Source organism: Bacillus rossius, chromosome 2 (genome assembly GCF_032445375.1).
Source record: "Bacillus rossius redtenbacheri isolate Brsri chromosome 2, Brsri_v3, whole genome shotgun sequence".
NCBI lineage: Eukaryota > Metazoa > Arthropoda > Insecta > Phasmatodea > Bacillidae > Bacillus > Bacillus rossius.
The window spans coordinates 123987566-124038641 of NC_086331.1; the positions used below are offsets into that span (position 1 = coordinate 123987566).

The window sequence follows — 51076 nt, forward strand, 5'->3', positions numbered from 1 at the left end:
TTAAAATTTTGAAGTATTCTCAGATTATGGTGGCGTTAAATACCCAAATAAATTCATTTCAGACGTTTTCCAGCTAATCATGTAAGTATATAAATCAATCAGTTTAACTTAATAATGTGTTTTCTGGGTTGGACAATGATTTTCCAATGTTTTTTTTTTTTGTAACTGTGACCATTTGGTTCAAATTAACAGTAATTTTGTGTGTTGTGTTTGAGTGTTTGGAAACAAGTACATAAAGTTATCAGTGATAAACTTGAAAACTATTTTATTACTTTCCATATTCCAGTATGTAAAGATATTCCACATTTGCTTCAAACTTACAATTTTGTACAAACTACCAATGGTAGGAAAAAAGGCAATAAATAAGCAAACAAAGCAATGTAAAAAAATTCTTCACTTGTTTTGTTAACAGCAGCTTATTTTAATGATGGGGTGTACAAAAGTTGACTTATTTTTCATAAAATCATAACTTAAAATTCAATATATTTTCAATCATCTCAATAATTTACCACCTCATAATGCACAATATTAAACTTAAAACATACAGTGAAGAGAGCATAGTTTTTGTCACTTAAATATACAGGTTTTGAGACACACAAGCAAAGTAAAATAAGAGAAAATTTTTTAATGTCAATGAAAGTGTGACATAAATGTATACTTTGTCTGTGAACTTTAGTATCGTACTTTGGGCCAGATTTGCCAATGTTTTCAAAGCAAATGTATCAATTTTTGTCTATGCCACAGTCCATTAAATCTAAATTATTTCATTTATACTTTAGAAATCACTAATGTATAAGATCACATCTGAAACCTGCCAGCTAGAAAACAACTGTCTATAAACAGACCATAGTTTAACAAAACACACATATCTGAACAACAAGGTACATTTTTACAATACAAAAAATATGACGACAGTGGTTTACTTAATACAAACACAATGTGAGTAACTAAAGTCTAAAACAAATACTACAAGGAAAAAAAAAATTTGTAGCATGAATGAGTCATAATACTATGTTCATTACAGTAGCTTTCTTCAAGTATGAGGTTTGCTAAGATGTGCTGGGTATTATTTCCTATGTGCAAGCATGTAAGCAGTATAAAACACTATCCACAAAATTAAATTTTTTAAGCATGCTATCTGCCAATGAATAGAGAGCATTATTATTGCAAGAAAATCATAAACCAAGTGACTGCACACTTTTGTAATACTATACAATAATTGCACACAATGAACATTAAAACTAAAATTATTTTTAATGCAAGAACAGCAATATGTCCAGAAACCGACTTTCTTATACAAATGTTGATGCAATATTTTATGCTGATTAAACTATGTTTCACTGTACTCTACTTCAGAAATGCAACAACAACTTAAGGGACCGCATTACTAACATCCTATACTCCTATCATATTGCAGTGCAGAAACTAACAATTTAGAATATTCATAACAAAATCTCAGAATCTACACAGCTAATAAAACATACTAAACCTTAGTAAAAGGTAACACTTGTTTTACCAGAATGTGGTGCATAAGGATAAAAAACAGTTCTGCTGCAAAACAGCACTTATATAAAGAAAATGGTTTTTCAATATGCATGTACAAACTATTCATTTCTTCTTGTTTTTATTGGCTGCACCACGAGGCGGAGTCACTGGCCGACCAGCATTTAAACCACCGTAAGTAAACTTGCGTTTGTCAGCAGGCTGAAACAAACATCACATATCAATCATTCAGTAACATTACGTAAGAGAACTTAAAATTAGAGGATATATTAACAATAAAACTGGAAAGGTGTCAGAATGTGTATATTTTTTAAAAGCAGCATCATGGTGGCCACTCACAGTCACCAAAAATATTCCCTGATTTCCCTGATTAAAAATTCAAAATTTCCCTGATATTTACAATTACAAAAAAAAACAACATACTTTTGATGAAATAATATAATATTATAGAAAGAGATTACTCACGTTTTAGCACCCTGCTGTATTTTTTTCATTATATACATACGGAAGTTCGTTAAATAACATAATACATTTTAAATGTCACTTTACATTATAGCATCCCTTTCAATGACCTGCAGTCTGTTTTGTTTTATGGCTCTTCACAAATAACAAATAAAAATTAATTAAATACACACTAGCATATCTTGTTACAAATTGCAGCAATTTCAAATGCACACTACAGTTGTCATTTATGATAATTATAAATTATAATGATAATTATAAAGCAAACAAGCAAATTGTCAAACCAAAATGTTTTCTCCGCAATACATGTATCACAGGAGCATCCTGTTGGAGAAATAAATTTACTTGGTTGAAAACAGGAAGTGAACTGCTAAGAAAATAACAGTAAAGTTTTGTAAGTGGATCCTGCATTAGAGATTTTACATTTTCATACTGTGAAGTTGAAGACTCTTTTAAGGATCACTACAAAATAATAGCTTTAGTGCCTCCCATTGTTCCAGCACTCTGTCAACTGAATCTAGGAGAGAGAGCCAACGTGTGCTAACATATTTCAAGATTTTGTGCGACTTTGCCTCACATACCTCTTGATACACTTTCAGATGATTCTGGCGTTTTGAACTTTTTTCCAAGTAATAGAAAATATTAACCAAAAATGTCACAATGCTAATTGTTAGCTGTGCACTGGCTTTTTTTAGCAGCTAGATAAACGAGGTGACATGAGCAGCCTTGCACAACAATAGCGGGATGTTTTTCTTTAACAAATGCCACATCTTTGTGCCAATCATAGTATTGGCATTGTCACATGCAAACGCTACACAATTTTTCCAAGAAATTCCAAAATGTTCAAATACCTTATTCAGCACAGAGAAAATACCAGATCATGTGTTGTCTGTACTCTCAACAAGAGATAACAGTACAGTGCAAATTTTACCTTGTGTTTGATTTAAAAATGAAACAACTAATGGATAAATCTTCACTGCATTACAATCAGTACTCCCATCGATAGCTAAAGCAAATGGTCCACTTACTAAAGATTCAACAATTTCACTTTTAGTTTTACCAGCCATATACTCCACTAAGGCAGATGTTTTTGTTCTCGCACAGCTGTATTTCTGTGCAATTTTTGAGTCCGGAAACATAGCTCTATACAAATTACCGGAATGATCGGCTACTGCTATCGGTAAATTGTATTCTACCAGAAAACTTGTAAACAATAACTCTGCGTTTGTTACTTTCGTTTCTTCAGATGTAGCGAAAAACGACGATATAGATTTATTGCTCGTCACGGCTTTAAAATGTTCTGCATGTTTCTTTGATTCAATATGCCGTCTACAGTCATCCCTTCCACCATGTGCAATTAAAAAGTCACACGTGCATACATTACAAAACGCGTGGCGTTCCGAAACATTTTAAAATGACAAGCATGGCCATTCTTTTGAATAGTTTGGTCAAAAGTTCTGAAGAATAACGTGCTCTTTTTTTTGCCCCAGATACACATTGTTCTGTCACACGCTTCATTTCTACAACCGGTACTGAAGAACACAACACTATCGAACAACATAAAAAGGTTTCACGTCTGTAGACACGACAAAAACACATTGATGAAAAAAATGGCTTTCAAGAAAGTAAATAAAACAACACAGGTTAGTCAAAGTACCGTACAAAAATTATCGTGATGTAAGTAGCTAACAAACGATTAAGTCCGAGAATATGTACCAGTTGTATCGTACAAAGGACGTAATACCATACAATTTATATTACAAAACACAAGAATTAATCTACTTATTTACATGCGCACATTTATTAGTTCCGTTATCTGCGCAATCACGTGATGTATTCGAACTACGTTCACGAAACACGCACATCAGAAACGGAATTTTTTTTTTCCGTTACCATGCAGCACAAAGCCTCGTTTCCGTAATAAACCAGCGATGTTCCGTAATTCCGTGATAAATTCGTAATAATTACGGAAAATCCGTAATGGTTGGCAGCTCTGCGGAAATATACATGACAAAAATAATTCCCGGTTTTAAAAAAAATTCCCTGACATTTCCCTGATAATTCCCGATCAACGTGATTTCCCTGATAAATCCCGGTTTTCCCGGTGAGTGGCCACCCTGAGCATCCAGGTCGCTGTCTCTACCTTGCAATGCATTGTCTCTCGCCATGCGCTTTGCGCGAGCGTAGAGCTGACAAGTATTTTTGGTGCCGTGGGATCAGTAGAGTTCACAGTGTGCTTTTAGCAAGCCCCAGGGAAGGTTGTTTTCAGGTCGATGTTAAGCCAATAATTAGTAGTTACGCAGAGGATAAAAGTATTGTCACTAAGAGAGTAAGAGTAAAGTCCAGTAGACCATGAACCTATGATAGAGTTTCTGCTAGAATAGGAGCACCCAGCAACCTGTTCATGTACAGGGCAGAAGAGTGTTAAGCGCATAAATGGATTTACTTAAATGGCAAGTGCAAGAATTACAAACTCATAGTCTAGTCCAATCCAATCGCAAACCACTCCCCTAACACAAATCCCAACTCCTACCTTATCCATTTCCTTCCAAAAGAAACACTGATGGTGTCAGATAACAAAGAATGGTGCCATACATTTGACACCATTAAAATTGGTGTTCAGAAGTCAGATTTTCGTCTCCTTGTCTAGTGATGACAAAATACAGGATGTCCATAAAATAAAGTCCCAGTTTCAATGGTATATTATAATAGTTTAATTTAGACTATTTACAACAAATCATAAATCAAATTGAAAATAAACTAACCCTAGTTTTTTTTTTTACAAATGTTCAATATGTACACCTTAAATCCACCATGAATTCTAATTCTTCTTACACTTTGGTTAACACGTTCAGAGTAAAGGAAGCAATAGTCTCTTAAATTCTGTGTCTCAACTCTGGCAAATTATTAGGTAACGGCAGAACGTAGACACAATCTTATATAGCCCCAAAGAAAAGAATTGCATGGCGTCATCTCAGGTGAACGTGGAGGCTAGCTAAAAAGAGCTCTTGTCATTTAGACCATTACGACCAATACAACAGCCAGGGACTTTGACATTCAACCACTCTCGTATATAGAGATTCCAATGGGGAGGGGCTCCATCCTGTTCCCAAATAAAGTTTACAGGTTCACCCTCTACTGATTGGGGAAAGAGCCATTCTTTCGCATTGCAAGCAAGAAAACTACAAAGCAGTATTCACGAATGTACTTATCTAAAACTGTTTCAGTTACTCTTTAATTTTGACCTTGAACCAACACTCTACAATGCTTACAGTTGATACCATCAAATTTTATAACTGGGACATTCTTTTATGGACATATTATAAGAACTTTCGTGTCTGCGCTTCAAACGCCTGTAATTACTATAACTATAGAGAAACATCTGAAGAATCAAGTGTTTTGAACTCTATAACCACGTTCACGAAAGTCGTGATGTTTTTAAATTGTGCTAAGGACACTTGAACTTTGATGGTGTTTGCATTTCGTCATGTCTATATGTTGTCACTCAGCAAGTTTTTATGTTTCCGTGTATTGTTATGACTCTTGTTTCATCCAGCCAGCCACGTTGTACCCAGTATCGTCGCGTCAGGTAATTCCAAGTCTAATGAGTTTGTTTGACAAACCGTCAGTCACATTTCGTCCGTGCTGTGTCAGTGTCATGTTTCGTTTGAGTGTTTTGTGCGTGATTTCTACGTGTTTCGTCCGCATTGTGTTGAGTAATAGACTTCGATGACTCCCCTGTCCTCATGTCATGTCTACTGGATGTCTACTTGCTGTCTACAAGCCTGCATCCTGAAAGTTAAGGTGAGACTGTTCAAGTTTATTGCTGATGTCACGACGTGTTTTTCCGCATTTCGGTTTCAATTGACGTTTTTGGTTTTTTCTTTAGATCGGTGGAATATTTAACAGTTACTTGAAGTTTTGGCAAAATTGTGTTAGGGCAGTTGCATTTTGTCAGTAGCTCCACGGGAGTAGGTCGCACTGTGCATTTCTCACCACGTTTCACTCGACTATCACATGATTGGGGAATGTAGCTGGCTCAGCCCGGATGATGCTCAAATGTGCATTGCGAGGCTTGCAGTGAGCGTCTGGTCGAGCGGGAACCTGACAGCAGCAGCTGCTGTGCTGGCAAAAATGATTGGTAGGTGAGGGGAGCGGACCACAACACGGACTGCTGCCGCAGCACATCCTCCTGGCATGGGCTGTTGCCTGGCCGCAACACATTTTGTCCTTCTACTTTTGACTCTCGAGACGCACAGCCGTGTTGGACGCTGTTACGTTAATTTTAAGTTGCCAGAGAAGAGGGCGAGGGCGGAGGGCCCACGGGAAGCAACCAAGCTGTAACAACTCAAAGTTACGTATCCTTCAAACCCTACATGTAGTCTTTAGGAATTTTAATCTTTGATTTGTAGACGTGACTTCCATAACTTAAGTTCGCTGTTATGATTCCGTCTCCGTTGTTTGGCTTGATAAGTCTGAGTTTAGAATGTTGGACGCCAGATTTCAGCATAAGCCAAAACAGGATTTTGAATAAAGTAAAGTAAAAATAAAATTTGGCTTCTAATGTAAAGGGGCTGGCAGGCTTCGAGAAACAATTATTTACAAAAAAAAAGTTGTATGGTTCTGTTTGTGAATTTTGAAGAGAAAAGATTTTAAATAATTATCTTTTAATAAAATGTCAGTTCTCAACTTGGTATGGTTTTTAATATTTAAGTAGTACATACGTTTGGTCATTTCAGTTATTTACGAAGGATTTTTAGTACTTTGGTGGTCCATCCTGATTTGAGTAATGGTTTTAAGTAAGGAAGGGTGGACGGGCAGCAGTCCACAGTTGTGAACATGTTTTTGGTGTTCCCCTCGCATACACCCCAGTGCTAGGTAGTCCTGTAGGCATCCCTGATGCCTTGTAAGGTGAGGCTCACTAAATTCCAGGGTGGTGGAGGCTTAAGTTTAAGTATGGTTGAAGCAAAGGATGGTCTCGCAGTGTGGATTTTTGTATTCCACAGATTGTTCCATCTACCTAGCACCAGACCAAGTTCATTCATCATTCTTGATTTTATTTTCATCACATTTCTTTCTAATTTCATTATCATCAGTACACAATCCCTCATCCAAGTGGGTGTTTTTTTTTTTCACCTCGTAACACTATTATCTAGAAGTATGAAGAAGATCAGGATAAGAGCAAACAGAATGAAAGTGTTAAAAAAAAAAAGAAAACATGAGTCTAAAAATGATTTTGAAAGAAATTATGCCAGAAAGTAATTTAAGTCCCAATTAAAATACATGCCTGAGTTATTGTCTTGACAATGACTGGAATTAATTGAAAGAAGAAGAAAAGAGAGCGACCACTGATTTTATAAGTTACACTAGAGCTAGAATAAGTTTGTGTGCAAATCTAGGCATAAGAAACTCTACATTCCTTATCAGAAATCACTGTGGGAAGCATGTATTTCCAGTTACAAGTTATTACTTTGGGAGTACTTTTTAAGAAAAGTATGAGTGAACAGACTGTACAGAATGATTTGTCTAGATGTCCTGAAATTTGAACCGTATAACTACAGATGTAGATACACACAGCATGTATCTTTGAACCATTGTACTTCCTATAACAGCGCACTGATGAGCAGACAGAACCAGTGAAGGACTGCAGTTTGGTATTACATAAGCCAGCCAGTTGAAAGATCATGAAAGCCATGGGCGTCGCAAGGATATATTTTTTTTGGGGGGGGGGGGGGGGGGGGGGGGGGAGACTTCTATTGATTTAGTTGTTGAGTAATATGCATCCCCTGGAAAAAAAGTGGGGGGTCCGGGGGCCCTCCCCCAGGAAAATTTGGGGTTTGAAGGTGCAAAAAGGTGGTTTTTAGGCATTTTTCTTTCCTAAATATTCTAATTATAGTTGGTTGCAATATATTATTTCTTTTTTATAAAAAATATTTTCAGAGAACAAATTTGTAAAAACACAGTTAACATATCTGCTGGTGCTATATCCACACAAAATCATTAATTTAAACATCAGGAGAAACCTGAATTTTACACTTAAATGCCGCAGCAGTATTAAGAGTATTTCGCACATGTACACAAACATAAGTAATAAAGTGATTATATTAACTATTATTATAGTATCTCTCCTTGGTATCGGACCTGATTTTGATTTTACACGAAGATCGAATTAAAAAGTGCTCACATCACCATGATTGGACTAAATGCACCATGCGCAACATATGGGTTATATCACAGAAATTATATTTTTAATATAACTAAGAAACTAAATTATATTATTAGAGGGGACGAAATTGAAGACTTTTATTATTGGGGGGGGGGGGGGGGGACGTGTCCCCCGGTTGCGACGCCCATGAAGAAAGCTAATAAGTACGTTAACGGGAAGACGATCAAGCATAAAAGGAGCTGGCAATATTTCATGTGCGCCTGCATTTTGTACATATTTTCATGGTCATTTGAACAAAGCCATAATAGAAATTCACTGTACAGAACTCACCTTCAAAATCTGGAATGAGCACATTAGTGTTTCATCTACAGACATCATTGCTCCTGCATTATCAAATTCACCACAGTAGTTGGGAGCAGAAAATAATGTAACCAGTTGTCTCTTGGCAAAAAACTCATAGCCATCTTCAACCACCTTAAAAATAGAATATCATAGAAAAATTTTACAAAATTCACCATAGTATTTAGAAGTAGAGAATAACATAGGTTATCTTTTGGTGAAAAAACTTAAAGCCAACTTCAACCACTTGCAAAATGAACTAATATACCTAAATTTTACTATCAATTACTTTTATCCAGAATAATTTTTTTTTTTTTAGAAAACTATGTAAAAAACATGTTAATTTTCTAATTTTATTTCACAATATATCAATGTAATGTAGAGTGAAGACTTAAGTGGGGACTTGAGCTCAAATCTCAGTCTTACCATCCTGATTGATTTTTTTTTTAGTTTCCTAAAATCAGGCCAGAAAAATTCTAGAATAGTTCCTTACAACAGGCCATGGCTAATTACCTCGTCTAATGGCCCTGAACTGACATTATTGTATAGAATGACCTTATTATCTTAAGAGAATAAAATCCCAACATGAAAAAAAATTGTCTAATAGAAGCAGAGCCAAACTTTTAAAATAATTTACAACATATAAAGTAAGTATGGAAGTAAGACTATGAAAATTATAAAACAGAAGGTGGTATGTCCTGACAACACTTTTTGCATGATATAACAAGGCTTATCCAGCGTCAATAATTTTTATAATGAATTTAAATTCCAATAGCCAACTGATACTGTTGATACTATATTCATGTCACTTATATTGATGGAATTGATAATATAAAAATGAATGAAACCTTTATTTCTAAATCATGTTTTTCATTAAAATTTTTGTATTTTATTAAATTATTTTAACTACAGTAAAAGCCTGAACTAACATGGTTGTTAAGGGATATGGCTACAGCCTAGTTAATCAGCTAACCAAGAGAAAGAGAACAAGTCAAATAATTAAAAACAATTTAAAACTGTCAGTACACTATGACTCTAGTGCCAACAACAATATACTGAACTGTGATATATTGGGTTGCTACTGTATTAGATACAGCTGTACAGATTCACAAAATTTTGCAGATATGCAGATAAGCCGATTCACGGATTCCGAACCGATACAGGAAAAAAAACATATTTTTGTTAAACATTTTTTATACTTTTGCTAGATTACCCCTAATAACTCATTCTAAGAAAAGCAATGCAAATGCACACGTATTTTAGTTTATAAACGGAACATAACCTCTCCTTTTAACTCGTATTTTTAGCTTGTTTTCAATGTTGACGACCCGTTAGTTGCTTAGTGGAACATTAATTTACTAATGGAGGCTAAAAAATTTTGTTATGAAATAAGTAATTATATAAAATAAGATTATTTAATAATAGGTAACTATGAAATATATTGATTCACAAAATACAAAGTTCAAAAAAATGAATTTAAAACGTGCAACGAGACTTTGTACTTGTTTACAATTCAAGAACGGGAATTCCAATACCATTTTAACGCGTGCGACAGCGAAAATTTACGATACCAAACATTTAGGCCTATTTGGAAATGTGTTTCATGTGGTCGCTTTGCATGGAAAACAGAAAAATTAATTTACATTATGTGTAGTTCTATATTATTTAGTTATTGTTTTATTCAATTTTTAAATCTATACGTAAGTTACTTAAAAAAAGTCTTCGTCACGATATTACAAACATTTCTTTGCAGTCCAAGCTATTGGTATTTCCTGTTTTTGTAGTGACAGCTATGCTCTAAATAAAGCACGTTATTGTTCTATATCTTAACCGTACTCGTAATATAATTATTTACAATGCAATATATTCAAGAACGTTATTAAAAGATAGGATTTTTAAGTTTGATATGTATGCTGGCATACGTAGCTAAGAAATGATGCGATTTCAAAATATGTAGTAGTACGAAAAGTGAAAATTGTAGGTACTTGAATATTTTTATTTTATGACAGGAAGTTTCATTTTTCAATAATTTCGGCCGAAAATTAACAAGCGTATCGTGAATCGGCAGAAACGCCGATTCAACTAAATATCGGCAAAATCAGTCCCTGCCGAAACGTATCGGTACAGCTCTATATTAGATACAGTAATATAAATTTGAACATTTTTGTAGAAACACAAAGTTTTGCATAAATTACTTATTTCTAAAAGCCTCTATGACATAGATGGTAGCACAAGACACAAATTTTGATACCAAAGTATTTTGATATCTCCACTGTAAGATTTATTTATACTATTCCACCAATCAATACTTTCGAAGGATGGTACAAACATTGCTCTTTGTGCTGTGCGTAGAAACATATCTTATATCTTCACATCTTTGGTTATTTTGTGAAAGGCAGGAAAGGTTTGCTTATAGGTAAAACTACTACAAGTAGTAGTTGCATGTCATTTACAACATTTAGTTAGCATGTGACGTGACACTTAAAAATTGCTGTAGTTTTAAAGTGAAGTTAATTTTTATGTTCCTGAAAAGTCGGAAAAAAGTGAAAAGGGCATGGAACTAACCCATCCTTTCATTTGATAACACTTTGCTTTTGAGTAATATTATAGTTAAGATGGGCAATAAATAATTGTATTTTACCTTGTTTTTTATAGATGTTTCATCCTAGCCCTTTTATTTAATTCTAATTTAATTCATTTTATAACATTTAAAAACAGACACACTGTGTATGCTCTGCCCGGTTTATGCCAAATGATGAGTAGGCGTGTTTCTTTATTTAGTACTTGTACGTAACTGCATGTTTAACAGTAACTAGGTTAATTTGTTGGTTGAATTTTAAGAGAGTTATAAAAAAATAGACCAAATTATTTTAAAATATTTTGTGGAATATGCCGTTAATTGCTTCAGAAAATAAAAATTAAATGGTAAGGTTTAACACATGTGCTATAATATAAAAATTTAAAGAAAAAAAGGAAATAATAAACAATTGAAACAACTTTAAGGAAAAAAAATTTAATTTTTTTGCAGCAATTTTATGTTTATATACAGTTTTGCCACACTGCTTTTATGCTTTTACACAGAATTTTTGCACCACTGTTATGTTTTCTCACAAAATTTTAGCATCAGTTTTTCTTTATTTTAACACAGCTTTTGGTCAATTTTTTTTGGGGTCCCTAGATAGAATAGGTAAAAAATTAATTAGCCAAATTTGCAATGAATCACTTAGCACATCTTCCGATTGCGCAAATTAATTTAGCGCGAAGTTAATTTTACAGCCCCAGTCTTGAATAACACTTCTGTAAATTTCAGTTAGCACGAAATTGCCACAGGCAAATAAAAAAGCCTGGCATGATGCAACAAAATCTATTTAAACTCTGTAAACAACAGATGTACCGTGGCATACAGTTAGCCAGGCATGCTGCCCACTAGTAGGGAATAGGTTTCATTCTGGACTAGTTACACAAAGTTTAATATGCAACACATCTCCTATTAAGTTTAATTTTTTCGAAGACAAAAAACGAAAGTATAAATTTTGGTAGTTCCGATAAATTATGAGACAGATAATATATATAAAATGAAAAATATCAACAGTATATATGAAATTGGTATTACCAATGACACAAGTATTATCAAAAATAGCAATAAATCATTATTTAAGAAAATTGATATTAATATTAATTTAAACTTTATTATTGATAAGTATCAATATATTAAAAAGCACTACTTATAATTAGAATGCAGGATAGATATTTCCCTAGTATAACATGCAGTTGAGTCATAGCAAGTGTGTAAAGATTGGTGTAATAGTACTGCCGTCTTGCAAGAACCAGACTAACCTTAGATGCTGTACATAAAGACAGTGACTTTAGTTATACAAAACACATATAAATAAAGTACAAAACTTAAACACAGAGAGAACTTTGTCAATGGCTTGACGTCATAGGGCAGCAGCAGTGTCCAACACAATAGCGACCCTCACACTCTGCATTCTGGAGCCCCGCAGTCAGAAGTAGGAGTGTGAATGGTAAAAACTATACACTAACGTACGTGACTGTGTGGCAAGTGGAGTCTAGTTGAAGTGTCACAAATGTCACGTACGAAAAGCAATCATGTATGTGGTATAGCTACTACCACAGTATGCACAGCTGTAATTTTCTTGATGAAGTTTTATAATGCACGGTTATGCATATATGTAAGGCTCAAAGATTATAGTGGGTTCCAAACAACTTGGTGCTCATAAATTTTAGTCATATCAAAGGTGTTGATGTGTCAGCCACTGACATAGCAAAAATACATATTAAACAAAATGTCATGTTTGAGTTAAGTAATAAATAGCTTAGATCAAACACTTTTAAAAATAATTGTTATTAGACTTAAGATTTTTATCCCTGAACTGTATCAAATGCTTCATTGAAAAATGATTGAAAATATTAATGTTATTTCATATTTATCGAACTTACTTGATGAGCTCGACAAATCAAATCAAAATCATGCTTGTGAAGAAACTTGGCAACAACTTCGGCTCCAAATGTAAATGAGACACCACGATCATTCTCACCCCAACCCATCGTATCCTGAAAAAAAAAAAAAATTGTTAACAGAAGAGATAAAATTACTATATAAACAATTACATATAAAAAATTATTAAGAAAAATAAAGTCAAATTGTACAAGGAAATACCTTGTCTGGATCAGACCATAACAAATCACAGAGAAGACCCTGATCTGGCACATCAGTTGGTCTCATAATACGCCGTATCTGCTCCATGCTCTGTAAATCAGGACTCAGACCTCCATGGCAACAAAATATCTTTTCGTCAACTATTGCGGCCACAGGCAAGCAGTTGAAGCAATCCGTGAATGTTTTCCAAAGCTTGATGTTGTACCGGCGTTTGCCTATGAAAATATTAACATACATTATAAATATGAATACAAAAATACATCTGCAGACCTTGTTTAATCCTTTTTCGGCACTCAACAATTTATAAGGCATAAAGTAACGCTGGTGGGTCATGCACCTAAAACATGGCTTGCTTCCAATAAATTCAAACAAGAAAACAACAATCATTAAAATCATTTAAAATTTTCTTTACTTTGGCATACTTTCAATAGTTCAGAATAATGTTACACCACAAAATTAAAGCATTCTATTTAATTTCTTCCAAACATTATAGGAATAGGAAATTATTTGATTTCACAAATTTGCTGTCCACTAAACAAGGACTGTGCAAACTCATGTATAAGGTACAACCTTAACAGCACCTTATTTTATAGCTCTATTTATAGACTTATGGTAATATTTACTCCAATTTATTTTAAAAACAAGAGACCACTATCACGCTGAGCTCCAGTGTGGAGAGTAAATTGTGGACCTTACGAATTAGCGATAAATTTGTGGATGGACAATTTCATTGTTATAACTTAATAGTGTAAATATTAGATAATAAATAAAAGTATAGTTAATCAATTGGGCTATCCTTTCCGAACCTGTTTGCACACCAATACACATGATGTCCGAAGTGTCCTCAAAAAGGAGTAAATTGAAAATATACAAAAAAACTTTTTTCAAACTGAAAAATGTTTTTACAAACTAAGAAGCTGTAATAGAAACAAAAGAAAAACAGTTCAATCTACACAAACTGTGACCTAAGTACTCACAGTACTATTATGTACCTGCACACTGATACAAACATGGGGGTCTGACCCATCAGTGCTTTACTTGTACGGTGAAACGTTCACTTATATTGGCACATGTAGTTCCGCATGTTGCACACATTTATTTACAACAAGTCAGAGGAAATATTTACATACACAATGTAATCATACATGAAATTTTTTTTAGCCAAATCTTGCCTACCTACACAATATATCATTCTCTCATCCATAGGAAAACCACTTGTGAATTTCACATGTTAGGCAGATTTGCAGTTTTTTTGCTGATTTGGATTTATTCAATGATAGTATCCGTTGAAAGAACAAGCCACAGACTCTTACGGTGTATAGAAAATAAATGACCAATTTTTACACATTCTTCAAATTTAAGGGACTCAATTTTTATTCAAATAGTAGCAGTTATGTAAATGGTGAATGATTAGTAATTTAACCTAAATTTATAAGAAATAATCTGAGTTGCACTGTGTCCGTCATACTGACTAAGAGAGACACAGATATGAGTTGTACCTAATCAATAATTGATATATAATATATAGTGCTAGCTTGCCAAGTTTTGCCAAGTTGAGTAAGCTGTGACTTATATACTGACAGTTACATGAATACCGAAATTTTATATGGGTGCAAGTGTTGGAACCTGGCCCGTCAGCATACAAGATTCTCCTGTAACAGCACACAGCTGTCTCAATTGTAATTAATTGATAGATAGATAGATAGATAGATAGATAGATATATAGCCTTGCCTACACCAGCAGAAGTTACATTGCACTGCAGTTATTCTCCATTTTTGATTGTCATCTTTCTCAATTACCAATTTGCTATGGAAATGTAAAATCAAGTTAAAAAAAGTTCTCTGGCATGGAAAAAATTCTGCTATGCTGTAAGAATGGACAAAAATGATAACCATTCAAAGAATGTTCGGAAATTGCAATAACTAAATTTAATTGGTTGCAGTGAATGCCAAAACAAGCAATTTTTGTAAAGTAAACTATGTCCGAAAACACAATTCTGTAAAGTTATGGGCGCAAATAGTATGTGCAAATGTGAATTTCACTCAATCAAAGCACCACTCCATTGTCTGAGAGGACGCATGATCGCAGACCAGTGATGTTCAAACATTCTGCAGGAAGTGACGAGCTAGGCGCAGATGAGTTAGTAAACACACTAGTAACCAGCAGTCTGTGTACAGCACTCTTCGTGATATGACACTCCAGTTTCAGACAGTTGCTGGTTAAGCTGCAGAAGGTCTTCCTATTTGGTCATGCTTGTTGTGAAAGAGTCCTCAGTAAATAAGCACCGTTTCTTCTGCAATTCATCTAACCATCCCGTACACCGCGTGCAGAAGAGCCATCTCTGCAAATGCAAAGTGTGCCGTGCTATTTCTGTTTGTCAAATCTGCAGTTGCAGAACCGTACTAACAAACAGTCAAAACTGCACTAACTGCCTAAAGCCAAACCTGTAAATGCACTACAGCCAACCATCCACTGCACCAGACTACTGGCTGCTAGCGAGTTTGACTAACTCTAAAAGTCTGTGCCCTACTTGTCATCCTGCTTCCTTCGGAGTATTTGATCGTCACTGCTGCGCGATCGTACGTCCTCTCAGCCAATGGATTAGTGCTGCGATGTGCACCAAATTCAAATTTGCACCTACTGTTTGCACCTGCAAATTTGCAAGGTGCATTTCCCTACATATGTCCCTTAACAAAAATTGCTTGTTTTGCTATTACCTGCAAAACCATTAAATTTTTCCAGCTTAGAAATAGTTTTGTTTTTAGGCTGGTTGACAATGAGGTCATTAGAGGATCAACACTATACAAGTAAAGAAAATTTAGGAAGGCATCACAGCCATGGCTTATTGTAAGGAGCCATCCCAGCCTGGAGTCATTTTGGGAAACCATGAAAAACTGAAATCAGGATGGATGTGTACCATTGCCCATGCCCCACCTCACATAGTTACACTAGGCAATCGGTGTTACAAAAGGGAGACAGTTAAAAAAAAAAATCTGTCATGCTTAATTTTAATAACACTGATGGGCAAACATGTAATACAGAAAATACAATGCTTCAATAAAAGACTTCCAGAATCAATCATTCTTTCAGTAGCCGCAATAAATGGTCAAATGGTTAAATAAGTCAAGCAGCAGAACACTACTCTCATGCTTTCAAAGCTGCATAAAACGGCCAAGATGATAAAAGCAATACAAATAAATAAGGTGATTACACAAGTTAAATATCCGAAAGCAGCAAATAAGCTTTTTAAGCATTCTAAAATGGACAAAAGGCTCAAATAAGTTACAAAGCAGATAACTACATCTATAATTTCAAAACAAATATAGGCGGACATGGTGATGAAATAGCCAAAGGTGCCAATGATAAAGGCTGAAGCAATAAATCTGGGTGATGGCTTGAGCCCCCCACTGTTAAAGGAAAGACCAGCCCATCAACGGGATACAACGTAGAGTAATTTTAAGGTCTAGTTGGCAAACACTCTAATACAGGGCCACCAAAGCATCACCTCCGATCCCGAAGCTACTGGGCCCGCCCACACTATGATTGCTCCAACCTTCACCGGGAACACTGGAGATGGGGAAGCAAACACGCCCCAGAAAGGGCGAGGAAGACGCGCACAGTGGGTCATCTCACTGGATAGACTGCAGGGACTTGCATGAGCAGCAACACTGCCCAGATGAACCAGATCCTATTATGTGCTAATCCAACGTTTCACTATTGTGATACATCACTCGATATACTATTGTCATAATACAATGACTTTTACCTCCACAATGGACATTGGCTCTAGCACCATGAATTTATTGCAATCAACAGACATGAAGGGCCTGGGTTCAAATCTTGGTATAGTCATCTTGATTCTGGTTTTCCATTGTTTCCTACAATCACTCCAGGCAAATTCTGGGATTGTTCTTTACCAAAAGCCAATGCAGTTTCCTTCTCTGGTTTCTTTTTTACGTGCTGTTGTCTCTCTGTCTTGAATTACCATTCATTTTAAATGAGCTACAAATCCATAAAAAAATAAAAACATACATGATTTTAAAATATTATAGTAGCATATTTTTTCCAAGTGAAATTAAATATATCAATGAATATTCTCTTGGGTTTTCAAAAGTCTCTTTCCAAGAAAAAATAAACTGCTATTATGTACTATCCATCTTGAGAATGCGAGTAAATAATGCACTAAAACAAGATAAATCAATCTGAATACATTTAGTATGATCAAGTATAATTTGAAAAAAAGAAAAAAAAGAGTAACTAAATACACATGATAGAAGTGAAACTTCTTTCGCAATTCAAACCTCGACTCGTAAGTATATCGTAAGGGATAAAATGGCAGACAGAGAGAAAAAGAGAAGGTAGACAATTTTCCAAATGAACATGAATTAACAAAATTATTATTCCCTTCAAAATAACTGCTCAAGATATGAATAATTATTTATCGATCAATCAATAATGATCAATTAACAATAAACATTACTCACTGTTGAAAAAATCACACCATAAAATGTTATATTAAGACTTTCAAAACCCCTACTTTAGCATGAAAACCATTTTACCATTTATAAACATTTTAAAAAGTAAATCAACTTAAAAATTTTTTTTTCTTAACCATACTTAGACATACTGCAATGCATTAATAGGCCTTGATAATGTTCTGCCATTTAATGAATAAACAACTACATGTACGCCGCTTCACAACTAAACGGCAAGGACCTATCTCACTGTAATTCTTTACATTATAACCATATTACCACAAAGGGAAAATAAAAACAATTAATATTCCAAGCACAAGAATTTTAAATTTTTTTCTAACTACCTAATTCTTAGTTGGACTTAACATATTTATACGCTCGTGGGCTCAATTATAATACGGGGTGTGATTTAGTTAATCAAATAATAATTCATAAATAATTACCCTGTCAAACTAAAGCGTGAAAAGCATTATACCAGCAAAAAATATTTAGTTACACAGCTAAAACAATACTCATAAAACACTGTTTAACAATACCGATTTACACAAGTAATTAAAATAATACGTACTTGAAAGAACACCTTTTTCTTGCAAAATTGGCATGTAGCGCGGTGCACAACAATAAGCTCAAACCCCGTTGTGTTGCCCTCCACTCAAATACTCCCTTACTAGATACCAGCAAGTCGGGTGGCGTCAGGAGTAGGCGGGTCCCTACCGACGTGACCCGCCTATCCCTGCAGCATGGCAAGGTTCAACCTGAGCCGCACGCCACCACGTGGATCCCGCTCAAGGGAACGACGAGTTCTCTGCACCGTCTGCAACCTATTCTCCGTCCTTTTAGCATCAGAAATCGTTTCATAACAACGTTTCACAAAAACGTTGCATTAAAATTCGGCCTTGAAATTTTACTCCCATCGCGCCTAAAGAAGTTTCACTTCAAAAATTTTTAAGCTAGTAAAATTAAACAATAAATGCCATATGCAATAAAGAAATCTTAAATTAAAATTAATGATGAGCATGGTTGATATAGACTGAAAACTTTTTTGTACATTTATATATGTGCATGTATCAGAATAACCCACAAATCACATATAGTGAAACTATGAACAATAATTGTGAAATTTTATGCCTCAATACATTTATTTAAGTTTAATAATGTGGGTAGTCAAGCCATAGCACTTACAAGATCAAAATTAAGACCTGGTCTCTATTTCTAACATTTTTATTGGCTTACTGTTACAACTCTAGTATGGTAAAGGTGATATTTCCTTCAACATGAAAAAAACTAAAAAATCTTCCCAGCAAATAAAAATGACAACAGATGAGTCACCAAAAATTAGAGACTGGTATGTTGAAGTGATTCCCGGTTTCGGGAAAGTTTTGTAAAACATAATTCACACGAATTTGCGACTGCTGACATCTTACCTATGCAAATTGACTGTTACATTTATTTCACAGATAAGCTCAACATTTACTCGAATTCAAACATTCATTCCTGATGGCCAATACTTTCCAGGAACAATCTTCCTCATTCATGTACCCAGGGTTTTCCTAGTTGCTATAATAAACTAAAAATCACACCCTTATTGCAAATAATAATACATAAAAATAAAGTAAAAATAAATGGGAAAAGGCTAGAAACCATTGGAGAAGAGTCCCCATTAATTTTCTGTTAACTTACTATCAGTTAACAAGATGCAATGTACCTAATGTGCAACTAACTTTCTGTTTGTGCATTTCAATATTTAACAAGAAAACAATCATATGATCATCTACCACCCTTGTAGAGATTTATCATAGTTTACAGAAGACATACACAGGCAGACTGACGCAGGAGACCTCTTCCAAAACAGAATTACGCGACAAGGAGATTACGTTTGCCAGGAGTGTTATGGAGTTTTGGAAAATTAAACACTGCTTTCTTTCACAAACACAACCATGACCCCTGCCCCTTGACTTCTATAAGGATTAATTTTACTATTCGAGAGTTACTTTTAGTTACTTTTATTATTTTTAAAATCCATTTCTGGAAATTGGTTGCTTCCATTTAGAGTGAAAACTACTTTCTTTTACAGTATCAACTAGGTTCAAATACAAAGGAACAAATATTTAAATATGTTTATGATTACTTTTCTTCATTTCAATGGATATGGTGATTTGCATTATATAAGAACTGTAATTAGTACAGGAAAAGGGAGGGCATATATATATATATATATGAACAGCTGAGTGGAAAAAGGTTAATATTCCATATATACATGTTTTGAGAAAAATAGTAAAAACTGATTTGTACGAAAACTACAGTTTGGATCAAAAACTTCACAATTGAGCAACTGTAGGTGTAGTAGTATACAGCAAAAGTACACAATTTCCGAGTCCATATTCAAAGTAATTAAAGAAATACGAATAATTGAAAGTGCCGGAATGTTATCCTTTTTCCACTAATCAGCAAACAGTAAAAAAAAAAGTAATAATAAATAATGTTTACAACCCAAAAGCATAATAATTAATGCATTAAAGACAAGATATTAATGCACTAAACATAATAAATTTATTTTTGCACACATTTGAGGCAATTAATAGTCATATATAATATTTTGACAGCTGTGATGCATCAAGAAAAACTTTCTTCAAGGCAAAATAATATTTTATTATAATGTATTACAATTAACAAAATACTGGCACACATAATAAAGAGAAATGAACACTATTTGACAAAGATAATGCACCTGGAAACTATTTAAGGCAAAATAGCATTGCACGAAACTATATACTTTGATATTTTGTACACACTATGGCTGAAAAGTAATACTTTTAAAACAAACATGCACACTTCTTTATTACATGCAAAAAGGTATTGCACTGAACAGAACTTACGAATACACACTTTAGCCAAAAAGTAATAATAATATTAAACAGAACACAATATGAAACAGCATACTATATTAAACAGCACACATGCAAAACTCTAACAGAAAGTATTACTGCACAGAGCAAAAAGGTTTGGAATTTGTACACAGTCTTCCAATAACCAGTTTGCAACTGTATCACTTATCATCACTATTTCCCGAGTTTGAAGTCGGCCACTGAAGAATCTCATCATAAAACTGCCTATAGGTGTCAGGTACATAATGCGTGACTTTGGAGATATCCTGCAGCTTCTTCAGATTGATAGGAAGTTTCCTAACATAGGCTTTTTCATTGGGCAGTAGCACATTGTCTTGTTTCTTCAGTTTGAATGTGTTCTAAACCAGTCCATCAATGTATTCAGAAGCTGTCACATGGCCATTTAACTCGCTTTTGTACACAAGATGTGTGCATGTACTTATGTTGAAGGTAAGACCATGCTTGTGGATGTCCTTTGGAGTTTTCCTAAAGTACAGTGGCCACCAGTCTTTGAAGTTCAGTATGTGGTTTCTTTCAACAGTTTTCACTAAAAAAGGAGGATTACGCTTTCTTGCACCTAGAATAATCTGTTCATACTGGTTTGGTGAATAAATACGATCCTCTTTGCGAAAAGCTCGTTTGATGACTGAAAAGTTTCTGTCACATGGCAAGAAACTATGTCCTCGAATAGGATAGTACTGGTTGATGACTTTGAATCTTCCAGTCATGGTCAGTACCAATAACAGCCGGGTTAGTGTGTGATTACGATTTTGTCCGGCGCATGCATCACTAAATATGTGAAGTTCTTTCACTTCCTCAGGAATTCCGTCTACGAAGTCGAGGACACAGCAACATACCTCATTAGGGCCTCTTTTTTGCTACCCCTTCTGTGCATAGGCGTGCGCACGGTAGGTGCCACGGGTGTCTTGGCACCACCATTAGGGCTAACGTTAAATTTTGTTTTTGTTTTTTTACAAGCAGAAAAAATACACACCTTAAATAGCACCATTTTGCGCTTTCAAAACCAAATTTTTTTTTTCCCCCAGACCCCCCGTTTTAGGCTCGGGGTCAGTGAAATGATAGGGCTGTTTTGTGTAATCTGGCACCACCACTACTGAAGTCCTACGCACGCCTATGCTTCTGTGTATGTGTAGAATACTGATGATTCATTTCCGATATCATGAACATTGAAGACAAAGAACCACAGTTTGCGCAAATAAAACATTTCCTGAACAGGCATACAAGGAAGCGGAAGATTCTGCATAAAGTCGAAAACATTACCCATGACATCATTTCTGTTTTTACAGATCTTGGTGACATCCTGAAGTTTCTTATAAAACTTACTAGAACGTCGTTTGTGAATAAGTAGCTCATATTGTAACATTGTTTTCTGTACACAATCAAACACAACCTGTATTTTGAAAGCAGAGTGCCATATTTTACCAGTTTATCATTAAACATGCACTGAAGTTGCATATATGTCTATTCTAATTTCCATCACAATATTGGGTGGAAGAAAGATAACATTCATATTGGGTGGAAGAAGGATAACATTCCTGGAATTTTATCCTTCTTCCTCTCAATGAAATATTCAACATCATTTTCAACAATGGCCTACCACTTCAATATTATCCTTCTTACACTAAATGGATAGAGTATAAGAAATACTACAAAATGGCTATCTCAGGTTCATTTCGCCATTTTGTGGAATGTTATCCTTTCTCCACTCAGCTGTTCATATATATATATATATATATATATATATATATATATATATATATAGGGTAGGTGGGGGCAATTGTCCACAGGGGGGAAGTGTCCGAATCGATGTTATATCGATTTTAACAATTGATTACTCAATCAGTCTTGCCTCAGTAGGTTGTTAGTGCAACTTCCAGTTGTATCTCGAGAACTCGTGGTTAATGGTCATTCGGGAGCAGAAAAAATGAGGTAAGTCAGATATTTATATGTTTATTACAATATTTTCGTGACTTCTCTTTTAAAGTTCTAGAAGAATAGAGCTACTTATTATAACTGTAGAATTTTCTGCCAAAAAGTGTTATTGATTATCTTTGAAATTAAAGCTTAATTTTTATTCTTTCTTTTGTTTACAAAAAAAAAGTAGCTCATCATTTGGACATTACAAAATGGGGCAAGTCTCCTCACTTTATTTGGGGCAATTCTCCGCACTCTTCCGATTGCGGACATTTGCCCCTTGTCTGCTCAATTTTTGCAAAACCTTTTTACTTTCCTTTTTTTTTCTAACAGAGTTATAAATAGTGAAAATAAATGTAGTATTTCTACTAACTTAAAGGTTTACTTATACCCATCAAGTCTTTCACTTTAAAATTAATATCTACCTGCACATGTAACATTCGTGTACTGGCTTTAGTTAGATACATACCTATTCTAAAGATTTGTTTTGTTCCAGGAACTATGTGAGAAAGAAAACTTACAAACCCATGACAGAAGAGCAATTCAAAGTCGCTTGTTCGTTAGTTCGAAGAGGGTTCTCGGTTTGTAGAGCTGCTAAAGAAGTTGGATTCTATGAAAAGACACTACGAAATCGACTGAAGGCAAATAAAGCAAGTGGGCAATTTGGGAGGAAGAAGACATTCACCAACGAGCAGGAGGATGCTTTGGTTAAACATTGCATTCAACTTGACAAAAGGTACTTTGGTTTGACCCTTAAATCATTACGTTTTCTCCTTTATCAATATGCTAAGGAAAATGAAATTCCCCACAAATTTTCAACCGAGGCGAAATTAGCTGGTAGAGACTTCACTCGGGATTTCATGAAAAGGAACAACCTGTCACTACGAGTGCCACATAAGACAAGTGTGGCTAGAACTATGGGCTTTAATCTGGTCCAATTATCAATGTATTTTAATAATTTGGAGGCCACATTGACAAAATTTCAATTTGGTCCAAATCACATTTACAACATGGACGAAAGTGGGGTACAAACGGTGCCAAATAAACTTCCAAAACATGTAGCACCAACAGGGAAAAGGGATGTTTCCAAAACAGTCGCAGCTGAACAAGGTCAGACTGTTACAGCTGTCTGCGCTATGAATGCCACTGGTCATTATGTACCTCCTTTTTTCATATATGCACGTAAAAGAATAAATTGTTTGCTAATCAAAGGAGGGCCTACTGGATGCGACATGGGTATAACGGATAAAGGATATATCACGACAGTCACATTTATCACATGGCTTGAGCACTTCAAAAAACATGCAAACCCAAGTGAGAACAATCCTATATTGCTGATATTGGATAACCATGTGTCTCACACAACTCTTGAGGCTGTGATTTACACAAAAACAAGCAATATTCACCTCCTGACTTTGCCACCACACAGCAGTCACAAGACACAACCACTTGATCGTAATTTTTTTGGTCCCTTGAAAAAATATTACAATGCTGCTGTTGACACTCGGGATGTCAACCACCTAGGGGAAGTTTTCAACATATCCTGTGTTGCCGAAGCTTTCAAGATAGCTTTCGAGAAGGCAGGCACTATCGAAAATGCTGTACAAGGTTTTAGAGCTACAGGAATTTACCCCTTTGATGTAAATAAATTCACAGATGATGACTTTCTTCCTGCTCAAATAACAAACCAGGAACTACCACATGAAGAAGAAGAAGAAGACTTACAGGACCCAGATAACAATAGATTGATTGCATTCAATCAACCTGATAAAATCTCGGAAGCTGCTCCTGATCCAACATCCTCTGCCTCCTTAGCACATTCATCAGTTGTCGCAAGCCAAGAAGAATTTGTTGCCCAACCTCCTGCTTGTATTGATAGCACTTCAGCCAAAGACAATGCTGAACAATGTCAGCATCAAGCCAAGAGCCCAGAAGAAATAATTCCTCTTACGAAAATACTTATAAGAAGGAAACGGTCAAGAAAAGGGTTAAAATCTGTGTTGCTGACGTCAACCCCTCATAAAGAAAACATGGAAAAAGAATTGAATGCAAAGAAAAAAGAAGCAACTGAAAAGGAGGAAACGTTTGATGTCAAGGAAGCAAGGTAGACAGCTCTTTCCTCCTGAAAACAGGTATAAAAAAACAAAAAATAAAAAGACTGACACTGAGTTCTCAAGCACTTCAGAATCTGAAGGTGAAATGTCTCTTCATAACACAGACACTGACCTTGATGTGAGGTCTCTGTTTTCTGAAAGTGAGGTTGATGAAGATGAAACAGAAAACTTTGAAGAGAACAAGAACTCTGGTTTGCTATCATCAAATGACTATGCTATAGTTAAAGTTCATGGAAAAACTAAGGACTCTTTCCGACTTTATGTGGCTAAAATCCTTTCTCATAGCCACGGAGGATACGAATGTATGTTTTTCAAGCGGTATTCTAATACCTACAAATTCTCAGAAACTCCAGAAGAAGCGTTCGTTGACAAAAAAGATATCATCCTGAAACTGTCAAAACCAAATGAGAGCCACAGTGCTAGATTTCAAAAATGTTAACTTTCGCAGACGATTTGACTGATTTGACTGTCTACTAGTCGAGAAATCAATAGATTCCTAGTCTTTAAGTTGGAAGGTAGTTTAATTTTATTATTTTTTATGTTAAGTAAACTACCTACACTTTTGACGTAGGTGATTTTCAATAAGTTTAAGTTTTTGTAATATTAGCCTATTGTTTCATCACAATAATGTTATGTTCAGAGATGGTAGTTAGATATTTAAAAAATAAGCCTTTCACAGTTTCTATTCTTTTTAGTGACTTTTATAACTACTAAAATAAAAGTTTTTATGATGAGTTTTAATAGAATTCGTATTTTTACCTCCCGTTTTCCACTATTGGGGCAAATCTCCGCAGTGCGGAACTTTGCCCCACAAAATGAGGTAAATCTCCGCACAATCATTTGTTCGAATAAAAATTAATATTTTCCAAAATAATAACTATATTTGGCTGGAATTGTTATACAATGGTTAGTTACATCCTAATCTTTTAATTCTATACCAGAAACCTAGTAAAATCATATAACTGCTGTCCACAAATTTTTAAAACCAAAAATCGCGGACAATTGCCCCCACCTACCCTATATATATAAACACACACACACAGGCAGACAGACACACACACAAAAACCAGAATCATTGAAAGGACTGCACTCAGGGGAATTCCGAACTTTGATCTCTTAAGATAATTTCAATGATCTCCAAGATAATTTCAATGGGTAATCAGAACAACATTCATCGGGAAAGTCGCAATATAAATATGGATAGAACTTGGAGTGGCCAATGAGAGCGAACTACAGTTGAAAAAGTCCTTATTTCTACATTTTTTGAGGTTATTTTTTGCTATTCTTTGTGTATTGTTTCAAGTGCACACAGTCGTTTATCAATACTTCCAGAAGCAAGATATGTTGTATGGAAACTTAACAAAAAATCATTATTGAATGTAGTGAAGAAACAGTTTCAGGACTGTAGTCTGGACCATGCTGCAAATTTTAATTACAATTTATTGACCACAGATGGCAGCATTTTGGCCCAAGACAAAATTTGGTGTACCTTAAGGACCGCCCTGAGAATGAATTTTCTCAGCCATACCACAAGTTGTGAAACATACACGAGACATTTTCATTAATAACATGTGTTCTGGTAAATCATCTTCTCAGCTTCAATAACATTGAACAGTAAGATTTTGGAGCAGATCGATGGACTAACCTAGTTAATATTTTTGTGGTGAACCATGTTTTAATCATGTGATGGCAGACATTGTACAAATAATAATAAACCTACAGATAGTATTTATTTATAAATTATGACATACACACTAAACAGCCAAGAGGCTTTTGTGGCGTGCACACAAAAAACAAAAATAATTACATACACAAACAGATTATGCAGGTAGGTCTGCCTGCATTTTGTATAAATCACTGCTGCATTTAATCAGTTTTCTGTAATAAAGTATACAGTAGTCTCGCTAATCCGGACCCTGCTAGTCAGGACATCCGGTTAATCCGGACGGATCTAAAAAAAAATGATGAAAAATAATGTTGTGACAAAGGATAATAAGACAATACATTTCTAAGAGAGGGTCCTCTTGCCCTCAGTTGCCGGGAGACTTACCGCTAGTTTTCAGCTCATCGTCTGTTTTCCAAGAAACGACTCGCTCTATACCTGCGAGTGGTTTTGTTTTGTTCCCTCCAGTCAATGGTGATAGGTGCTTGTGAAAGTTATTTTTTTCGGTGCGAGTGTTGTATTGTGTGCACTTATTAAGAGCAACGTAATGGCTACTAAACGTAAGAAAGTGACTGTAACAATGGAGCAAAAACAAGTCTTATTTTCGTATTGATGCGGGTGAATCATTAACTAGAATCGCGCAAAGTTTAGGAATGGGAAAACCAACTATTCCTGATTGGAAAAAAAATTTGAAAGAAATTGACGATTTTTTTGCCAAAATGGTGAGTAAAGACAGTCTGGATAACAGGAGCACGTTAAAAAAAATGAAACTTTAGACGAGGCTTTGTACATCTGGTTTTGCCAACAAGGTGAAAAAGTCGTTCCGCTGTCGGGCGTAACATTACAAGCGTTCGCGCTCAAACTCAAAAATTAAATGTTAATTAATTGTAATTTTAATGTATTGTATTATTTATAAGTTACATACATGTGTACTTAGTTTTTTAAGTACTTTATAATAAAACACAGTTGATTTTTAAGCATAAAGATTTTTCTTTAGCCAATAAAACTTATTTTTGATACATTTTAAAGTTGATTACGGTTAATCCGGACTTTCGGTGATCCGGACAGGGTCCGATCAGGACAAGTCCGGATTAGCGAGACTCTACTGTACTTACTTGTCTGACTGACAAACTCAAAGTACTTATAATTTTTGCTGTATCTCTTTTTCTTACAATCACGATGTTTTTTAGTATACAGAAGTGTTATTTCACCTTTTTAATAAATTGTCATTTAGAATTAGGAAATACCCATATTTTTAGTGTTTTACATTTGAATTGATGCGTTGATTCAGCTGAAATTTGCAGTTGAATCATCAATGTAAACCTATTAAAGCCTTGTCAAGTAAGTGATCACATTCCCCGTTTTCTCAGTCTTCACTTTAAAGCTTTCGGTTGACCTTCAGTTCCGGGAAACACTTCAGGTAGTCCTGCTGTAGAAAAAGGAGAGAAGGAGGGGGGGGGGTTGAGTATTGTGTGTGTGTGTGTGTGGGAGGGGGGGGGTAAGCGGGAAGGCACTACGGAGAGTACAGTCACACCTAGAACATTGTAGCCAGGCAAACACCAGACTTGCTGGGAGGAAATATGGACTTAAATTAGTAGTGGGTTAACCTTGTAACTGTGGGTATTGAGCATGTTTAGACTTGCTTGCTGCAGGTAATATGACACACTCTTCATAGAAAGCTCATCTAGCTCCTAGACTGTTCGTGTTAAAATTGGTTTGTAGCCCAAGAAATTGTACATATATAAATTAACATGAATGACTTGTATGTAAGTACCACATCAATATACATGTTTCAGTATTTCAAAATGCATATTAAAAAAATTGTGTTTTTAAATCAACTTCTCTCAAGTCACGCAACTGTTTAATATCTCACACCTAGTGAACCCATAAAACTATCAAAATTTTTGTGAGAGAAATGAGAATGGTACAACCAATTTTTTCTTAATTTTGAGAAAACCAAAGTAAACCATTAAATTTTTGGATTTTTTAAATGTAGTATACACCATCATATGTCATATTATGATAAATCCCATTAAAAAGCCTCAAATGAGCTAAGTTTTAACTTTTAAGCACCAACCGTTTCCAAGTGGCAAGTATTTCTGCAAATCGGAAAGTGCAAAAATTTTGTTTTTTGTTTGAAAAATATACTAAAGAAAATTATAATTTTGATAATTTACTTCACGAATGTTAAATAAAAAGAAAAATCACTGTAACCTAAAAGGGTTGGTTAGATTTGGTATTACAAACGTGCTGATTTTACATGGAATGTTCCTCACAGTCAAGAAATATTATCAGAAAAGAGATTTAATTCCATAATTTAACTTAAAAGACTCCAGAAAGTTTAAATTCAGTACATATTAAGTGATAAATTGTGAGAGAAAATATATAATGATGTGGAAAGAAGTTTAGTACAATATTCCCAAAAAATCAAAAAACAATTTCTGAACAGTTTACTCAAAAATTTTATTTAATTGTACATTTCTAATTTTGGTGCAGAATAAAACTACATTCAATGACAAAATGTCAAGTATTTTTTTGGTACAGATGGTTTCAGGGTGTCTACCAGAACTAGTAAATGAAATTCCCTGATTTTTCCAGGTTTTCCAGATCTAAAACTGAATTTTTCCAGGTTTTCTTTAACACAATTATGACATTCCACGAAACTGAAAAAACTGCATAACAGTACGTTGACGGGTTTCAAAGTATTTCAACTCACTTTAATTAGTAAAAAAAATTACCTTCTTCCAGACGTGGTCAAAGTGACTCAACTGATGGCAAATAAAACATGCTGCTACAAATATTTCACACACTTACTTTTGCAAAAACATTAGTAATAGGAAGCTCCCATCAATTTCGCAGTGACTCAACTTTTGCGTCTATTGCACTTGCTTCAGAACGAGCCAAGTCCAACAATCTAGCCTTCTTCAACTGCAATGCCTTGATCTCCTCTTCAACTCTTTATTTTTTCTGCCTTCTTGTCTGTAGCTTCCTTTTCTTTTTGTTTTGTTTGCATGGCTTCCTTAAGCCTACAACTAGCATTTCTTACATACTGTAACATGGACTTGGTGATATCAACATGCTCTACTCCTCCAGAACGTTGAACAAAGCCGTACACTTGCTAACGCAATGGGGGTTGAAGTGTTCGTCGAATCCTAGGGCGCCACCACGTGTATAATGGGCATGTGGACCCGGCTACTCTGTTCTCAGGGCCGTGACGTAGCCTGTGTGTGGCGAGGTCTGTTTCCCTCTGTATCACTGAAAACCTCCGAGAATGACGACAGGTGCATGAAGCTCCTTCTCGCAGCGCTCGCGACTCACTGGTCGTTCGTCCTCGCTCTGCAACTCTCAGGAGCGGAGCACTGACGTCACACCGGTGGGCGCGGGCCGACACACACACACACACACACACACACACACACACACTTCGGCGGGCGGTCGTAGAGGGTGGTGGTGGAAGGAGGGGGCTCGCAGCGTGTCAGGGGGGAGGTGGTGGCACATCGGGCTCAAAAGGGTGCAGCCCGGAACAATGTCACACTTGTCTTTGTGCAATCAGTGTTTCTTCCTGCAAGTTTTCAGTCAGCAGATTAGAATTCACTGAAAATCCTCTTTCAAATGATGCATTTCCATGGGAAAGTACCAACACCATCCTCACAAACTTTAGAAGGCCTGTTTTGGCAGCTACTGTATGTGCCTTAAGAATGAGCATCACAAGTGATCAAGGCGCCCGTCTTCTCGAGAAAAAGACGAGAACAGTGCTTCAGAATCTTGCGAGGAACATACCAACTGATATGATCACTCAATGTTAACAGCTTTTTGTCCTGATAGCCACCTGTTTTGAAGACAACATTCTAAACGTTACTTCACATGCCGTTTCCTCACACCCGAATTTAAAGCCACAGACAGACATAAGCAGGAAATTGCCTTGGTAAGTTTGTACTTCAGAGGGGACTTTTCTTGAAGTTTTTTTTACCATACCCTTTAAACAAGTCCTAACATTATTTTTCAGTAACAGGACAGACTTTTCTGGTACTTTCTCTTTCTTGATGGCATGGCATACTGCATAACCCAACTTGATATTGTTAGCAGTCAATAGATTTTCCTGGTTATCTACATCCAATCGAGATACATTGCGTTTGTCCCTAAAGCTCTTCAGTACCTCTGGTTTCAAAAACTTTCCTGCCAAAGTTAATAAAATGTAACCCAACTTGATATTGTTAGCAGTCAATAGATTTTCCTGGTTATCTACATCCAATCGAGATACATTGCGTTTGTCCCTAAAGCTCTTCAGTACCTCTGGTTTCAAAAACTTTCCTGCCAAAGTTAATAAAATGTCTACCAGTGAATCATAGAGAAAAGATGCCAAGGGTGCTTCACTTCGGAACATTGTAAGAAACAATTCCAGCTCTGATGCCAAAAAGTGGAAGAATGTCAATTTTTCTTCTAGAAGATTATGTTCAAGGGCACTTTTCACTACATTGAAAGAGACAGATGAAATAGAAACTTCACTAACAAATTTCTTTAGGTGGGGTAACGTTTTCATGGCACGCTCAGCAACTGCAGTATTTTCTAACCATCTGATTGCACAAAATTTCTTAGGAAAAAGCTCTGATCCAGTTACTCTAATGTAATCTGCCCTCCTTGCAGGTACATGCTTAAACAAATAGTAACTGTGCCTAAAAAACTAACAACCTCCCATTGTGTAGCAGAAATTTCAGTTTTGAAAGCACCATGGGCCGTATGAAGCCCACAGCTACCAATTTCTAGTAATGATGGCGAATCTTCACCAAAAGTGTCTGTGATACGTATTTTCAAAGCTAACAAAAATGCCCAGTTTACATTGAGAGCATCCATAGATACTTAAAATTAAATGCACCTGTCTGTATAATCCGAATGTGGGAAGCACATGCCGCAGCACGTCACGCCAGCAGGATAACAGACCATCTTGAACCAGATTGTATCACGTGATTTGACGACACTTCCGAATCCGATGGTAAATAAAAGAAAATGGACGTGGGAACTGCTCGTTATTTGCCATTCAAAAATAAAAATGGGAGGGGATACACTTGATGCTATGTCAATGCAAGCTGATCAATAAACAAAAAATGTATTTGCAACTACAACCTACTAAACAAAAATTCCCTGATTTTTCCATGATTAGAATATTCCCTGATTATTCCAGGTTTTCCAGGGTTGGTAGACACCCTGCACCTAATGCAGAAATTGATTTAGAAATGTTAAAATATTTTACGTTAAGTTTTGTAACATCAGTTCTGAGCCAATTTATGATTTACCTACTTAATGATATTGCAGATTATATATATATACATATATATACACACACACATATATATACGTACATACAGACACACACGTACCAAAACTGCTAACACAGATTTCAATACTGTATCTGCATAAAATCAAATAAAACTATAGCGGTTTCATAGAATTAAAACATTCTTTATTTTCCTCCTATAGGTTAAAATGACATTTTGTAGGACGCAAATAGATCGATATTAAATATTTAACAGATCAGTTATGCAGATTTATGCACATTATTAATAACACACAAAGGCAAAAGAGTATTATCTATATACAAGTAATTTAATATGTTTGACTTGGCATGTTCAAATTTAAGAGTCAAGTTTTAGTATTGATTAATCATTTTATCAGACTCAGGTCAACTTTAGTGGGAAGCCGGATTGTTAAAATGTGGTAATACTGCGCTGGAGGCCAGCCTCATCTCATCCAGACTGCTTGGCAACATATACAGTAAAACCTTATATAACAAACTCTAGTACAACAAAATACTCACTACAAAGAAGCAACTATTAGGTCCTGCTAAAATGCCATATAATCCTATGTACTTGTACCTACAAATAACAAAGTAATTTTTTCACTGTACCACCAACAAAACCTGCCAATATGAAAAGCTTTCTGTAAGGGTTATCATTTTCCTTTTTATTTGTAAGCATCTTACAAATGACCATAGCACTATTATGTAGTAAAACATACATAAATCAATGATACAATTAAAATATTCTACTATTGTGTACATAGATCAACAAGACATTGCTCATTTATTCACAAGCAGAAACCGCTGAAATTAAATAAGAATTTCTTAGTTTAAAGGCAAAGTTTATTTTCCAAAAATGAGAGTGATAAATTTATAGTAAGTGTTAAAGAAATCGTTGAGCGACAAGCAGCCTGAACGTGTGGTAACACCCGGTGTCTTGGGGCGATGGTAGTCCTTTCCTGAACTATATACGACCTTGCAGGAAAAGCATGACACCATGAGCTGCTACAACTCCAACAAGTATGTTGACAAAGATGGCATCACTGTGGTGCAATACACACGTAAGCCTAGAACCAACACGAACTCTGATGCTAATCATCTTCAGAAACACATGGAAATGCACATGCAAGTGGGCATAAGAAACATCCCTACCCTCAAAACTGTCACTGAACCTGTACAAAAAAAACAAGAGCTCTGTTACTAGATTTGATCCTTCAGCTTATGCTTCATTTCATATTTCAGTTCTTGAAAATTTTAATAGAATTAATATGTAATGTTGAAAGACACTGCCCTCCCCAGCTTTTAAAAGTATTTGTTGAAGGAATAAATACATTTGATCAGTTAGTTATGTAAGTTCAAGGTCAACGTGACCTAGTTTTGTATTTATACACCACTAGTAATTAATGAGATATTTAATTTTTTTTTTTTGAGAAAAGAGAAAGGCAAGAGACATGTGACAACTGGGGGGAAGGCCTCCTGAACGGAAAATTACTGAATAATAGTTTTAAGAGTAAGTGTTGTAGCCAAAAGGAAAGCAGAATTTCCAGGAAGTCCCCAGCCAAGTGAATTTTTTTGTTAACTTTGTAATGTGGTTGTGCCGTAAATTTGAAATATTTGGAACAAATTTATTTTTAACCTAAATTCTCTAACATAAACTTAGACCATTGTGCATCCAGATCAAATTTCCTACTAGAGCCCCGCAACTCTTTCCCAATGCTTCAATCTATACCCTGATGTCATTTCGCCAAGCTAGTTTCAGCCATTTTTCTCCCCGCCTCGGATCACGAACACGACCAGTAATTGTGCCTGACTTCGTGACAGGGACCGCTTTTCTCAGCATCGTCCCAGGACAGCCCACTTCCTAGAGCTCAGCTTAGGTTGGCAGCTCCAGTCATGCCCCATTCTAATGTTCCAGTGCTGTCGGGCACGTATTGTGTCCGGCATAAGAGATTTCTCACGAGCTAGCATACCCCACCCCTCCATCTTTCCCAGGAACACTGCCCAGGGCAACAACCTGGGTCATTAACCTCGCCTCCTCGAGGACCCCTCGCTCACCAGGCGAAAGGACTGATTCCGCCATCTCGCGGTGTAAACCACAACTACTTAACTTCAGTTCCGCGAACTCTAGCGGCCGTCACCTCTCCTCTCCCTAGTTCATTTTTAGCCCAACAGAGCACACACCAGTTGGGCCCATAAGAACCAGGTTTACGCTAGTTCCCCCTCGCGGATCTCCGGCATACTAACACGGAGTCAGTTCCGCCTGTTCCCCGACAGAGTGCACTGTTTTCATAGCGCTATTAACCTTTATTTTTTTTTCTTTTGGTAGGCGGAGCGAGCCCTCCGCGCGCTATGTCCAGCCAATCAGAGGCCAGTTCCCCCACTCCCTAAGCCTCCGGGCCCGTGACCCAACTTTTAACTACATTCAGCCCTATAGATTAAGCTTGCTTAAAACATGTCATGTACTGGGTCAGTGAAAATAGTTTGTCCTGAATGAGAAATTGTGGACATTTATTTTGTAATTTGCAAAAATTACAGAAACTGTCATAAAGCAATCCTCTTTTTGTTATTGTTTGTGCCTTGTTCTATTCGTGTGGGCGAGAGTTGAAATAAAACAGTAAAATAAATGTGATTCAAACAATGTATGCTTCATGTTAGACTTGAGCAAAGTTTGTTCCAATTCTAATACTAATACCAATAATTTCACTGGCATTTTTGATATAAATTTGTAAAATATATCAGTCATGACAATAACAATATATTAATTGGCACAATTAATGTTTAAGATTATTTTATATACTGTATTATATGGTCTACAAATATAATGGAAATCAATGGGATGGTTCTGCATTACATGCAAGTTATTAAACATTTTAATTTTTGGTTCATGCTAAGTTACTAACATTTAAAAAGAAAATATTGTTAAAACTTGTTCTTTCTCACTGTTAAAAAAAAAGTTAGTATTAAAAACCAAAATTTATGATTTTCTTCCATAAAAATTATTTATAAATAAGTTTCTTAAATTAACAACTTTTTTAACATTCTTGGATGTAATACTTATTTAATTAACTATACAAACATCTTATATTGCATAGAAACTCTGGTACATTTTCCTTAATTAGTTTCATCCAAAAACTAGGGTCATGTGACAAGACATTAAAAAAGGAAAAGAAAGTCACACTACAGATATACAAAATTATGTTAATACTTACATTCATCGTAGAATCCATATATCCTGTTTATGCTTGCACATTCATGATTACCTCGTAACAAAAAAAAGTTTTCAGGATATTTTATTTTATAGGCAAGCAAGAGGCAAATAGTTTCAAGTGACTGTTTCCCACGATCAACATAATCTCCCAAGAACAAGTAATTTGACTCTGGTGGAAAACCTCCATATTCAAACAAGCGTAAGAGATCATAATACTGTCCATGTATGTCACCTAAAACAGTAAAAAAGTGCAATGTTTTAATTTAAATAAATTTGTTTACTATAAACATTACATTCAGAATTAATCTATATAATATATATCTTCAAAGAATTTTTTTTAATTAACTCGCAAATAATACCACAGTGTAACTACAAGTTAAAACAATTCTTAAATACTGAAAACTCTACATAATTTTAACCAGTAAAGGCTTTTCTCATAAAAGATGCCATTGAGGTAAGATTACTTGCCTTCTACTAAGACAATCCAAAATTTGATTCTTGCAGGGTCAAATGAAAAGTTTTCACAAGTGTAAAATGAGGGAGATTTTGTAATTAGCAAGAGGATTTTCTCAGGGTTATCAAGTTTCCTCCCCAATTCATTTCATCACTCTGCCAGCTCACCATTTTTAACCAACATCTCTATTGAACTCATAGTCGATTAGGAGTTAAACCATATTTGATCCTTCTCTAAAATAAATAAAACAAAGAATATGAAATTAACTAACTGTACCAATCTAGGGTGGGTACTTTAAATGGAATTCTAAATTCCTGGTTATTTACAGGTTTTAAAGGCTCTAAATTTAAAAATTTCAAATGTTTTTCCTTCCATTATTTAAAAACAAGTCCCACTGACAAAAAAAGTTGGGCACTTTAATAAATTCAACAAGCCAGTTTCATTATTGCTTTGTATTACATACAAAACAACAGTAAGAACCATAATAAAGCATAAAATTAACATTTTATACTAACAGATAATTTAACATTTTTAAGTAATTCCCAACACTGCTGTTAACTAAATAAATGCATGTCTGCCATGACTCACTAACCACATGACTTGCAATACTGCTTCCTGGTACGAATGAGGAAAACAAGCCCTGACAACATCTGCTTTCCTCATCAGAGCTGCTGCTGACTTGCCGGACAGCATAATATAAACACTGGCTGAACACTTGTATGTTGGAGATATTTGTGCATCATATAAAGATATTTACTATTTAAATGGGGGCTACAGTAAATATGCACTGAAAAAAGTGAATAGCTATTAAGGGTAAACTATGGTTCGTTGATTCATCATATTATTAATTAGTTGCATTGTGTTTGATAAAATGCTACACGAGTGTTGTTGCCATTGTGCAAGCACAGAAATTAAGATTCATGGATGTGAAAAAGAATGCTATTTTGAATCTATGACAGCACTACTTCAGATCTGTTAATTCTTGGCATTGTAATTTCAAAACCAAGCAAATCGAACAGTGTTACTTCGAGGGGCAGGTGCACAATACTTAAATCCTAAATTACATAGGATGTGATATTTTACAATATATTAAAATAACTTAAATAATACATCAAGAAATGGAATCACTAATTAATTCTTCATTAAATATGGTTTTTAACCCTTCAACTTAACAGTTTTGAGTGAAATGAAATTCTAATTCATTATATTTTCTCAATAAGAATACATTTTGTGAACACTGACCAACACACACAAGCATTTACTTCCATACTTACTTAAAACACCAAATTTATATAATCAGCAATATACTTAATAATAAAAACAATTCAATCAAAAATTCATAAAACAAACAACTATAAGCTACAATTTAAAACCTCCAAAGACTAAACTGAAATGATTTGTGAAAATTTTAACCATAATAATACTTTGACAAACCATGGTGTAAATCAAATATTGAAAAAGAAAGTTGATAATTACTAGAATTTTTCTTAAAGGAGCTGGCAACATAAAACTGACAAGATGAATGAACGATGCTGTGAGATATACAGCGCAGTGGCAACCACCTGCACGCGACACACTGTCTACCACACAGTGCACCCACACAGCACTGTGTTCGTACATTTATATATTCATTAAAACCTACAGGTAATTGCAATGAAAATGATCATGGAAAATGTAAGTTCGTATGTGTTTGAGCCACAAGCCGACAAGAACCAAAACTAAGTACCTAATCACAATCGACCTAAATCAGCAGCAATAAGTACATCCCCAACCTCTTTTTCAGTCATATTATTTGAACAGTGGGTTTAACGTAACTATGTATGATGTTATAATAAGCAGTGTCATATAAGTTATAACCCTATAGTACCTGCAATGTTTTCGAACCTACACCGCAAATGGTACATGGCTGAAGCTAGTTGAATACTAAAATTTTTTTTTGTTTGTACCTATATAGTTTTGAGATTGTCATACATATGTAGAGTTTGTTGTTATCGTGGTTGTTATCACCCCTTTCCTGCAGGTTTCACCCCACTAACATTGGTTACATTTTGATCAGAATATGAACACCTGTAACAAACTCTCCCACAAAACAAAGAAACACTTGCTTGCAAATGTGCGTTCCTAGGCGTCATCGGAAACTGAATGTTTATCTAGTACAAAGTCCGGCATATCTGTCCCTACGAAAGAAGTTTCTGTAATTTTGCGTCGCCCCCATCGCCATCACTCAAATAAAGATATATATTTCTGTAACATTCTTTTTTCTCTTTGTAAGGTAAAAATTATTTTCCTAGATAAGGTAAAATTATTTCATCAGCAGTACAGTAGGCGCATGGTATCTAGTAAGCTTGCGGAAAAATGAAATTACTAACAAGGGCCGGGTGTTATATTGTAATTTACTAATATTTATTTAAAAATTCTTGGGGGTTTACAGCTGTTATGCACAAAATAAAAATCTTCAAGACTTATTATTCTTCAAGAATAAATTAAACTGTCGCCATAATTTCAGGATTTACCACGTGTAGTGTACGTGTGTCCTTGAACTTTAATCAAAATTCAAAATCCAAGACTAAACAAACAAAGAAGAACTTTCTTCATAACTAATTTTACATGTATACCATTTACATGAACTTGCAGTTCAGATATTTTTTTCTGTGAATGTTTGGTCTTTCAGTTTTCAGCTGGGAATAGCTGTGTTACTTAACGCTGTCTGTATGTTTACTTCCAAGAAAAAATACTTGCACAGAAATTACAGTTCAAAATAATTATCTTGAAAGTGAATAGAACTCATATAAGGAGTTATTTCTGCAATCAAAAACAATCCACTTAAAATGCTTTAAGACAATAAGTAAACTTTTTTCATTATTAAACTACAAATTATTTCATCAGTAACTCAAAAACCGAAGGTGCATGGGAAAGGAAATGACATATCACGCAACGTGCAAAGTACGCAAGAAGGGCTGTAAGCCACCAATGATGTTGCGTGCTGTTGCTTCCCATTATTTACATGCTTATATCTCGAGAACCATGCATCGCATGAAACTCAGATCCCCACTGCTACTATTTTCGCTACATTACAACATATTTTAGGTCTACTTATTTCTATCGTTGCCAGCTCCTTTAAGACAGATAATACATTATATATACATGTAATAAAACCGTAATAGAATTGTGTCTGCAAATAAAATCTATTTTTAAAATAGTGCTAGATTAGGAAATAAATGGTGAAAAATATGTTACAACTTACATTCCTAATGGGTATTATCTGCTGGTTCGGCACCAAAAAATGTAATAAATCCCTGAATGCCAAAAAATCATTATTAATTTAATAATATTGTTTATCATATATAATTACCCATATACAGCCATTTCTGAGGTGAGGCACAAACCTGCCAGTTAATGGGCAGTGCATATTATTGTTAGGTGAGGAAACAGATCTTCTTTTATTAATACATACCACATATCTTCAGAGGTGCTTCCAATTCAAGCAAAATTGGTTGTGAAAGAAATATTTCTCTTGATTTTAAACATAAACCACGAATTTCACTTTCTGTTAGTTGTACGTTCTTTCCTGGTCGTGCTCCTCTAACTGAAACATAAGTTACAATTATTATGACCACTACCAGAGTGTCAACACAAATCTGTAATAAAATTTCCGTGACTTTCCTAGGTTTCCCATGACCGAATCGACAAGTTTCCCCAACTTTCCAGACACTAATAAAACGGCGGCCCAAGTAGTGTTACTTTCTGGTGGAAAATAAGTTGCATACGCCGTTTAACTGTTCCATTTAATCTGAAAATGTATACCTGCCAAAAAAATCAATATCTACATAATACATCTTTTCTCAAGAGAGAGAAACAACTAGCAACAGACTTTATCTGCACGTTGGTAGAACTCACCCTTTTGAAATTTTTTATTTAATACTATAACATTTAATTTACCAGAGAGAAAAAAAAACATTATAAACAAAAATGCATGACGGATGATGTTTACATACTTATGCAGTAATCATAGTGCTGTAAGAGACTATGAGAAATAAAAGGAGTTAAATAGATTAACCAATTATTTGTGAAACATAAGTAAAAATGAAATGTAAACAAAAAATTTTATAAAATTATTCACTATAAACAAAAGGCAAGCAAAATTCAATGTCAATTTTAAAAATTATCAGTACTGAGGTAGATACTACTAAATATTATAATGAGAATTAAATTTTTGTAACATAAGATTACAAACATTATTAAACCATAATCAATTTTGTGTGTACTTGAGATTGCCAGTTTCACAAGTCCAGGTTACCTGATACTGAAAGATAGTTTTAAGAGTAATTCACTTTATCCCGACGCCCTTGCAGATTTGCTGATCATGGTCATGTTACACTTCCGAGTCTCTCATGTTTTGTTTCAAACTTGATTAGTTTGATGTCTAAATGTTCCTGATGCATCTTTTTTTGCAGACATCAACACATTTGCCATCTGATTTTTTGTTTAATATATTTTATTTTTAAACACAAAGGTGCTACCTATGCATCCATTCAACATCAACTTTGCAAATCACAAATAAATATATTTCACTTGAAAACATTTTGGTCTTAATCTTCTTCCCACAAAAATGGTATTAATTGAACTTTTATTGCAGATGATACAATAATTCTACTAGTTTTGAATTACCCTTCAGAATTTTATCTCCATCAATATTCAGAAGCTGGTAATCTCCAGAATTACTAGAAATAAAATTCCCCGACCATTTTAATTTTCGTGTTTTCTTTACCTGTAGCAACTCTGCATTACTTCTCCCTGACAAAAATTTTGAAATTTCCCTTTTTTTTTTAATTTTGTGAAATAAATACAGAAAATACAGTCTCCTCCACCATCATCATAGCTAGCATATTTCTCAAATTTATTATACACAAAATTTTATCAAGTAGTACCAATATTGAGATTTAAAAGTTGTAAAAAGGGTTGAGGTGGTTTTTCGAAATATCTTGTGAGCAGGGTGATAGTTTTTTTCCTTCCAAAATTAAGTGAATGTTAAGTGTGCAAAATTTATTTCCAGTACAAAAATTCTGTTTAAGTTGTTGAGAAGGGGGACAGATTCCCCCCTCCCCCCAAAATCTTGTGTAGACAGGGGGATGGATAGTTAATAATTAATCTGATGTAGACAAAATATTTTCACTTATTTTTAATGTCAGGTGTACCAAATTTCTGATTTAAAGAATGAGAAAGAGGGATGGGGGTAGTTTTCTGAAATCAGATGTTGACAGTAATATTCTCTTTATTTTGAACATCAAGTGTGCAAAATTTTATCAAGCTACGAGTAAAACTGAAGATTTGTATAAAAACAAACCAACATACAAACAAATGTACAAACCTACTAATGTAAACTCTTAGATAAATGTATGTATACATATATATACATATATGTATATATAGATGCACAGAAATGCCCCTCCCCCAAACAAGCACTCACACACCAACACACACATACACACGTACTCACAGAATGTCTAAATATTAAAGAACACAAAAAAATTTTTTAAAAACAACTTTGCATACAAAATTAAATTAATACAATGAGTACCATTAACTTGGTTAAGAAATAAAATAAATACAGCACATGTATGTCAAAACATCTGAAATTTTTGCTAGCCACACATGGTAGCAAATGCACTGTTTTTTTCACCACAGGAAATGAATGACTATGCATGATAAACATAGCAATAAAGTACAACGGAGGTAAGGAAACAGGTTGAAAATATTAAATTTTACAGGTAAAAAAGCTAAAAATATAAAATGGTGACAGATAATAAAGTTATCAACTGTAGATGCCAAATTTTTTTGTCAGTTCATTCATAAGCTTTCAAAGGAACCATTTGACTACACAATTAGGCTACCACAAAAGCTTTTCCACATAAACAAGCATTCTTTACACTCCTCAACTCAGCAATTTGTATGAAATTTTATGTAGTGAACTTTGCAAACAGAGATAATATATTTTATTTATACATTTGTAACATGCCTACTGACAGCCGAGGGCTTTAGCAGTGGGCAAGACACACATACACAAGAAACAAGTAACAAGTGGTCACTGCACATTTGTGGGAGGAAACCCCCCCCCCTCCTTCACATTGGCACCACGAGCAGGCAAGCACAACCTGTGGGAATCTGCAGCAGGTAGAGGCATAAGTGCAATTGGCTACCACGAGGGTGAAAGGGCCACATACTTGCTGTGACCAAAACAGAACAGGAAAAAAAAATAAAAAATAAACAAAGAGAGAAGAGATCAAACATATCAAATTATGAAATAAAACAATAAAGATTAAAAAAACAAAAAAAAAAAAAACAAGAATTTTACAATGAACATAAGTACTGGAAACAGTTTACATTATAAGTTACTAAGCAGATACTATCATATACAAAATTGTGGTAAGAAATAAAAATAGTTATGTACTTCCTACTGAACAAAGCCTGATTGAAATTTATTATTGAAGTAAACATTTATTAATTAAGTAAACAAATTACATAATTTTTTTAAGCCTAATTTGCTGTCAAAAGGATTTGCATGTTTATCTATGTTATTGAAGTTATTAATTAATCTGAATAAATTTTCATTGAAACTGTTTAGACTACAATGTAATGTTTTAGAAAGACTTAAATTGAGGTACTCTGAGCACAGAGTTTTCAAGGAGATAATAAAGTTTATTTTAGAACTATAGCAATTACAGACAAAGAGAGTCTGGTAGCTTTCTGCATTCAACAAAGGGAAGTAAAAAATGTTTTGAGAAATGCATTTCATTAATAATCATTTGAAGTAATTTCAATTATATGTTTTTGAGTTTATCACTGTCGGAGGAGATGATGTACCACATCACGGTTCCATAGTAAAGTTTAGATCTCATCTAACTAATGTATAATAAAGTGTAAGTGTCTAAATCAGAAGCATTGTAAGTAATGTATTTAATCAAAACTAGAGCTCTGTGACAGCTACAAACCAAAGAGTTATATGGAAATAATTTTGAGTCAAGTGTAATGAAAGAAATATCAAATGTAACATAAGAAGTCTTTGTTATAATGGAATTATAAAGCTTGTAAACAAACCAAATGGGATATAGTTTCCTAGCGTAGGATATAACTTGTGTTTTATTTTTACTAAGAGACAACCAAATTAGAAATACACCAATTCGAGATTTTAGAACGGTCCTGTTGAAGTAGCTGACAATTGTAATCAGTAATTTTATTTCTACAGATTTTAAGGCCATAAGTAAATGACAGACCAGTGGAGTAATTTAACACCTGAGTAATGTCATCAATAAAGATATTAAACAATAAATGTGATAGAATACCTCCTTGAGGAACACCAAAGAGGAGTTATGGTTTTTTACTATTACTGAAACAGAAAAGAATTAGTCTTTAAAATAATTAGAAAGTCAGCCTATGAATTTATCACACACACCAAATCTTAAAAGCTTTTGAAGTACTATCATGTGGTTCATAGTATCAAATGCCCTAGTCGAACTAACAAAACCATAAACTTGACCTCCATTTGTTACTTCAGAATATATAGGGTTTAAAAAGGTAAGTAAATTTGCTGTCATTGACATTCCGGATCTGGAACCATGTTGATTATAAGATAGTATGTTTTTAAGGTTGAAATTAAGTTGCCTGAACATAATGTTTTCCAAAAATTTTGGTGAAACAATTAAGCAAGGATATGGGCCTATGATTAGTATCTTGTAGTAGTTTACTACCTTTTTTATGAATTGTTGTAACCTAAGCAATTTTCCATTTGTAGGGAAAAACTTCAGTTTTTAAACTTGTACTAAATAAATGTTACAACAGAGGCATAAAGAGACCATCATTTTAAAATTAATTTAGGTATACCTACTATTATGTCTTGTCGATTGGGTCTGTTTTAAGGATTTAAAAATGAAATGGAAAATTAAGGAATAGAATCAAGGATGGGATTCACTGTAACACTGGGAGGAATAGTTGGGCAATATATAAACACTAGAATGCACAGAAAAATACTTTGATAAACTATTTGAAATTAAAACATGACCATCAGAAATAACTCCACTACCATTTAAGGATGAATTTTGTTAACATTTTTCATTATTTTGACTTATTGCCAAAAATTTCTAGGTGATTTCTTAATGTTATTATCTTACATAACCAATTGATTTTGTCTCTTTTGATAAGGAAAGGAAAAATATGTGTAATACAATAAGTTATTGTTTCATTTAAATAGGGTAAATATGTATTGTACGGATTAGCGCCAAAAAAAATCTTACAAATATGAAATAACTTTCATTATATGCTATCTTACGTCCTCTTTTCAGAACCGCCTGCGGAGATAAAAAATTCCAAATACTTTTGGAGATATGGCCGTTCTTATTTTGCTATACCAGACGTGTGTAATAATTTGACCGTCGCCATTTTATATTTTGCCGTGTGCGCGTGAATGTCTAAATAACATAAATTTTCCATTAGGTAAGGTTAGTTACATTATAAATACTTCAAAATAAACCGAAATTAAAAATAATATCAATTTATTTTACATGTTGTATAGTTTTAAGTATTTATAATGTAACTGACCTGACCTAACAAAATGGGACAAAGGTAGATTAGGTCAGGTCAGCTACATTATAAATACTTTGAAACTGAACAGACATTAAAAATAATAAAATTAATTTTATTGGTTGTTTAGTTTTAAAGTATTTATAATGTAGCTGACCTGACCTAACAAACCGGGAAAAAGGATGAACAGAATAAACTCACGTAAGTTTCTTTTTACATGATGTATTCGTTTACGTGAGAGTCCTTAAGATCCACATAAAGTTCTGCCATTCCCGATTACACCCGAATATTCACCTTCGGCCAACCTCGGGATTTATTTATTTTTGCGCAGGAAAAATGAATTGAAATATTAAAAGTGGTCGGATAGGTTAGCTACATTAAAACACTTTAAAACCATTTGGATGGTTAGTTAGGTTAGTATAGCTACATTAAAATAAACAGAGAAATATTAATAAATAAACCCGAGGTTGGCCGAAGGTGAATTGTTCGGGTGTAATCGGGAATGGCAGCACTCTATGTGCATCTTAGGTTTCTCCGTTCGGGAACATCGCAAAAAAAAAAAAAATGATACTTGTAAACAAGCAATCGTTATCGCCGCACGAGTGCACAGGATGAAAATTAAAAAATTCGATATCTCCAAAAGTATTTGGAATTTCTTATCTCAGCCGGGTTTAATGAAAAGAGGAAGTTTAAGAGCACAGAATAAAGGTATTTTCGGATTTTTAAATTTTTTTTAAAAAAAAATCGCCAAAAAATGAAGATTAAAAAATTCGATATCTCCTAAAGTAATTGGAATTTTTTATCTCCGCAGGCGGTTCTGAAGAGAGTACGTAAGATAGCATATAATGAAAGTTATTTCATATTTGTACGATTTTTTTTGGCGCTAATCCGTTTAATACATATTTACCTTAAATAGTTTATGAAAATGTTTCTTGGACTTCAATGCTTGAATAAGGTCTTAGAGAACCAGTGAGGGAGGGAATTTGGAAGATCAAGTAGTCGACATGGGAATAAGGGTATTTAAATTATCACAAATACTATTTGTCAATTCATCAACTAAGAGGTTCACATATTTTATCTGTGTATAAATCTGACCAGTCATGTCCCTTAATGGCATTAAATAAACTTAAGTAATCACCTCTTTTAACCAAGCTAGGTTAATATTTGTTCTCATACAATACCAGACTTTGCGGCATAAAATTTGAATAAATATAACCTGCATCACAGCAGAATAATTCATGCATTTTAAACAACAAAAAAAAGGGTTGTGATTTACATTAATTTCATACACAAGCATTTATAAGTTTGGTACAAAACAAACCTGGCTTTTTATGGCTTGCATAAAAGTAGCAATCTAATCTTGCAATATAGTAAGTAAAAAATCTATGCAATTTAAGAATATTTTTTCTGGGCATATTCACAATTTAATTATTTCAAAATAATCCCAAACCATCTTGAAAAAGTTTTAGAACTGCTAGGCCAAAACTTACCCCTCTAAAAGTGAAAGAAAATTGCGCATAAATATTGAACAATTGGGTCCTACAGGAGTGTAATATTAAGTAATATATTTTAGTAATTTTAATGAATAACCTACTACTATAAAAGGCAATTTTTGGTTTGAAGACGTCTGCTGCAAACAGGCACAAGCCTGTTGGAAAGCGTTCACCCTACTTTCCTCTCTTCTCCTTAATTAAGCCACACTCCTTGCCATCACACACTCCTCAGCCAAGACATTCCATTCCCCTATCATTCACTACTCGAGAGTTTTTTACCCATTCCATTCTCCTTCTCTCCTTAAAAACTTTCCAAGAGTCTCTCCCTCCTAATTCTAAGCTTCCCCTCGCAACTTATTGCTTCAGCTCTCCCCATCCTGCTCAATCTAGCCATCCATCTGCATTCTGTCCTTTAGGCTATCCCACCCCATTTCCTTTATCAGCTCTGTTGGGCTACTGAAATACTCTCCCTTTTCATTGCTAACAATTCTCCTCCACTTTCCCTTCACCCTCATAATTGCTCTCCCCTACACTCCCAGTTCCCTCTCAAGCACTGCTGTATATGGATCCCATATTGCTGCAACATACTCCAGCATGGTGCTATAAGCCTTTTCCTTCGTAATGCTGCTTCCTCCTTTAAGTACCTGTCCCAGCATGCCCAGGGTACATCTGCTCTTTTAACTACTTTCTCCACCGGCTGCCCAACCACAGGTTTCCTTGGACAACTTACCTGTAAGTATTAATAGCTTTTAGACTCGCATCACTTCCCCCCTCCAGCAGTAATTCCTCTTATCCACCTATTTTTCCTAGTAAATCTAACCTCCTTTGTCGAGTCCTCATTTATCTTCATGTCATTTATTTCCACCCATTCTTTCAGGCTATCCAAATCTTCCTATAACCCTCCCTCCTCAGAAACTCCATACACCACAAAGTCACGCACAAAGAGTCTCATGCACCCTTTTATGCCATCACCTATATAATTCACCTTGATGGTGAAGGTCAGTGGGCCAAGCACACTGCCCTGTGGCACCCCTGACGTAACACTTCCCTCCTCAGACATCTCATCCTCTACTCACACCCTCAATGTCCTGTTCTTAAGTTAAGTAAATCGCCAATCCACTTCACAACACTCCTATCCCTTATGGGGACCCCCTCCCACAAATTTATTTATCAAACCCTCATGAGGTAACTTGTTGAAAGCTTCTTCGAAGTTGATAAACAGGCATCATCTGCTGTCACATATAGAACCCCTGCACTGAATCCTCCATGATTTTTTGGTAATTATCTAGGAGCGGGCACATAAAAAAAAAACATATTATGTACAGAGATTTTTTTCTTTTCATTCCTGACACATTTTTGAAATCATTCTGTAAATCAGCTTTGCAATATTTCAAATAGTTTACTGGCAATTTTTTTGTTTTAAAGGTTGGTTAGGTTGAGTTAGCTACATTTCAAATACTCTAACAATGTGTAAATCGTCGTGGTTAAGTCAGCCACATAAATTACGTAACGTTTTATTAATGTTGCTGACCCATTCCAAGAAACCTCTTTCAACACATGCAAAAATCCAACCTTGGACACATATATTAATAATGAAATCAAACAATTTCCAATACTACAAAATACAATGAAAATTTATATTACTCACCTTCACATCTTACATCCGCTCACATGTCAATGTTTTATTTCAAGTATTCAACATGGTGGAAATTATATACTTCTATGAACATGCTACTGCAAAATAATTATTTCCGTCTCCGGTAATAAAATAATACAATTACAACTTTCCTATTCACAGAAAGATTAAAAAAAGTCAGGAAGAAAAAAGCATTTTCTGATTTTTGTTGTTTTTATTATGTTCTTAATTGCTAAACTTTTGCACACAAAAAGCAAAACCTTTTGTTTCTTCTTAAAGTTGAGAATTGTACATGTTATAACCATGACCTATTTAAAGAAGTTCTAATAAAATAACTTTTCCCTATAGTTTCAAGACTGCATGTTGTATTATTGGTGATGTCAAGCAACTAGCACATTCTACTTGCTGTTGCAAACTTGAATGCTCTGCTGCTGTTTAAAAATTGGTTACCTTTAAATGTGCAGGATGATTTTGACTTTTCAAGATCTGATGGCAATTCAGGTGGTGAATGAAGCAATGGAAGGATATTAAGTAGCACAACTGGTAAAATATGGTTCAGTTGTAATGGTCATTGCTTTTCTAAAAATTTTTTTATATAAATCCCAATGTTTTTTTTTTCTTTAAACAATACAGATGTTCCTCCAATTCCTCTGAATACAGTGTTAATAAATTCTTAATGGTTTCTGAAAAATCACCATTTATAGGTTACATTAGGCAGCCTATACAATGACCCCGGCCATTGCCATATTGTACTTTATTTCATATTAGCATAGCGAGACTGTTTAACTGTTTTCCATAATATATTGGCCCCAGCCATTAAGTACAAACATTAAACAACTTGTCTTTTTTGAAAACAGTCTCGGCTAAGCTGTACTACTAAGGATTTCTGGAGAACCACAGTATAACGTTTCAGCTAGTATCAAGTACAAAGTAGGGTGGTAACAACAAGGTCAACCTCTAGTGGAAAACAGTTTTGGCTACAATAATAAAAAATAGATGGTGACAGCAGCATCACAGCATCCTATAAATATTAATTTCTCAGAAATTTCAAGGAAATTTGAAAAGCTGTTTTCAAGGTAAATAGAGGAATGTCTATAGCGTTCAAAAACACAACATTAGAAATTCTATAAATTTTTTCGGAAAAGCAGCAACCCCTTTAATGTACCTAAAATTTAAGACAAAATTTCACAGCTTTCCTAAGGTAACAAAATAACCCTATGCCACCCCTATGGTTTTACACGCTTAAACTAAACTACATTTTCCACATTTTGGACTAACTATTCTAAAAGCTTATTCTGGAATATAATTTCAAAATGCATTTACAATATTACTGATTATAACTTAACATATTCATAATATGATTATGTTAGATGAAAAACTACTTGTGGCAGTAAGTTGCCTAAAATCACCTGTAGATATTAAATGTATGCCAATTACCCTACTACTTCAGAATTTCATTCCATATTACACATCAATTTAAAAGTTTCCCTTAACGCCTATACCAAAATACAGTAACTATGCAACATGCCAGTTAGACCTTAAACTTAGTGCACTACCTAAGAACAAACCTTTTCTTCTATTACTAGCAACAGAAATTGTAATAAACCAAATAAAGGCTTCTTGTCACATAAACAATAACCTTAACTGAATAATAACGTTTACCTTCCAAGAGACGCGCAATTATACTGTCAATATTTAGTTTATCAGTGTCAGCCATCAGTCCAACTATAACAGATAACTTTTTTGTTTAGTGAAAAAAATAACCACCTCTGATGTGAATTAAACTTTTTGATTTATTCTATCTAGGCCTACACATCACACAGCCCAAGCTACAAAGCTAGCCTATTACACACCATATAAAAATCTGAATAAAATACCAACTGAACGCACATATAAGATTTAAAATATTAGAATTTACTTTTTATTTAAACACGTTGGCTATGCAGACAACCTTACACTAAAATAGTTTCTTTCTCTAGTTACAGTCTGCGCTGTAACGTAAGATTTGTTTTACTCGAAGACTCTGTTTGACCTTTTAACGCCCTGGACGTGTTGCGCGTTTTACTTGCCGAAGACAGTTTGGCGAATGGCCGTTTTCCACGAAAGCGCAAAATGCTCTTAGTACACTCAGGTCATGCACAGCAAACTCGCCACTCTAGGAACATTTGTGAGAACAAGTCGTCTGCATATTGTTTTAGGGCCCAATTATCTACTTCTCTGTTGTTTGTAATGTTCAATATAGTAATTTTTATGTTGATGAATAAATAATGTATCATTTCACAGATGACAATAATGATCAAATATATATATCTCATGTTATAGTCAAGTTCACTATGTTCTGATTTAGAACTTCGTTGGAAATTTTTGTAGAGTATGAATGTTGTACATTTCTGGAAAGGTCATAGTTCAAGCATTAAGAAAAATAATGTTTCCATTTGCTACGAGTTATACATTGCCACATTTCGGATTTTACACACTGGTTAAAGTTAAGACTTATATATATATACATACATACATACATACATACATACATACATACATACATACATACATACATACATACATACATACATACATACATACATACATACATATATATATATATATTAAAAGCATGCTTCTACATATAAAAATATGATTTTGAAAGATAAACATACATTTTCAGGGCTAAGAAATGTTTGGCGAGTAACGAAATATGTAAATCGGTTCTGTTTTTTTGACAGAAATATTTACATATTTATGTTGTGTTTTTATGATTGTAGGGTCTCATGATGAATGACAAACCACAATCTTCTGAAGTAACTTCTGAAGGTCAGGCACCTATCAACTGGAAGCTATGTGTTCTATGTCAGTCTTTAGATGACAAGGAGATTTGTGCAAAATCCGCGGATACGATCTTACCAGCACATTATGGATGTAGTAGCAGAGAGGGCTAGTTTGCAAAATAGCAAGTATGTTAATGTTCATCGACGAATTATCTGCTGGAAAGACACACTGTGTACAAATTATGCATTCTACCATCATAGTTGCCATAAAAAATAAAATTAATAAGGACCAAATCCAACATTCCCGAGACAATTATGCACATGAATTAGCTAGTGGTGCCGTCACCCGCAGTCTCGGGATCGAGAGCCGGGGCGGTCCTAGTGGTTCTCAGTGGTTCTAAAGGAAATCTCCGGCGGGCGCCAGGTTAATTTCAGGATTAACCGAGGTGGTCGTGGGTTTTTGCCCCTGCGTGTTCCACTAGGATCGAAGACTTGATGGTGGAAGGGAGTCCCTACTTCTAATAAGCACTGGCCATGAACAGTATACAGGACTGTTTCCTAATTGTTCAGGAGGCATTTGCGAAATAAAGAAACTGTATTTAGGTGCTGGTTATTTAATCTCGCATTTCACATAGTTTGGATGGAGGCAGAAGTTACACAATTACACTGGACAAAAAAAACATGTTGGCACTACATACACTCCCACTGATAATTAATTACGCATAACATGGATGTTATGTTGCGGCACTTGCAAACAAGGTCCCTACATTGATTTGTGGGTCGACGAAGAATTGAGTGGGTTAACGGCCACTCCCATGATAAGCTGTAAATAGATTCGTGCCCGGTCTCACCTGTGTGAGTCGCGGGACCACGAAGATAATATTAAATGGTAAAGTCTTTAAGATTGCAGTCGGCCTGTGTATGCTCGACGAACTAAGTGAAGTTCTGTTCGCGGGAGTCGGCCCGGACCGTAAGATGACTGCACCGCGAACCTTTATTCCGCGACGAGCAAAAATTAAAGCGGCCAGGATAAGCCCTGCACTGGAAAAGGGCACAGGGCACACGGGGAGAGAAAGGAGGAAAAAGGATTGACGTGTCCCGGCAACAGCGTCCAGTGCTGGGGTGGCTTGAGGTGGTGTGTGACTTCCTCAGTCGTCACTTGAACAGCTCCTGTAGTCGGCAATCCACCGTGCAGAGAGGGGCTGGTCCTCTTGCTGGGCAGGGATCAAGGAAGAGGAGGGCGGGAAAGGACCTAAAGCGATATCCTCGAAAGGCTGCTCCAGGGGAAAAGGGGATGCTAGAGCGAAATCCCGAAGGCCGCTCCAGCGAAGGATTCCAGAGCGTGATCCCGAAGGCCGCTCCGGAGGAAGGAGAGAGAGAAGGAATGAGAGGAAAGAAGAGGAGAGCAGAAAATAATATTTTTTTTTTT

At 34.9% G+C, this 51076-nt stretch overlaps 1 protein-coding gene across 1 annotated transcript; it reads right to left on the minus strand.

Annotated features, from left to right (window-relative positions):
* Positions 1 to 375: 375 nt before the first annotated feature.
* Positions 376 to 48899, minus strand: LOC134529753 (serine/threonine-protein phosphatase alpha-2 isoform). The gene is made up of 7 exons (XM_063364151.1): positions 48545 to 48899; positions 38634 to 38765; positions 34727 to 34957; positions 13152 to 13366; positions 12932 to 13045; positions 8462 to 8605; positions 376 to 1704 (listed from the first exon to the last, which is right to left on the minus strand). The coding sequence occupies exons 1-7, from the start codon at positions 48597 to 48599 to the stop codon at positions 1609 to 1611; spliced, it is 987 nt and encodes a 328-aa protein (XP_063220221.1). The 5' UTR covers positions 48600 to 48899; the 3' UTR covers positions 376 to 1608.
* Between the last annotated feature and the right edge of the window lie 2177 nt (positions 48900 to 51076).

Bases quoted from the DNA above. Each gene is read 5' to 3' on its own strand.
- LOC134529753 (XM_063364151.1), bottom strand. From the start codon at position 48,599: ATGGCTGACACTGATAAACTAAATATTGACAGTATAATTGCGCGTCTC. The intron at 13,046-13,151 runs GTATTTCCTTGT...TTTTTTTTTCAG, and splicing joins TATGGTCTGATCCAGACAAG to GATACGATGGGTTGGGGTGA. The intron at 8,606-12,931 runs GTAAGTTCGATA...TCTATTTTTAAG, and splicing joins TGATTTGTCGAGCTCATCAA to GTGGTTGAAGATGGCTATGA.